Genomic DNA, 72,089 nt, shown 5'->3' with positions numbered 1-72,089 from the left:
GTGCTATGCGGCAGAGGGAGGCTGCAATTTTAAAAGAATGAGATAAATTATACCCACAAACTCCCAGTATTTCCTGAAATGTTGCAATCTGAAACCCTATTGTAGGAAGCAGAAGATTCCAGGAGACATTCTACAAATGAAGGACTCTAAACCCTGTGGCTGGATGAGGAATTCTGGAAGGAAGGCATCCTCACCCAAGGAGAGCAGGTTCCTATACTTCTCTAACAACACATCCCTGTACAATTCCCACTGATCTTGGGCCAGGCATTCCCAGTCCTCTTGAGAGAAATCTATGGGCACATCCTGGAACGTCAGCAGTCCCTGAAATTAAAAGTACACATGCCATGTGGCCACGGGAAGAGTTCATAATGTGACCCAAGAGGAAAACAGCAAGTTAAGAGAACTGATTTTAATTTAGAAGAGTGTCTTCAATTATCCACAAATATATATATATATATATTTTTTTTTTTTTTTACAAAGTAACTTTCTCTACCTTATTTCTAACTACAAGAAAAGAGTATGGCGTGTGATCTACAAAACCAGTATAGAGACTATACTTATCTGGAAAGGAAATGATAAAATGATGGTTTCAACACAGGCATATGCATTTTTGAGTGTTTTATTTATATCAAATTGGATAAAATGTGTGTATTTCTCAGACAGAAAAGACATGTCGAGGTAGAAATGAGCCTTTCAACTATTCATGGGTACACAAGTACACTGGGGAGATTGTAAAAGTGCAGATTGTGATTCAGTAGGTCCGGTGGGCCTGAGTTCTATTTTTTAAACAAGCTCATTTTTAACTAGTGATGCCACAGTCTATGATTCATTAACGACAATTGTGAATAGCAGAGACATAATTAGAAAGGTAAAAATTCATAGTTAACTTTGAACTTAAAGTGTTTTATGGATTTTACACCTTTAATAGAATAGTAAGCACAGCAGCAACAATCATTTGTGAATATTTACTATAGACCGTGTATCTTTCTAACTTTTTTGTGTAGGATTCCAGAATAAAGGCCTGGGCTGCGGTCACAGTGGGCGGGGCCCCCAGGCCGGGCCGCCCCTCCAGTACCCACGACGGGGGCCCTGCGCTCCTGGCGGCTCCTTTCCCCGGCGCCCCCCTCCCTCCCTCTCGGAAGGCCTCGGGGCAGAGCGGTCCCACCCCCTGCGCCCAGAACGGAGCCCGCGTTTCCGCAGAGCTGGAACTCCCGGCTCTGGGTCTCTTCCCTCCGTTGTCACGGAACTGTCCCGGAGCCCGAGGGGAGGGCGGCCTCATTGAGGCCGCCGGTTCTGGAGGGGCTCTGGCGGCCGAAGCCGCGACAGTCGTGGGGATGGCGGGCCGGGTAAGTGGTCACCGACCCTGCCTAAGAGTTAGCCAGCACTAACTCTCAGCCCTGTGGAGGAGCCTTCTTGGGTGTTCCAACCCAGTCAAGCCTCAGGATGACTCCAGCCCCAGGTGACACTCTAAAGAACAGAAGAATCACCCGGTGGAGTTCACCTTCATAATCATGAAAAATAATAAATGGTGCTTGTTGTCTTAAACCATTAGATCATTATTATCGTAGGGAAATTCAGAGAGGATTAAGAGCTAAATGGTCTAGAGCAGCACTTTTCAAGGTTTCACATGCCAACAAATCACCTGGAGACCTTGTTAGAATGAGATTCTGACCCAGCTCATCTAGACGGGGGCCTGAGATTCTGCAGCTGGCGCTGATGCTGCAGGTCGTGGACCACACTTGAAGAGACAGGGGTCTAGAGGGCACCCTTCCTGGTCCCCGTGTCTCAGAGGCAGGCTTCAGAAGGGTATTGTTTTCATTTCAGCTAAATGTTTTCATCTGAACAAGTGGAATGTTCTATCAGGAGGAGGTGCGTTTTATTTCCACGGGGCACCCGCCTTGTGCAAGACACTGCCCAGAAACTGATCTTTTCTCTCCCACATGGTGGCTTTCATGAGAGCTGATGGCAAAGTCCCTTTGTCCTTCTATTTAGCCGAATGGACAGAGAAAAGAGTTGCAGAACAGATAATAGGATGAGGGTTACTTTTTTTTTTAAACATCTTTATTGGAGTATAATTGCTTTACAATGGTGTGTTAGTTTCTGCTGTATAACAAAGTGAATCAGCTATATGTATATGTATATGTGCATATCCCCTCCCTCTTGTGTCTCCCTCCCACCCTCCCTATCCCACCCCTCTAGGTGGTCACAAAGCACCGAGCTGATCTCCCTGTGCTATGCGGCTGCTTTCCACTAGCTATCGGTTTTACATTTGGGAGTGTATATATGTCCATGCCACTCTCCCACTTCGTCCCAGCTTACCCTTCCCCCTCCCTATGTCTTCAAGTCCATTCGGATGAGGGCCACTTTTGAAGAGATCACCCCCATTTCACACCCAGCTGTGCATTCTAGGGCTGCATGCCTAGAGCAATGTGCAGAAATACACATAGGGGAAAAGAGCACCAGAGTTTGCATCAAATGTATGGACTTGGTCAGAAGGTGCTAGTAGGTCTTATTCACTTTAAAACCCTCACAAGGCTCCCATCCACATTCAGGGGAAAATCCCAAGTTCCACAGAGTCCCAATGAAGCTCCCTTCCCCTCCCCCACCTCCCCTCCTACCACGCTCGCTGTCTCTTGCTCTCTCCGCAGACCCAGGCCACAGTGGCCCTAGGACAGATTCCGGGACACTCCACGGACGGTCTCCGTCCCCTTCTGCCCTCCACTTAGAGCCCTCTTCCCCCAGATGTCCTTGCACCTGACTCTCCCACCTCCCTCAGGCTGCTCAGGGGCCACGGTCTCAGCAAAGCCTTCTAGAACCATCCTCTTACAATTACAACCCTCCCTACCCCAGGCTCTCCCTGTCACACCTCTCCATGGCATTACCCCTCGCCTTCCCTGCTATGAACCTGTTACCACTTACTCTGTTCATGACTAGAATATAAATGCTGGATGGGAAGGGAAGTTTGTCTGCTTTGTTCACTGCTGTAGCCTAGAACAGCGCCTGACACATGGTAGGCGCTCAAAAGTTTGTTTTGTTTGAGTGAACAAGTAATAACATTTTTAAACTGGGCCATTGAGACACTTAAAGAGAAAGTCCACGTCTGCACTGTCCAATACGGTAGCTGTCTTAGCTCGGGCTGCTGTAACAAAACACCACAGACTGAGAGGCTTAAATAACAAATATGCATTTCCCACAGTTCTAGAGGCTGGAAGTCCAAGATCTAAGTGCTGGCAGATTCGGTGTCTGGTGAGGGCCCTCTTCCTTGTTCACAGACGGCCATCTTCTTGTATCTTTACATGGCAGAGAACAGAAAGCAGCGAGCTCTTCTGTGACTCTTGTGAGGGCACTAATTCCATTCATGAAGCTCTGCCCTCATGACCCTCATCCATCCTAATGACCTCCCAAAGGCCCCACCTCCTAAGAGCATCACATGGCGGGACAGGATTCAACAGATGAATTTGGGGGGCAAACGTCCAATCCATAACAGTAGCCGTTAGCCCCACACGTGGTGACTGAGCACTTGAAATGGGTCCAAACTGAGATGTGATGTAAGTATCAAATACACACTGGATTTTGAAGACTTAATACAAAAAAAGAATGCCAAATATCTCATTAATCTTTTCAATATTGATCACTTGCTGAAATAATAATATTTTGGATATCCTGGGTGAAATAAAATATATTATTCAAATTACATAAATTTCACCTGTTTCCTTTTACTTTCTCAGTTAAGATGCTAGAAAATTCTAAATGTAGCTCACGTTATGTTTCTCTTAGACAGTGCTGGGCTACGTGCTTATCTTTAACACCCACACAAGGAGTCATATACAGAACTCAGAGACGTGCCGTTAGTGAGTTTGTCTGGTAGAAGGAAAAGAGAAAGAAAAATCAAAGGGATTACTTGATATTTGGTTCTCCTCTCAAGAGGTTGGCAAAATATTGCCCCCAGCTTGGAGAGGATGAACTGACTGGTGGAAGAACTTGATTTGGCAAATATAAAGATGTATCTGCTGTTAGTTGCACATCTGTAATACACCTGGCTACATTTTTATGCATTCTGCATATATTAACCAATTATCAAAAATATTTTGTAATTAGCCACTTAATCAAAGAACCGTAACTAGATATTTTAAATTTGAAATTGGATATAAAGAAATCTGGATGGATCCTCATCTGCTCAGCATTCCTCATGATTGGGTCTACCTGTACTCCTTTCAATGGGGCAGAAAAGTAGAAGCAGTTATTGAAGAGGTGTAGTTTTTCTTTTTTATTCATTAAACAAATATTTTTACCAGGTACAGTTCTGGCCATGCATAAAACAGACAAAAATTCTTGTTCACATGGAACTTTCATTTTAATGGGGCAGATAATAACCAATAAACAAAGTGGATTGGGTGAGTTATAAGTGATGTGGAGAGACAGTTTTAGGGAAAGGAGCACAGGGAGTGCTGTGGCAGTGGGAAGATGGTTGGTGAAGTCCTCTTTGATGAAGTGATACTGGAGCTGAGAGTGAGCCTTGACCATTGAGGGAGGGAAGGGCTTCCAGGTGGAGGGGACAGCATGTGCAAAGGCCCTGAGGAAGGGAGAGCCAAAGATGCAGCATTGGCTTCGAGTGAAATGGGGAGCCTTTGGGGGCTGTTGAGCAGAGGCATGACATGGTCGTTCTTCCTTCTTGAGAAAATTACTCCACTTGCTCTGTGAAGAATAGACTGCAGGGGGGCCCGGGCAGAAGCAGGGAGACAGATGAGAAGAATCTGGATTAATCTACTAGGAAAGACTGTACCTGGGAGCAGGGTTGGGCAGTGGGAGTGGTGGGAAATGATTGGATTTTGGATGTATTTGTTTCTCCTTTGATTTCCTTAGAAGCTGAGTGGAGGAAGCAAAGAGTTAAGAGAAAGGTATCGTGCGTGACATTACCTTGGGGTAAACTTTGGATGTTTTTGTCCCAGGAAATTGCAACCATATCCTTGTGCAAGCTAATGGTGGAATTTGGAATTCAAGCTGGTTTGCCTGACTCAAAGCTCTGTAGTTTTTCTCTTCAACCATACACCTGTTTCAATGATGAAGACTTAAAGTAAACGTGAGATAAAGAACGTTTAGATTTCATGCAAGTGACAAATCATGGTATTTGACAAAGGTCACAGGGAGGATTTTCATGTTTACTAGGCTGGAAAAAATATGCATTGTGACTGGCAAAATGCTAGGCTCACATTCAGTGCTTAATAAATATCTATTGGTGACAAAATGCTAATTAATGATTTAACATATTTTGAAACAGAAGTGCATAATGAAACATGTTATTTATGGAAGGAGATTTCCAAAATACCCATGAATGACCTTGAACTTGATTCTCCTCCATCTTGTTCCCTTTACTCTCTTCCATATAGAATGGTGAACACTGAAATTTTCTGATTTTGTGTATTTGTTCTTTTCTGTAAGTAACTTCCTAAGAACTTTAAAGTTTTCTAAGATATTCTCTGGAAGGAAGGAAAGAAGGAAGGAGCAGATTGTGCCTCAGATTCTGCCTAGTGCCATCCAGGAGCTCCCCTTCCCCCATTGCATCTCTGCTGTGACGGTTTGGGGGGCTACTCATCCAAGCAGCTGTGGAGCCCCAAACCCGACATCTGTTGTCCTGAATCCCCCCAGCCTAGGAACAACCTGGCCACATCCCTAAGGCCGAAATGAATGAATGGAACTGGGAGTAAATGTATTCCAATGTCTGCTCTAAAAACGATTTAAAGACTTCTAACAAGAAAGAGAAAAGAAATCTAGATCATTAGTGGGTAGATGCCCCATATGAAAACTTCTAAGAAATCAAGGTGCTTTAATTCTCAGAACTGTTATTTTCTAAAACCATCATTCCTTGTTAAAGTTTTCCTATATGAAGAAAATCTGAGATTAGGGTTTCTCAGCCATGGCACTCTCAGTATTTTGGGTAGGATAATCCATTGTGGTAGGGCCGTCCTGTGCATTGTGGGGTGTTAAGCAGCATCCCTGGTCTCTACCTACTAGATGTCAGTAGCCTCTACCCCTGCCCCATTTTGACCAGCAAAAATGTCCCCAGACATTCCCAAGTGGCCCCTGGGGGCAAAACCACCCCAGTTGAGAGCCACTGCTATAGTTATAGATATAATTATAGATACAGATATATTATGGATATAGACATTCACAGAAAATGGACTGAAAGCTCTTTTCACAGGCTACCCTAGAAGGTAAGGGATGAGTTCAGCAAGCAGAAGGCCTGCATTTTATAATTTCGAAACCACTGTTTTGAATAGTTTTTGTAAGCCTCTAGTACCTCTGTAATTTAAAGACTTCAAGAAACTCGACATCCGCTCTTGACTCTTTGCCCTAAGCTAAGATTTCCAAGTGAAAGCAGCCTGTTTAAACACCTGAGAAAGTCGATAAGAACCTCATTTGAGACTTGGAATTTGGAATTGCTCATTCTTTAAAAGTCATTAAATTTGCCCGCAGAATCATTCCTTTTGCCTTGGTAATTCTCCAGGCTGCTGAAATACCACATTTGCAAAAGTACACCCACGATATAACCTATCCAGTTTTTTTCCTCCATTGAGGCTCACCCACGCAGGCATCCTGTGGAACCAGACAGCAAAAGCCAAAGGCACTAATGAGGACAAAGCAGGACATCAGCTGAGCACTGCCGGCAGACATAGGGCCATGTCCCTTTCAGTACACGTATATCTGAAAAGCCCATAGTGAAAGCCACTACTGAATGATGACCAAAGTAGCAAACTCAATGGGGATATTGATGGGCACTTGTCCCTCCCCTCCCAAGACACACTACACTGGCTTCATTCCTCTACTAACAAAAACCATAAGCTTCTCATATTTTTCGTAAAATTCTCCATGTCCTCCTTGTTTACTGTCAACACAATTATTCACGATTCATAAGGTACACTTTGAAAATTACTTTACCCAGATCTGTTACAGCTCTGATTTTAATCACAGTATTTTTTAAACTGACATGTATAAAAAAGTTATCCAACTGTATTTTTTATAAAGTAAATTAGATATAGTTTCTCTGCTTTTCCCTTTACTATTGAAAGGGACAAAGGAGTGACGTTGGGTAGCCAGGATTGGAACATGTCATAAAATGCTTGGGAAAATTTTTAAGATGAGCCAGTGGGCAGATTTTGGTCAAGATGGCAAGACTGTAAGTTCACAGCTTGAGGGCTCCTTAGTTCTAAACGTTTTACATTAAGTTAAAGATATAAACTATATTAGGAAACATAAAGCCAATACTCAAGATAAGCAGGGCAGAAATGGAACAGAAGTAGACATTGGTGATCCAGGTGGAGCCTAGGTCAAGAAAAGGAAGAGGCGACAGGAGTTGGGGGTGTATAAGGGAGTAGCAGTGCCCACAGGAGCCAAGGTGCAGAACCTGGTTTGGCCTAAATGGGAAAAGAATTTGAAAAGGAATTGATACTTGTATGGGTATAACTGAATCGCTTTGCTGTACACCTGTAACTAACACATCATTGTTAATCAACTATACTCCAATATAAAATAAAAATTAAAAAAAAAAAGAACTTGGTTTGTTGGTGGCTCTCCCAGCCAAGCCAGGGGGATTGACACCTGCCCCCTGTCGACTCCAGCCCTGGTGAGTGAATGTGTGGAGTTGACATCTGTGTCCAACAAGTCTACCAACTTCCTGGAGAGACAAGATGGTCTACCAGGTACATTTCCTCCCATCAGCCCCATAGCCCTCTTTCATAGCGCCCTACTTCTGTCGTGTTTCAGTGGTCCTTAAACTGTCTCCCTGCTTTTCAAGCTTCCTTATGAGATGAATTTAATGAATTCTTTCAAAAATTACTCCATTACACCATCATGTGGCTCCAAAACCTTATTAGGTCTCCACCGGTAATAATGTCCACGCTGTTTCTCGTTCTCCTCCCATTCAAAGCCTTCCATATACTGGCCCAGACCTGAGAGCTCTAAAAATGAAGCCTAGCGTGGGACACTCTGCTCTTGACTCTCAAGAAAGCGATCAGTCCCATTCCTCAGTGAAGAGAGGTTGAAGAGCGTCTCTGCGGCTGTACTTCCCAGCTCCCGTTCCCCTTGGTGGTCCTCAAGGGACCATACCTTTGCCACCCCCAGTCCAAGGGGTTTGGGTAAGGCTGACACCACGCCGGGCAGCCAGGGACAATCCCAGGGTATTCTATCCCTGGGTGTGAGTGACTTGGGGAGAGGCACCGACCAAAGTCAAAGCCAATCCCTGCGCTGGGGTTTCAACTATTGGGAAAGAGTAGTTCCCTTGCCTGAGGTTGCTGAGCTGCAAAGACAGAAGCCTGGGAAAGCTTGGCAGCCACCAAAAGCACACCTGAGAATGAAGGCGCCACAAAGGAAAGCCCAGCTGAGAGAGAGAGAGACGGAGAGAAAGCTTGCCAACAACATGATTGAACGACGTCATAGAGCAGCAGGGTCAAAGGAGGGAGCAATTAGGAAAATAGGAAACGCACGAGTCCACCAAGGACGCTACTCTCTGGACGCAACTGCTGCCGATACCTATTTACGTGCACTTTTGCTTTCTACTTTCAGAATGTGTTTGAGTTCTCATTGCCACTGAGCTGCAGCCCTCTCGGGGTTCACTCCCTCTAACTCTGCCTGCTTCACCAACAGTTTTTATATCTAAAACATCTAACATGTCAACTCCTCATTAATTACAGCTTTCCAGAGAAAAAAAGAATCAGCCTCCTGCTGCTGGCTCTGACTTTCAATCTAGTACCTGTAAGAAGAAACGGGATTTTGCAGCTGAGGGTTTGTTTCCTATTCAAATCCCAAAGTAACCTCTCAGCCTTTCCCTTCTGCTCCCACTCTCTGACAAAGATGTATGAAAGAGGTCTGGTCTTCATTAGACCCACCACATACCCACTGACACTCCTCTTCTTAGACACTCAGAGCTCGTAAGAAAGTCCAGTTTTACAGAAGGCTAAAGATAATACTGAAACTCAGCGGTTCTCAAGCAGTGGTCCTTGGCCTAGCAGCATGAGCCTCACCAGGGAACTTGTTAGAAATGCAAACTCTCAGGCTCCACCCCAGACCTACCGAATCTGTGTCTTCACAAACCCTCCTCCATTTGATGTTGATACCCTAACATTTGAGACCCTGCTCTAACTAGTGCCTTCCTTCAACTTCCGGTTGTTTGGATGCACCCAAGTATTCCCTCCAGAGGTCATACCATTTGTTTACATTTTCACAAAAAAATGATACATTCAGAAGTTTAACTTAGTGTTGAATTCACTCAAAGAGCAAAGTGGACCAAGCTTTCCATTTTGTGGTGAGTTCAGTGAGGTCCACGGTCTTTGTAAACTCTGAGTACTATGCTAGCAGCTCTCAAACTCGAGTGTGTATCAGAATCACCTTGTACTACAGATTGCTGGGCTCTTCCCCCCAGAGTTTCTCAAACAGTCTGTCTTAGGTCAGGCTTGAAAATTCGCATTGTCAACAAATCCTGTGGGATGGTGATGCTGTGTGGCAGGGACCACATTTTGAGAACCACTGGGCGAAACAAACATGAGACATTATCATCATGAGTTTCTTTAAAGAGACAGAGGGTGATACTGTGGCTTGGTAAATTGTAAAGCGCCCTCATGATCCCTTTCCCCGGCTCCCCTTTCCCCGGCTCCCCTTTCCCGTTCCATTCCTGGCTGCCCACCCTTCTTGTAACCCATCTCTCTATAGAGTAAAAATGTTACAACAGATAATATAGTTTCCTTAACCTTTTGCACCTAGAGCAGGGGTTGGCAAACTTTTTATATCAAAGACCGGAAAGTAAATGTTTTAGGACTTACTGCCAAATGGTCTCTGTTGCAAAGACTCAACTCTGCCACCGGCATTAGGTAAACAAATGGGCAATGGTGTGTTCCAATAAAACTTTACTTATAAAAACAGTTGGAGGGCAGGATTTGGTCCCAGGGCCATAAATGGCTGGCCCCTAATATAAAACAATGGCTCTAAAGTGTGGCCTGAGACCAGCAGCGGCACCAAATGGTTACTTATCAATAGAAACGCGAATTCTCAGGCTTACCTCCAAACCAACTAAAGCAGGAAATCTGAGGGTAGAGTCCAAGAATCTGTTTTAACGAGACTTCCAGGTGGTTTGGATGCTGACTCAACTTTGAGACTCACTGGTCTAGAAGAGTTTTCTTAGCCTTGGCTACACATTAGAACCCCCTGGGCCTACCCCAGACCACTGACATCAGACCCTAGGGGCAGGACTCAGGCGTCTGTTTTTAACGGTCCCAGTGATTCTGACATGCACCCATTCTTATGACACAAAGACTTAAAAGGACTGTTGGATTCTCCTTTCTTCTCCAAGTATACTGAGATGGGGCTACGGCGATCATGTCTGTGCCCTAGTCGTCTCGTTTCCATTGTGCGGAACTGACTTCAAAACTATTTAACCCATTGATTTCACAGGGCATTTTTTTCAACCACTTAATATGGGCTCTGAAAGATCAAAGCTCAAAGCCATCGCTGGGCCCATCTGTGGTCATTTGTTGTTCTTCGCAGAAGGTGGAAAAAACACATGCCCTCTGGAAACACAATCTCAAGATAAGAGCTGGGGGATAGGATGCATACTCTTTTCTGAACATAAATAGATCAATGATATAATTTTTCCCTATTCCCTCCCCCCACCCCCATCCAGTTTTTACATTGAGAAATACGAGGTGAATTTTCTTTGGCTTAAAGACAGCTTTTGCTTTTAAAAGTCTGATTAAACATGAAGCCGCCACCCTTTCTTAGGGTCCATCACCCATAGGACACCTCTGTTCGGGCAACGCCATGACAGATGGGACTCACAGAGCAGCCAAGATTGAGTTTCAGCATCGAGAGCCGACTTCACAGTTGAGAGTTGTTCGGAAACTCTCAAGAGGCTCATCTGAGTTAGATTTTGTAACTGGTTTTGGCATCTGTCCTTTAAATCCTTTCTACTCAAAGTGTGGTCCTTTGACCTGCAGCATGGGCATTACCTGGGAGCTTGTCAGAAATGTAGAACCTTGGGCTCTACCCGAGGTGCACTAAGTCAGAATCTGAACTTCAACTAGACTCTCAGGGGAAAGTGTGCACACTGAAGTTTGAGAAGCACTGCTTTAAACGAATCTGTGCAGAAATGCAATAGGTGAGGGATTTTGTAAAGGGAAGATAAAAATAGAGCTGAGAATGTAGTCTGAGAGCTACCAGATTGAGTAGTGAGGTGCTACGTCAAGAGTTATATATATCCCCAAACTGAGCAACAATCATCAGATTTCATGGCTTTCTTTAGGCCCTAGGGGTTACTATGACGAAATGTTTTAAAATACTGGAACCACAATCATGACTCTAGCTTTAAATTCTAAGGGAGACGGAAAATGAGGCATAAACGTGAGGTGAACTTTCATGGCCGGAATGCAGAAAGGGTGACTACCACTATGGATGTGAGTGATTTTACATTACAGGTCAGTGATTTCACATGACATTACACTGAAGAGGCCGACTACACTTGATAGATGAGGGCTTGTGGATCCCACTTTTTCTTTTTGAGGAGGGGGAAAATAAATTGGCTGAACCATATCCATTCAGTGCTACTGCAGCGAATTACAGTAAGTTTAGATCAATAGAGAACTTTATGATGCATTCAGCTTTTTATTTTTATGAGAAAATGTTTGAGGCAGCCAAGCACTGCATTACTAAGGCCAACACAGTGGCGTTGTCAAATATGGAAACACAGGATGGAATTTGCCAGTGGTCCTCGAATAATTGGGTGGTGAAAGAGATGGTCTACTTGTACACATAATTGACACCCAGTCAATGCTTGTTCAAAAAACAATAGTAGTAGCTCCCATTTCTGAAGGCTTTACTGTGTTTAGGCGCTGTTCTAGCACTTTCCATGTCACAATTTGTTTCATTCCATCAACTCTGTGAAGGAAGTGTTATTACGATTCTATTTTACAGTTGATAAGCATTCATAATGTGAACAATTTACCCACCTGATAAGGGGTGGAACGGGGGACCAGAGATAAGCAGTGGGTAGCAGAGTCCACGTAAGTAACTACTATTCGACATCACCTCATGGATGAGCGATACCATCAGAGCTTGGAAGTCAGACAAAATCTGGGCAAGGAGAAGGAACTGGATCTAAGAGTCAGCAAGGTCAGAGATGGGACTGGATGCTTACATTTTCAGAGAGATGGGTCTAGGTATCTCTCTCCTCCTTGTTTTCTCATTCATTTTCCAACCTTTTCTGAACTCTCCCTTCATCTTCTGCCCTTCCTCATTTTTGTCTTGCCAAGGCCCTTCTTTTCCAGGGCTCTTATGTTTTAAATAAAAAGAATTCAAATACACACAGTTATTATTGTTCAAGTTGGCATAGTGCTAACTGTTCCCCTGTGAATAGGTTGTATCTTGATCCATAAAAGGAAACAATCTTTACTACTGGTTTCTTGTATTCTGCACCTATAACCAGCACTTAATCTGTTTCTTGATCGATACATTATTACAGCTAAAATGTTAATAGCCAGCAATAGCTTAAGGTTTTGCTTCTCAAACTTTCCCACCTGTGGCAGAAAGATTCTATGGTGGCTCTCATGATCCCCACTTCCTGGTGTTCATGTCCTTATATAATTCCCTCGCTTGAGTGTAGGTGGGACATAGGGCTTGTTTCTAAGCAACAGAATATGGCAAGGGTGATAGGATGTCTGTGATTACACAGATGTGATTGTGTTGCAGAAGATTTTAATGTCTTGCTAAGAGACTCTCCCTCTCTCTTGTTGGCTTTGAAGAAACAAGGTGCAATCTTGTGTGCTGTCATATAGAGAGGGCCACACAGCGAGGAGTGGAGGGCAGCCTCCAGCCAACAGCCCACAAAAAACTGAGGCCCTCGGTCCAGCAACCCACAAGAAACTAAGTGCTGCCAACAATTATGTGAGCTTGGAAACAATCCTTCTCCAGTTGAACCATCGGATGAGAACTGCCTTCTCCTTTCATCCCCAGAGAGCCCTTCTTTAATCATTTATTGTCTGAACCTCAACCACCCCTGCTTCCCAATTAATCCCTTCCCCAATCTATGGGGTTTGGTTTCATCTTATGATTCACTGTCATTTCCCACCTGGATAACTGTAGATAAAATATGCTAATCTACAATAGTCTCCTCCAGTCTGACTTTCTCAGTTTAAACACCACCCCAGGAGGTTGCAGGGCCTTAGTGGAACAGTCTGGAATGGACGGACTTTGGCACTCATTTGACACCCTCTGCTAGGATGGGGTAAAAATAGGTCTTGAACAAAACACATCTCCCATGGATGAACCCAATTTATTGTAGACAATATATTTCAGATAAGAAAAACATTTTCCTAAAGGCAATGTAATCCACAAGGATTTTCCTTGCCCTCAATGGTGCCAGACTTTTACTTTATTAATTAGAACACCTTTGTTCCCCATATGCAAGCTCTAGGTGCATACTTTACATAGCTAGACATCACCATAAATAAAACAGCCTCTGACACCAAATGTTAACCCCTAGCAGCACAAAGAATCAGCAGAAGCTATGAAATGAAAATATTCTTTAACACAATCAAACTTTTTCAGCCAGGATATCCTCCTCACACATCTTTCTAAGCGGAATGGTTGCGTTACAAGCTCGGTCATCACTGGTCCAGAGCAAGTTACCAGGGAATGTATATGGTTTTCACACCATAGTCATGCTACATATATAAAATGCTCATGTGTCATCTTGTTATAATGACCTTCCAATCAAGAAAAGAAACTTTCTTAGCAAAGATACTAACAACTCACTTATTTTAATTCTCTTTCTCTTCTGTGATCAACAGGCAATCAGTATGGAGTCTCTGTTTTGCCAGGGCCTATAATTTTACAGTCTGCCAGGCCAATTTGACTCTCATGGCGGGGGGGGTGAGTGGGTTTTAAACCATTTTCCTACCAAGCATTTCAAACACACTAGAACTAAACAGAATACTTTTAGAGCAAGCAAGACAGTAATTTTCTAGACTCTCCCTTCACACAAGGAGGAAAGCCAATCTGTCATAATTACACAGAAAAATACGTAAAATGAATTTCTATTCTCCAGTGACTCTTCCAAAGTGAGTCATGCTGTTCAGTAATCATATGCATGGTACAGTTCTGTTTCCTTTCGTGTTGCATTCGAAATGTCTCATTTATATAAGTCCTAAGCGTAATGATAAGAGCCAGTGGCGTCTGGCCCCTCTTTCCTCATACTTCTGCTCTCCAGGTTCAAACCACACTGACCGCTCAGTTCCTTGGTCATACTTTCCTCCTGCCTGCTCCAGGGCCTAAGCACGCAGTCTTCCCTTTGCCTGGAATCCTCTCCCCTTGCTACCCCTCTAGTGCCTAGTTACCCTTCATAGCTCAGTTCATACATCACTTCCTCAGGCGAGCCTAGCCCCACCCCAGGCCTAGGTCAGCTTCCTTGGTTATATGCTTTCATACAAGAATTTTTGTTTCTTTCTTGTTTGGTTTGCGATCATCCACTCATTGGTGTATTTATTTGATGAATGCTTGAATCCCTCATGTAATTGTTAACTTCCATGAACGCAGGAAGCAGGCCAATGTTTTGTGCTCTCTTCCTCAGCATGTAGTAGGTGCTGCGTACTTGCTACATCAGCTGATGAATGCCTGCATGCTGGCTTGGGGGATGGGTTTGTGCACTGGACCGGGAACGATGTGCAAGGAGACTAAACAAGAGCGGAGGAGATACAGTGGGGACGGAAGGAACGGGAAGGTGTTAAAGAAAGTTCTTAGGGAGTGAAGGGGTAAAGGTGGAGTTACAGCAAGAGAGGGACTAAAATGAATCAGAGGAAGAACCAAGGAAACCACTTGAGTTGATGGCCATCCAAACTGAAGACACTAAAAGAGAGATCCATGATTTTTGGAGCTATTTTATAAGATTGTTGCCAGATCGGACTGATCCAACAATGCAGGGCCTTAGGGAGCTGCCAGCAAGGCAGTTCCAGCTAGAGTTATGTGGCCTTGTACACGACCAGCTAGAGGGGCCATTGGTCCTTCAGGGCCTAGAGTTTCTGGTCCTTGGGGATGAGGCAGAATAAAATGACGATGAACCAAGTCAAGCTGACTTTGTAAGGCATTCAATGAACACTGACTGAGTGTCTTCTGGGCACTCCATGAGATTTTGGAGTGACAAAGATAAATAAATGAAGAAATTGTCTCTGCCTTGAGAAATGTTTACCCTAGTCCAGGAAACGAAAAAAATACGGAATATGAATATATATATATTTATTATACATACACACATTAAAACATATTATATAGATGTACATATACACAAACACATATATAACACAAATATTTGTAACACAGGTTAGTGTCAGAGTTAAATATGTTTAAAATGCTTTCAAAGCACTAAAAAAGGGAGGGGTTGGTCCTTCAGTGCAGTGAGGTGGAAATACTAAAGTTCTTACGCACATGGTGACATTGGTTGGGAAATGAGGCTATTTGCATGAACCACCCAAGTACCAGCACCAGGAAGTCCCCTAAACTTCCAGCTTGCTTTCTAAGACTGAGGTGGAAATTCACAGCTAATTTTGGAAGCCCAGTGTCCCTCCCTTCTAATACTCCTGGCTCTGCTGAATCCATGGCCTGTCTCTGCTATTCACCCCTGTGCACGGCCACCCTTTTCTGCATTGGGTGGTCCTGCTGCCTTTTCCATTCAAGCAGTGCTCCCGAGTCAATAGACTGTATTGAATGCTTTGGGCAATGGCAGTGAATGTGCATGTGTGTGTGTGTTGATTACATCATAGACCAGGGTAACAAGCAACTTAAAATGGGATATTAGACCACCTTATGTTTAAAACTCCTTCCCTCTTCTTGCCACTAAGGAGCCACCATTGGTCAGCACTTGTATTCCACTTCCAGCCACAATATTGTCATTCTTACATTTATGACTCCTCTCCCCTACTCATGATCTTCTTAAGGACTGGGAACAGTATTATTTTAATTAATAGCAATCACCGGGTCATATGATAGCTAGAGCTACCATGTTCCAGCAAGCCCACTCCTGGGCACGGATTCGAAGAAAACCGTAATTCGAAAAGATACATGTACCTCAATGTTCATTGCAGCACTACTTACAATAGCCAGGACATGGAAGCAACCTACATGTCCATCAATGGAGGAATGGATAAAGAAGATGTGGTACATATATACAATGGAATATTACTCAGCCATAAAAAAGAATGAAATAATGCCATTTGCAGGGACATGGATGGACTTACAGAGTGTCATACTGACTGAATTAAGTCAGACAAAGACAAATTATCATATGACATTATATGTGGAATCTAAAAAAAAATGGTACAAAGGAACCTATTTACAAAACAGAAATAGAGTCACAGATGTAGAAAAAAAACTTGTGGATACCAATGGGGAAGTGGGGGCAGGGATAAATTGGGAGGCTGAGATTTATATATAGTACTGTGTGCGTGTTAAACAGATAACAAATAAGAACCTACTGTATAGCACAGGGAGCTCTACTCAATACTCTGTAATGATGTATATGGGAATAAAAATCTAAAAAAGAGTGGATATATGTATATGTATAACTGATTCACTTTGTACACAACAGAAACTAACAACACTGTAAATCAACTATACTCCAACAAAAATAAAAAAATAAATAAAAGAGTTATCTCTTAAAAAAAAAAGCAATCACTTACCTAGTGCTTCCTAAATGATGACACTGTTTCAAGTGCTTCATATATTTTGATACCAAGGCCCCTGTCAGAAACCTTCAGAACTACATATGCTCAGACTGCAGGATTCGGGGGATTTTTAATAGGTAATATGGTACCTGCACTATGTAGTACCAAACATCACCAGCAGGGTTGGGGGCAACATCATAGAATCAAATGAATTCGGGGGGGAGGGATAAATTAGGAGGTTGGGATTAAAATATACACACTACTATACATAAAACAGATAACCAACAAGGACCTACTGTATAGCACAGGGAACTATACTCGGTATCTCGTAATAACCTATAATGGAAGAGAATGTTAAAAAAGTATATATGTAACTGAATCACTTTGCTGTACATCTGAAACTAACACAACACTGTAAATCAACTATACTTCAATAAAAATTTAAGAAAAAGAATCACATGAATTTCCATTTCTGCAGCTACATGCACAAACATTCACGCTAAGTGGGAGAAATAAAGATGACAAACAGCCTCCCATCAGTTCATGCCAGGTCTTGTCACCAAACGAGTTATGAGAAAGCTTTTGGCTCGCAGGAACTTTTGATTTCAGAAGGGAATATGGGGGAGGTGGACCTGAGACTCTGATTCTGGACTGTGGCTGGATTAGAGTCGCCTGTTGGGCACAAAAGCCACTGAACATAGAAGGTCTTGAGAATCCAAAAGCCACATGATGGGACAAATTCTGAGGGAGCACCTGCCCATTGTGATATCTTGTTACTCCTAAAGAAAACCCCCAAATCTGTATTTTTGTGGAAAGCTTCTTAATTTTTCAATGTCAGATTTTTTTTTTAGTTTATATTTTGGCTGTGTTGGGTCTTCGTTGCCGCGTGGGCTTTCTCTAGTTGTGGCGAGCAGGGTCTACTCTTTGTTGTGGTGCATGGGCTTCTCATTGCGGTGGCTTCTCTTGCTATGGAGCACAGGCTCTAGGCATGTGGGCTTCAGTATTTGTGGCACGTGGGCTCAGTAGTTGTCGCTCGTGAGCTCTAGAGTGCAGGCTCAGTAGTTGTGGTGCACGGGCTTAGTTGCTCCCCAGCATGTGGGATGTTCCCACACCAGTGCTCGAACCCATGTCCCCTGCATTGGCAGGTGGATTCTTAACTACTGTGCTACCAGGGAAATCCCCAGATTTTTTTTTAATAAAGGCATTGTAATAAAACACAACACCTGGCCATACTTTTATCGACTGATGGCATATCGTTTGAGGCCTCTGGTTCTTACTTCATTTTATCCGCACCAACTGATTTCCAGGCTCTCTGATAAGTGACCCTGAGAATTCACCAAGGCTCAGAGTTAGAACCATCTGGTAAGCCTTTTGCTCAGTTCACTGGTGTGTGGGGAGGGAAGGGATGAGTTAAAAGAAAATGACCCTCCAAAGGCACTCATTCAGAATAGCTTGTTTTAGAGCAACACTTTTCAAGTGACTGCCAATAACAAACTTCAGTTAGCGAGCACAATCTGAAATTCACGTGTGATTATCTAATCTGGCTCTCCTGTTGGGAAATAATGAAGTAATTGAGAACTGGGCTTGATTTGATATGAGACAACCACAGATGACTGAAGTGATTTCACTTTAGGTATATATAAATTTTTACGTCCAGCATCTCCTTTCTTTTTTGGTTTCAAAGGTTTCCCCCCCTCACCGGTGAATTTTTTTTTATGTTTATTTTTGTGTTTAAATAGGTAACAAATTCACATGGTTAAAAATAAATATTACAAAAAGAAAAATCCGGAGGAAGTCTCTCTCCCACCTGTTCCCATCCCCCCCCCCACTCTGCAACCCCTTTCCCAAATATAGAACCACTTTTCTTGATTTCTCATGCACCTTGCATTGTTTCCCCATATAAGCAAACATTAGTATATGGCCTTATTTCTCCCTTTATTGCGCAAAAGGCATCATGCTTTATATATCCTCCTCCACGCTTTTCTATTCTTCACTTAGCAGTATAGCCTGGAGATCTTTCCATATCAGTGTAGTGAGAGCTTTTGTTTTCTTTTCTACGGCTGCACAGTATTCTGCCATGTAGATGTACCATACTTTTTTTTTTTTGAGTATAATTGCTTTACAATGGTGTGTTAGTTTCTGCTTTATAACAAAGTGAATCAGTTATACATATACATATGTTCCCATAGCTTTTCCCTCTTGCGTCTCCCTCCCTCCCACCCTCCCTATCCCACCCCTCCAGGCGGTCACAAAGCACCGAGCTGATTTCCCTGTGCTATGCGGCTGCTTCCCACTAGCTATCTACCTTACATTTGGTAGTGTATATCTGTCCATGACTCTCTCACGCTTTGTCACAGCTTACCCTTCCCCCTCCCCATAGCCTCAAGTCCATTCTCTAGTAGGTCTGTGTCTTTATTCCTGTCTTACCCCTAGGTTCTTCATGACATTTTTTTTTCTTAAGTTCCATATATATGTGTTAGCATACGGTATTTGTCTTTCTCTTTCTAACTTACTTCACTCTGTATGACAGACTCTAGGTCTATCCACCTCATTACAAATAGCTCAATTTCGTTTCTTTTTATGGCTGAGTAATATTCCATTGTATATATGTGCCACATCTTCTTTATCCATTCATCCGATGATGGACACTTAGGTTGTTTCCATCTCCTGGCTATTGTAAATAGAGCTGCAATGAACATTTTGGTACATGACTCTTTTTGAATTATGGTTTTCTCAGGGTATATGCCCAGGAGTGGGATTGCTGGGTCATATGGTAGTTCTAATTGTAGTTTTTTAAGGAACCTCCATACTGTTCTCCATATTGGCTGTACCAATTCACATTCCCACCAGCAGTGCAAGAGTGTTCCCTTTGCTCCACACCCATTCCAGCATTTATTGTTTCTAGATTTTTTGCTGATGGCCATTCTGACTGGTGTGAGATGATATCTCATTGTAGTTTTGATTTGCATTTCTCTAATGATTAATGATGTTGAGCATTCTTTCATGTGTTTGTTGGCAGTGTGTATATCTTCTTTGGAGAAATGTCTATTTAGGTCTTCTGCCCATTTTTGGATTGGGTTGTTTGTTTTTTTGTTATTGAGCTGCATGAGCTGCTTATAAATTTTGGAGATTAATCCTTTGTCAGTTGCTTCATTTGCAAATATTTTCTCCCATTCTGAGGGTTGTCTTTTGGTCTTGTTTATGGTTTCCTTTGCTGTGCAAAAGCTTTGAAGTTTCATTACGTCCCATTTGTTTGTTTTTAATTTCCATTTCTCTAGGAGGTGGGTCAAAAAGGATCTTGCTGTGATTTATGTCATAGAGTGTCCTGCCTATGTTTTCCTCTAAGAGTTTGATAGTTTCTGGCCTTACATTTAGGTCTTTAATCCATTTTGAGCTTATTTTTGTGTATGGTGTTAGGGAGTGATCTAACCTCATACTTTTACATGTACCTGTCCAGTTTTCCCAGCACCACTGATTGAAGAGGCTGTCCTTTCTCTACTGTACATTCCTGCCTCCTTTATCAAAGATAAGGTGACCATATGTGCGTGGGTTTATCTCTGGGCTTTCTATCCTGTTCCATTGATCTATCTTTCTGTTTTTGTGCCAGTACCATACTATCTTGATTACTGTAGCTTTGTAGTATAGTCTGAAGTCAAGGAGCCTGATTCCTCCAGCTCTGTTTTTTGTTCTCAAGATTGCTTTGGCTATTCGGGGTCTTTGGTGTTTCCATACAAATTGTGAAATTTTTTGTTCTAGTTCTGTGAAAAATGCCAGTGGTAGTTTGATAGGGATTGCATTGAATCTGTAGATTGCTTTGGGTAGTACAGTCATTTTCACAATGCTGATTCTTCCAATCCAAGAACATGGTATATCTCTCCATCTATTTGTATCATCTTTAATTTCTTTCATCAGTGTCTTATAATTTTCTGCATACAGGTCTTTTGTCTCCTTAGGTAGGTTTATTCCTAGATATTTTATTCTTTTTGTTGCAATGGTAAATGGGAGTGTTTTCTTGATTTCACTTTCAGATTTTTCATCACTAGTGTATAGGAATGCCAGAGATTTCTGTGCATTAATTTTGTATCCTGCTACTTTACCAAATTCATTGGTTAGCTCTAGTAGTTTTCTGGTAGCATGTTTAGGATTCTCTATGTATAGTATCATGTCATCTGCAAAGAGTGACAGCTTTACTTCTTCTTTTCCGATTTGGATTCCTTTTATTTCCTTTTCTTCTCTGATTGCTGTGGCTAAAACTTCCAAAACTATGTTGAATAAGAGTGGTGAGAGTGGGCAACCTTGTCTTGTTCCTGATCTTAGTGGAAAGGCTTTCAGTTTTTCACCACTGAGGATGATGTTGGCTGTGGGTTTGTCATATATGGCCTTTATTATGTTGAGGAAAGTTCCCTCTATGACTACTTTCTGCAGGGTTTTTATCATAAATCGCTGTTGAATTTTGTCGAAAGCTTTCTCTGCATCTATTGAGATGATCATATCGTTTTTCTCCTTCAATTTGTTAATATGGTTTATCACATTGATTGATTTGCGTATATTGAAGAATCCTTGCATTCCTGGAATAAACCCCACTTGATCATGGTGTATGATCCTTTTAATGTGCTGTTTGATTCTGTTTGCTAGTATTTTGTTGAGGATTTTTGCATCTATGTTCATCAGGGATATTGGCTTGTAGTTTTCCTTCTTTGTGACATCCTTGTCTGGTTTTGGTATCAGGGTGATGGTAGCCTCGTAGAATGAGTTTGGGAGTGTTCCTTCCTCTGCTATATTTTGGAAGAGTTTGAGAAGGATAGGTGTTAGCTCTTCTTTAAATGTTTGATAGACTTCGCCTGTGAAGCCATCTGGTCCTGGGCTTTTGTTTTTTGGAAGATTTTTAATCACAGTTTCAATTTCAGTGCTTGTGATTGGTCCGTTCATATTTTCTATTTCTTCCTGATTCAGTCTTGGCAGGTTGTGCATTTCTAAGAATTTGTCCATTTCTTCCAGTTTTCCATTTTATTGGCATAGAGTTGCTTGTAGTAATCGCTCATGATCTTTTGTATTTCTGCAGTGTCAGTTGTTACTTCTCCTTTTTCATTTCTAATTCTATTGATTTGAGTCTTCTCCCTTTTTTTCTTGATGAGTCTGGCTAATGGTTTATCAATTTTGTTTATCTTCTCAAAGAACCAGCTGTTAGTTTTACTGATCTTTGCTATCATTTCCCTCATTTCTTTTTCATTTATTTCTGATCTGATCTTTATGATTTCCTTCCTTCTGCTAACTGTGGGGGTTTTTTGTTCTTCTTTTTCTAATTACTTTAGGTGCAAGGTTAGTTTGTTTATTTGAGATGTCTCCTGTTTCTTAAGGTAGGATTGTATTGCTATAAACTTCCCTCTTAGAACTGCTTTTGCTGCATCCCATAGGTTTTGGGTCATCGTGTCTCCACTGTCATTTGTTTCTAGGTATTTTTTTATTTCCTCTTTGATTTCTTCAGTGATCACTTCGTTATTAAGTAGTGTATTGTTTAGCCTCCATGTGTTTGTATTTTTTACAGATCTTTTCCTGTAATTGATATCTAGTCTCATAGCGTTGTGGTCGGAAAAGATACTTGATACAATTTCAATTTTCTTAAATTTACCAAGGCTTGATTTGTGACCCAAGATATGATCTATCCTGGAGAATGCTCCATGAGCACTTAAGAAAAATGTGTATTCTGTTGTTTTTGGATGGAATGTCCTATAAATATCAATTAAGTCCATCTTGTTTAATGTATCATTTAAAGCTTGTGTTTCCTTATTTATTTTCATTTTGGATGATCTGTCCATTGGTGATAGTGGGGTGTTAAAGTCCCCTACTATGAATGTGTTACTGTCGATTTCCACTTTTATGGCCGTTAGTATTTGGCTTATGTATTTAGGTGCTCCTATGTTGGGTGCATAAATATTTACAATTGTTATATCTTCTTCTTGGATCGATCCCTTGATCATTATGCAGTGTCCTTCTTTGTCTCTTCTAATAGTCTTTATTTTAAAGTTTATTTTGTCTGATATGAGAATTGCTACTCCAGCTTTCTTTTGGTTTCCATTTGCATGGAATATCTTTTTCCATCCCCTTACTTTCAGTCTGTATGTGTCTCTAGGTCTGAAATGGGTCTCTTGTAGACAGCATATATATGGGTCTTGTTTTTTTATCCATTCAGCCAATCTGTGTCTTTTGCTCACTGGTGAATTTAGTGCTTGACTGTTTTTCCATAGAAGAAAATGAAAGATTTTGTGCCAGCTTTCTTTGGACGAAGGCGTTGCAGTGGTGTTGTTTGGTTTCTTGAATTTCTAGCTCTATTCCATAGTAACCTATGTAGTAAAAATTGTATGTGTATTTATGATAGACACTAAAGGGTAACAGAATATGCCACCCCAAAATATGACTGCAGGGGTTCAGGACAAGCCACCCCCAAATATGCTGCTTTGGTATATTGATTATATTGAGCTGAAGGCACTTGAAAGACAGCAAACGTAAACTTTCTCTAAATTCCTCTTATCTGCCTAAAGTCAGATCCTCCAAAAGGAACTCGATTGTCATAAATCCCCACCCCGGGAGTTTCATCAACCAGGGAAGATTGCCTCTTGTCACAGGAGAAGAGACTAGAAGTCAACACCAGGCCCAGATAAACTTTGTCACAAACCATCATATTTCCCATCTCTGCTAAGGGCCCATTCATAGTCCCTAAAAATCATTTAGTCTCCCCTAAGAGGCCAAGCTCCTTCCTCCTCTTTCCCTATTAAGATGGTATTTAACCCTGAATCTGAAGGACCTCAGACAGTTACTCATTTCCCCCGGGTGTCTCCCATGTATTGATATATATGAGGTATACATGTTAATAAACTTGTTTGTTTTTATCTTGCTAATCTGGTTTTTGATTACAGAGGTCTGAGCTACGAACTCAGAAAATTATCTTTCCTCCCTACAGGACACACACACAAAGGCAGAAAAAGATAAACAGAAAGAAGAATAGAAGGGGAGAAAGAGAAAGAGAGAGAGAGAGAGAGAGAGAGAGACCGGGAGGGAGGGAGGGAGGGAAAGAAACAGACAACAGAAGACAGAAGCAAACAACTGTGTTAGAGCTCGGAGGGTGGTTTCCCTCTTTTCGGAAGGCAGGCTGCTTCAGGTTTAAATCATCTGGGCCTTGCCTACCTGAGCAAAGTAGCATCATCGTTTTCTTACAATGTACAAACTGAGGGTAGCATGACTTTTTTCACTTTAAAAGAATCTTACCTCTATAGAATTCAGTTCTTGAACTCAGAGAATGTGTATTTGTTCATGTACTCTAAAATATGTTTTCTAATCCTCAACTTCTCTCATTCTTGGAGGCGTACCTAGTGGTGGGCTATAAAATGATTCATAACTGGCTCTCCAGAAAAAAACAACAGACAACAAAATAAATAAACCTGATTTATACCATTTGCCAATGACCGTGGTATGAACACTCACACCATGGTCAATTTCAAGCTAGCCGCACGATGTGAATGCTGAGCTGTGAAGAGATGTGCCTGACTGCCTTTCACAGCTGGGTAGAATTTGGCTCCATCACAGATGTAGTCAAAAGAACACTAAGCAGGATTAAAAAGACGTGGGACAGCTTCTCACCCATAAAACGTGCACACAACAACAACTCAGATAGCCTCATGGGGATATACAGTCCATTAAATGGAAACAACAAAAACAAAACTGTAACGATCTTTGAAAATATAAAAATTTAAACAAGTATTAGACATTATCACCGTTGCCATCTTCAGAGAACCAAAACTTGCTCAATTCTAAAAAGTTTTTTAAAAAAAAAGATGTGGATTGCATTAGTTACTGTTTTTCAAAATGTGTTTCGTATCTCCTAGTCATAAAATTTTCACACTATACGGAAAGAGCCAGTGTCCCATTTGGCCTTAAGTTCAGAACAATGAACTCATCGGTGTTATTATTATATGCACTGTAGCTTGGCCTGGAATTCCTGGTCATAAGAAGCATGAGTGTGTTCTGGGCAGCTTTTCTGCCTTAAACAGCTCTAGGGCAATGCCTACAAAGCAATGCAGTCCCTTTTGCAAACCTCATCTGAAGCCTTTGCATGATTTGCATAATTTTAACTGATTAATGTGTAGCTTAGTTTTGTAAACAATAGCAAAGGAAACAACAAACAAACAATGGGAATCTCTCTTAATAGAGACATTCTCCCTAGAATTATATTTTCAGAAAGGCTCCATCCAACAGAAATATAATGTAAGCAATACATGTGATTAAAAATTACACATTAAGAGAAGTAAAAAGAAACAGGTGAGGACTTCCCTGGCAGCTCAGTGGTTAAGAATCCGCCTGCCAATGCAGTAGACATGGGTTCGAGCCCTGGTCCGGGAAGATCCCACATGCCGCGGATCAACTAAGCCCGTGCGCCACAGCTACTGAGCCTGAGCTCTAGAGCCCGCAAGCCACAACTACTGAGCCTGTGAGCCACAACTACAGAAGCCAATGCACCTACAGCCCGTGCTCCGCAACAAGAGAAGCCACAGCAATGAGAAGCCCGTGCACTGCAATGAAGAGCAGCCCCCACTCGCTGCAACTAGAGAAAGTCCGGGCGCAACAATGAAGACTCAACACAGCCAAAAATAAATAAATAGATAAATAAAAGAAAAAAGAAACAGGTGAAATTAATGTTAATAACATTTAACTCAATATACCTAGAATATTATCATTTCAACGTATAATCAATATAAAGCATATTAATGAGACTTTACATTCTATTTTGTTTCCTGTAGTAAGTTTTAAAATCAAACAGTTTTTTCACACTTGATTTTTTTCCCCGCATATCTCAGTTTGGACTTGCACATTTATTTTTTTTAATGTTTTAACATCTTTACTGGAGTATAATTGCTTTACAATGGTGTGTTAGTTTCTGCTTTATAACAAAGTGAATCAGCTATACATATACATATATCCCCATATCTCCTCCCTCTTGCATCTCCGTCCCACCCTCCCTATCCCACCCCTCTAGGTGGTCACAGAGCACTGAGCTGATTTCCCTGTGCTATGTGGCTCCTTCCCACTAGCTATCTATTCTACATTTGGTAGTGTATATATGTCCATGCCACTCTCTCACTTTGTCACAGCTTAGCTTTCCCCCTCCCCGTGTCCTCAAGTCTATTCTCTACTTCTGCATCTTTATTCCTGTCCTGTCCCTAGATTCTTCAGAACCTCTGCTTTTCCTTACATTCCATATATATGTATTAGCATATGGTATTTGTTTTTCTGTTTCTGACTTACTTCACTCTGTATGACAGACTCTAGGTCCATCCACCTCACTACAAATAACTCAATTTAGTTTCTTTTTATGGCTGAGTAATACTCCATTGTGTGTGTGTATATATATATATATATGCCACAACTTCTTTATCCATTCATCTGTTGATGGACACTTAGGTTGCTTCCATGTCCTGGCTATTGTAAATAGAGCTGCAATGAACATTGTAGTAAAATTGTGGTACATGACTCTTTTTGAATTACGGTTCTCTCAGGGTATATGCCCAGTAGTGGGATTGCTGGGTAGTATGGTAGTTCTATTTGTAGTTTTTTAAGGAACCTCCATACTGTTCTCCATAGTGGCTGCATCAATTTACATTCCCACCAACAGTGCAAGAGGGTCCCCTTTTCTCCATACCCTCTTCAGGATTATTTATTTGTAGATTTTTTGATGATGGCCATTCTGACCAGTGTGAGGTGATACCTCATTGTAGTTTAGATTTGCATTTCTCTAATGATTAGCAATGTTGAGCATCCTTTCATGTGTTTGTTGGCAATCTGTATATCTTCTTTGGAGAAACATCTATTTAGGTCTTCTGTCCATGTTTGGATTGGGTTGTTTGTTTTCTTGATATTGAGCTGCATGAGCTGCTTGTAAATATTGGAGATTGATCCTTTGTCAGTTGCTTCATTTGCAAATATTTCCTCCCATTCTAAGGGTTGTCTTTTCGTCTTGTTTATGGTTTCCTTTGTTGTGCAAAAGCTCTTAAGTTTCATTAGGTCTCATTTGTTTATTTTTGTTTTTATTTCCATTTCTCTAGGAGGTGGGTCAAAAAGGATCTTGCTGTGATTTATGTCATAGAGTGTTCTGCCTATGTTTTCCTCTAAGAGTTTGTGTCTGGCCTTACATTTAGGTCTTTAATCCATTTTGAGTTTATTTTTGTGTATGGTGTTAAGAAGTGTTCTAATTTCATTCTTTTACATGTAGCTGTCCAGTTTTCCCAGCACCACTTATTGAAGAGGCTGTCTTTTCTCCATTGTATATTCTTGCCTCCTTTATCAAAAATAAGGGGACCATATGCGTGTGGGTTTATCTCTGGGTTTTCTATCCTGTTCCATTGATCTATATTTCTGTTTTTGTGCCAGTACCATATTGCCTTGATTACTGTAGCTTTATAGTATAGTCTGAAGCCAAGGAGCCTGATTCCTCCAGCTCCGTTTTTCCTTCTCAAGATTGCTTTGGCTATTCCAGGTCTTTTGTTTTTCCGTACAAATTGTGAAATTTTTTGTTCTAGTTCTGTGGAAAATCCTATTGGTAGTTTGATAGGGATTGCACTGAATCTGTAGATTGCTTTGGGTAGTACTGTCATTTTCACAATGCTGATTCTTCCAATCCAAGAACATGGTATATCTCTCCATCTGTTCGTATCGTCTTTAATTTCTTTCATCAGTGTCTTATAGTTTTCTGCATACAGGTCTTTTGTCTCCTTAGGTAGGTTTATTCCCAGGTATTTTATTCTTTTTGTTGCAATGGTAAATGGGACTGTTTCCTTAATTTCTCTTTCAGATTTTTCATCAACAGTGTATAGGAATGCAAGAGATTTCTGTGCATTAATTTTGTATCCTGCTACTTTACCAAATTCATTGATTAGCTCTAGTAGTTTTCTGGCAGCATTGTTAGGATTCTCTATGTATAGTATCATGTCATCTGCAAACAGTGACAGCTTTATTTCTTCTTTTCTGATTTGGATTTCTTTCATTTCTTTTTCTTCTCTGATTGCTGTGGCTAAAACTTCCAAAACTACGTTGAATAATAGTGGTGAGAGTGGACAACCTTGTCTTGTTCCTGATCTTAGTGGAAATGGTTTCAGTTTTTCATCATGGAGAATGATGTTGGCTGTGGGTTTGTCATATATGGCCTTTATTATGTTGAGGAAAGTTCCCTGTATGCCTACTTTCTGGAGGGTTTTTATCATAAATGGGTGTTGAATTATGTCAAAAGTTTTTCCTGCATCTATTGAGATGATCATATGGTTTTTCTCCTACAGTCTGTTAATATGGTATACCACATTGATTTGCGTATATTGAAGAATCCTTCCATTCCTGGGATAAACCCCACTTGATCATGGTGTATGATCCTTTTAATGTGCTGCTGGATTCTGTTTGCTGGTATTTTGTTGAGGATTTTTTTATCTACGTTCATCAGTGACACTGGCCTGTAGTTTTCTTTCTTTGTGACGTCTTTGTCTGGCTTTAGTATCAGGGTGATGGTGGTCTTGTAGAATGAGTTTGGGAGTGTGCCTCCCTCTGTTATATTTTGGAAGAGTTTGAGAAGGATAGGCGTTAGCTCTTCTCTAAATGTTTGATAGAGTTCGCCTGTGAAGCCATCTGGTCCTGGGCTTTTGTTTGTTGGAAGATTTTTCATCACAGTCTCAATTTCAGTGCTTGTGATTGGTCTGTTTATATTTTCTATTTCTTCCTGGTTCAGTCTCGGAAGGTTGTGCATTTCTAACAATTTGTCCGTTTCTTCCAGGTTGTCCATTTTATTGGCATAGAATTGCTTGTAGTAATCTCCCATGATCCTTTGTATTTCTGCAGTGTCAGTTGTTACTTCTCCCTTTTCATTTCTAATTCGGTTGATTTGAGTCTTCTCCCTTTTTTTCCTGATGAGTCTGGCTAATGGTTTATCAATTTTGTTTATCTTCTCAAAGAACCAGTTTTTAGTTTTATTGATCTTAGCTATTGTTTCCATCATTTCGTTTTCATTTATTTCTCATCGGATCTTTATGATTTCTTTCCTTCTGCTAACTTTGAGGGTTTTTTTCCTTCTTTCTCTAATCGCTTTAGGTGTAATGTTAGGTTGTTTATTTGAGATGTTTCTTGTTTCTTGAGGTAGCACTGTATTGCTATAAACTTCCTTCAGAACTGCTTTTGCTGCATCCCATAGGTTTTGGGCTGTAATGTTTTCATTGTCATTCGTTTCTAGATATTTTTTGATTTCTTCAGTGATCTCTTGGTTATTTAGTAGTGTATTGTTTAGCCTCCATGTGTTTGTATTTTTTACAGATTTTTCTCCTGTAATTGATACCGTCTTATAGTGTTGTGGTTGGAAAAGATACTTGATATGATTTCAATTTTCTTAAATTTACCAAGGCTTGATTTGTGACCCAAGATATGATCTATCCTGGAGAAGGTTCCATGAGCACTTGAGAAGAAAGTGTATTCTGTTGCTTTTGGATGGAATGTCCTATTAATATCAATTATGGACTTGTACATTTCAAGTGCTTAGTAGCTACATATGGCCAGTGGGTACCATTTTGGATAGTGTGGGTGCTATAATACCAGGGAGTAGAGAATCTCCTGATTCCAAGAAAATCCAATATTTATAGAAACTTTTATTCTGCCTTGAGTGGATTTTGTTAAGGGAATTTATTATTGAGAGAGGGGCAAACTCCCTCTCTCACATCTCTCTCTCTCTCTCTAATTTTTCCTTCTCCATCATCCATCAGATGAGTTGTCAGGGCAACCTAGATTGGGTGTGTCTATTTTATGTAGGATGACCAAACATTTTAGTTTGCCCAGGACTGAGAGGTTTTCCAGTGTGTGGGACAGTCTGACACTGGGAGAGACCCAGGCAAACCAGGATGAACTGGTGACCCTAAATTTGGAGGAAAAGGTTAAATGCAGCTGGGAGAGCCTATTGGCAGCTGTAAATCTTAAAAAAAAGAAACAGAACTTTTTTATTGAGGTATAGTTGATGTACAGTATTATACGAGTTTCAGGTATACAGCATAGCAATTCATAATTTTTAAAGGTTACATTCCATTCATAGTTTTATAAAATATTGGTTATATTCCCTGTGCTTGTAACTTATTTTATTCACAGTAGTTTGTACCTCTTATTCCTCTATCTCTATCTTGACCCTTCACATTGGTAACCACTAGTTTGTTCTCTATATCTGGGGTTCTGTCCTTTTTTGCTATATTCACTAGTTGTTTTATTTTTCAGATTCCACATACAAGTGATATCATACACTATTTGTCTTTGTCTGACTTATTTCACTTAGCATAATACCTTCCAAGTCCATCCATGCTGTTGCAAATGGCAAAACTTCATTCTTTTATGGCTTAGTAGTATTCCATTTCATATATATACCAACAGCTGTAAATCATATGGCTGTGGCCTCTTAGCATGTCTGAAAGCTACTTTGGATCTTCATCTTCTGTCAACCTGGGATTTTGGGAATTGTCCCTGGAACCTGGGCAGCAGGCTTTACTATACTGTACTCCTGAATGTTTCAAAAGTCTCTCTGGGGCTTCCCTGGTGGTACAGTTGTTAAGAATCCACCTGCCAATGCATGGGACATGGGTTCGATCCCTGGCCAGGGAAGATCCCACATGCCGCGGAGCAGCTAAGCCCATGTGCCACAACTACAGAACCTGTGCTCTAGAGCCCGTGAGCCACAACTACTGAAGTCTGCATGCCTAGAGCCCATGTTCTGCAACAAGAGAAGCCACAACAATGAGAAGCCCACGCACCGCAATGAAGAGTAGCCCCCGCTCGCTGCAACTAGAGAAAGCCTGTGCACAGCAACAGAGACCAAACACAGCCAAAAATAAAAACAAATAAATAAATTTATTTTTAAAAATGTAAAAGTCTCTCTGGCCTCCTGACTACTGTCCCGGCTCCCTGAATCAGGTGAAACTGTCCCCTTGCATACAATGACCTTCTAGGTTCCTTCTAATCAGGGTTTGGTCGTGGAAACTGGAAGAATTCTGTCTGTTTTATCACCCTGGTTGCTGATTTCTCTGCCTACCTGTCTTGGGCTCAGCCTCACCCTCTTTTAAAGTCAATTTGTTAGAGAAATGCAAATCAAAACCACACTGAGGTATCACCTCATACTGGTCAGAATGACTAATACCAAAAAGTCTATAAATAATAAATGCTGGAGAGGGTGTGGAGAAAACGGAACCCTCCTACATGGCTGGTGGGAATGTAAACTGGTACAGCCACTATGGAGAATAGTTTGGATGTTCCTTAAAAAAGTAAAAATAGAGTTACAATATGATCCAGCAATCCCACTCTTGGGCATATATCCAGAAAAGATGAAAACTCTAATTCAAAAAGATACATGCACCCCAATATTCATAGCAGCACTATTTGCAATAGCCAAGACACAGAAACAACAACCCAAGTGCCCAAAAACAGACAACTGGTTTAAATAGATGTGGTATACACATACACACAATGGAATATTACTCAGCCATAAAAATGAATGAAATATTACCATTTGCAGCAAAATGGATGGACCTAAAGATTATCATACTAAGTGAAGTAAGTCAAACAGAAAAAGTCAAATATTATATGATTATCACTTATATGAGGAACCTAAAAAATAATACAAATGAACTTATTTGTAAAACAGAAACAGACTCATAGACACAGAAAACAAACTTATGGTTACCAAAGTAAAGGTGGGGGGGAGGGATAAATTAGGAGTATGGGATTAACAGATAACCATTATACATAAAATAGATAAGCAACAAGAATTTACTATATAACACAGGAAGCTATATACAACCTTGTAATAACCTCTAATGGAAAATAATCTGAAAAAAAAAAGGAATCACTTTGCTGTATGCCTGAAACTAACACAATATTATAAATCAACTATACTTCAATTAAAAATAAAAGTTAATTTGACTGTGTGCCTCAATCTTTATAGTGCCATGTAATATTTATCATATCCACTCTTTTTTTTTTGAGAGAGAGAGTTTACAGCCAATGTCTTCATTTCTTAATTCGGTTTTTATTTTATAAAATCATTCAAGAAATATTGAGTATCTTAATCTCAAGCATACTTAAACTCTCCACACCTCCATTTCCTTCTTGGTCTCAGTTTCCATATTGGTGAATGGAGCTAATAAATATAACCTATTTCGTAGGGTTACCGTGAGGATTAAAAGTACATTTTAGCGTCTAAAACAATGTAAACTGCTTTACACAGGCTTTGCAGAGAGTACGTGCTCAGCTGTGTCGATTACTATTAGATTTTTATGTCTTTCTTAGGGTCACGACACACATTTGACATCTCAGTATCCCCCCCTCCCCTGGCAACACTTAATACGCGGCCCGAAGAGTAAACACGCACCGAACATCCACTGACTGGCTGAGTCCAGCAATCCCACTTCTCCTGGCTCTGGTATGGATTTTGCAGCCAGTCTCTGAGGCCTCCTAAATATGGTCAACGTGGTACCTCCCTGTTCGGACGGGACTGAATGCTTCAGGTCCTGGCTCCTGGCCTAACATCCTGCTCTGAAATATGACATCATCAGCTGGTGCCATCTCCGGCCGCGAACCTGAGCACTACGTCCAATTGTTTTCCACAACTGTCTTTGCAAAGCAGCTGGGTTCTGGCTTTTCCAAATTTCAGCACAGCATGAAAATAAAGCTTCCACGTGGGATTTAAGTGATGTGGCATCATGATTGGTTGCCTTCTCCCGCCAGTCCCTGTTCGGTTTTTTGTTTCCAGCGGAACCCGCCTTCCGTGATGGAGACAGAGAATGCCAGACTCACTTTCTCAGCTTCCCCAGCGCTTGGATCACATGACCCAACCCTGTCCAATGGGACCAAAGGGGATATCTTCCTGGGGATTCTGGGACAAATTTCCTTCCTCCCTTTCCAATGATACTTTTCTATTTGGAATCAAGACAACCTTCCTAAGACCCTGATAGAGAACCAAGAGAATCACAAAGAAGATGGAATTGGGTGGAACATAAAGAATGAATATGTGAGTCACTAGTGCTTTGATGTCATTTAAATTCTGAATTAACCAAGTTTGGAACCGCCTGCCTCCAGATCCCTTATTCTGTGAGATTTATTAGTTACTCCCTGTTGCTTAAGTCATTTTTAGTTGGGTATTTAGTTTCTGCCCCTGAAAATATCCTAGCTGACTGGAATGAATTCTTTTATGGCCCTAGGAAGAATTAGTCCTTAATTAAGGATAATCCCAGGTTCTCTTTTCAGGACTACTGCTGCCAAAAACGAATAGTAATCTGTCACTTCTAGAATTTCTCTGGCACTTCCCCAAAGTCAATGTAGTTTGATGGCTGTGAGCACAAATCCAGGAGTCAGACCTGGGCAAGTGTGACCTTCGGCAAGTTCCTTAAGATCTCTGTGTCTTTTTTCTTTTTCTATGAACGGGATAATGGTAATAATGCACCTGCCTTATAGGGTATTGTGTTAAATGAATCAACACACAAAAAGCAGTTAAAATAGTGCCTGGCACATAATAAGCGCTGTAGGTGAACCATTTCACTTATTTACCTTTCATTTTATATAGCCTTTTGCTATCTCTCAGATATAGGTAGGTAGGTAGGTAGGTAAGTAGGTAGATAGATATTTCTTCTTCTTCTTGCACTGTTCTTCCATGTCTCAATGGTTATCATTGCTCATGAGGACAAACTCCATCTTCTAAAAGAGCATGTTTCTAGGTGCCAGAGGATGTAGATTCATCAGTTACTAGCTGTGCCTTGAGTACTTCACTTATTTTCTCAGCACCTTGGTTTCTTCATTTGGAAAAGAAGGCTACTATCTTTGTTTTTGTTCCCCCATAAAAAGATCCTGAAAAAGTTGTGTATGTGGGAGGTGATTCAAGGAAATTCCAATAAGGAAGTGGGAAAGTGAGCACAGAAGGGAAGGCGAGGCAGCGAAGCCAATAAGGAGTGTATGATCAAGCCACTTCCCACTGTGGGTAACAGGAGTTTCATCCCACGAGGAACTCTCAGCGTAGATAGAACACCATGTGCCTCAGAGGTGTGTCCTCAAGGGATACGCTTGCTGGGCTATTTAAACACCATCTCTTCAGGCACTGGTTGAGGGCTGCTGAGTGGCCATTGGTGCTTTCGCCCTCAGGGAATTCTGGCCTGCTGCTGTGGGCGGGCAGGGCGGGCCCAGCCTCCAGAGAATACTGGCAAAAGTATGAAAGTCATCGGGGCATTACATACCACGATGGAAAAGCATGAGGGGGGCCTCTCGAGGCTGAAGTGGTGATTGATTCAATTCAGTAATTATGTTTTTTTGTGGGGTGGGGAGGTGGAGGAAGCTATTCTGTACAAGGAACTTCGCTAGCTGAGCAACAGGACACATAGATGAATAAGAAATGGTCCCAGACTTAAAGAGTGTCACAATCCAGTGGCAGAGACAGATTGTTCTACAATCTCTGTATCCTAATGGCTGATGAACATGTGGAAAGTTCTTCAACATATAATATTGATAACTATATAGCTAATATATATTCTATAATATATATATTCTATAGTATGTAACTAATATATATTCTATAATATATAACTAATATACTGTATATTATATGTTAACATATAATATATAATCAGAGATATAATATCTATATTATACATATAATTAAATCTATAATTATATCTATCATATAATAACATATAACTTATCACTAGTTATTAGAAAAATGTAAATTAAAACCACAGTGAGGTACTGCTACACACATGAGAATGGGTAAAATTTTTAAATCTGCCAAGATCCACTGTTGGTGAGATTGTAGAGCAAATGGAATACATACAGTGCTGGGGGGAATGAAACACGGTACAGCCCCAAGAAAAGTTCGGCAGTTTCTTAAAATTACCCCCGACCAGTTTTTTTACTCCTAGGTATTATCCAAAAGAAATCAAAACTTGGTACAGTCACTATGGAGAATAGTGTGGAGGTTCCTTAAAAAACTAAAAATAGAGTCACTATATGATCCAGCAATCCCACTCCTGGGCATATCTGGAGAAAACTATAATTTGAAAAGATACATGCACCCCTAGATTCATAGCAACACTATTTACAATAGCCAAGACATGGAAACAACCTAAATGTCCATCGACACAGGAATGGATAAACTAGATGTGGTACATACATACAGTGGAATATTACTCAGCCACAAAAAAGAATGAAATAATGCCATTTACAGCAACATGGATGGACCTAGAGATTATCATACTGTGTGAAGTAAGACAGAGAAAGACAAATATATGATATCACTTTTGTGTAGAATCTGAAAAAAAGATACAGATGAACTTATTTACAAAACAGGAAGAGATCCACAGACATAGAAAACAAACTTATGGCTACCAAAGGGGAAGGGGGGGAGGGATAAATTAGGAGGGTGGGATTAATATATACACACCCCTATATATAAAACAGATAACCAACAAGGACCTACGGTATAGCACAGGGAACTATACTCAGTATTTTGTAATAACCTGTAAGGGAAAGGAATCTGAAAAAGAGTAGATATAGATATATATGTATAACTGAATCACTGTGCTGTATACCTGAAACTAACTCGACACTGTAAATCAAATATTCTTCAATTTAAAAAAATAAAATGAAAGTAAAAATTTTAAAAAGGAAATGAAAACAAATGTCCACAGGAAGATTCATGTATGAATGCCACAAAGGCCCAGTCCCAGTGTCCCACCCCCCCACCCCAGGCTCTTTGTGGGCTCCTTTTTCATGCCACTGTCACCAATACTCTTACTTGTTTGGGTGTCTATTTCCCATGTGGATTATGAATTTGCATAAAACACAGAATGTGATCTTTGGTAAGATACTACAGCTCCCAGGTACTCCCTTTTAAAGATCCCCAGAGCACAGTTAATCGCCTGATGCATAGTGGGCACATAATAAATGTTGATTTAATGAACTGCCTTAATTTCAAACCAGTCATTCAGAAAGAGAGCCAGTGCCATGTTTTTATATTCTAATAACAGTGCCTGTAGTGCCTGCCTCCTTAAGCTATGCCATACAGGAAGGAGCATTTGAATTGAACTACAGAAGCCTAAATACCCATGTGCAAGAGACAGAAATCAGAACTTGAAAGTGAGTAAGTGTCTCATTCAATATGGAGTAGCTTAAATGTAAACAAGATGTGGTGCGTTATGCCCTGTTACAAGTGGTATGTCAAACAAAGCAGAATCAGTAGTTCTTAGGGGCAGCTGTTCTTAGCAGGCTGTAAAAAATTCGATGGAAACCCCAGAATGGTCAGATTTGCAGTGCCTGGAAATTAACCTCAAGTAAGTTAACTAGTGAACATACAATATTCTTATTCTCCAGGACTGTCTATTTGCTGACCTGAAGAATGGATGGGAGAGATGGCAAAAGACAGAGAAATAAATAGAAAGAAAAAGCTGTACAGCACAGTGAGAATGTCTTTCCCTGAAGGTCTCTGGGCCCCATCTCCTCATTATTTTGTTCCATCCTCCCCAGTGAATACAGAATGTCTGAAATATTGCTGGAGTTCAGTTGGTACAGCTCAGTCCAGCTTGAATTGAGAATAACTCTTTGTTCTTAAAAGACTCTGCAGGGTACCAAGAACAAGGAAACACTTTGGAAGCAACAGTTCTGTATCGCCTCCTAGGAACAGATGACCATCCTTAAAGAATATTTCCATTTCTAATTTCAAGGGTACTTTAATAATGGAAAGGATGTAGCAGCTAACCTTGGAGCAGTTAAAACCCAAGTACAATGTCTATGACATAGTCATATTTTAACACTCATTTTAAAATACCAGAGTCTTTCTACCAAGGTCGACTTTTCTTTTTCCACAATAAATAGCACTGGATTGCCACATCACGCTTCATTTATTTCATGTACATGCGAAATAAAATTAAATCCAGAATAATTTCTACTAGTCATTGCTTTGATATATACTTTTTACATTTTATACTGAATGTGGGGAAAAAACCCTAATGCCAATTTCTTGAAGAAACATCATTCAATCTTGCTGAAATATTCACTAATATTGATTTGCTGGAGCTGTGCATTGGCATCTGAAATATTTCACTGTTTTGCAATTTTAAATCCAAACACAGACCTTTCCCCTTTGTGTGTTTCCAAGTGATAGATATGAATTAATTAGCTTGAGTCACTTTAATAAACGTAAATGTTCTTCTCTAATTTGTAAGCCAAAGAAGTTTCTTTTTTTTATTGCTGCTGTTACAAGGTCCAACAGATGATATTACTTCATGCAGTTTTAGAAATTGGGGGCTCTGAATCTGATTCCCAACTTCTGGTTCCAGGGTATGCGACAGAGCTCTCTCCTGGTTCTCAGAGATACCTGGAAGAGTGGCCAAGCCACCGAGGGCTCAGAAGCAGCCCCTGCTGTGTCATCTCTCGAAATCCTCCCTCGGGACCAACAGAATCCACAGGAGGGTGAGTGAGTGATTAGATTATCGGCTCTTCTGAACCTTTGAACGTTTTGCCTCATTTTCAGAGTCCTCCTCTGTGTGGTGTGAACATAATCACACTCACAACACCTTTCATCAAAGTACAGAATGATAGTATTACATACTTGAAATGTGCTAAGAGATTAGATCTTAAGTGTTCTCACTACACACGCAAAAGGTAACTGTGTGACATGATGGATGTCCTAATTAATGGAGGGTGGCCATCATTTTACAGTGTATACATATATGACATCATCACGTTGTACAGCTTTGGGGGAAAAATCACATTGTGCAACCTAAATGTATATAATATTTATTTGTCAATCATACTTCAATAGAGAGGGAAAAAATGACAGAATTATAGTTTCAGGCATGACTGGCATAAGCAGGTTTGGGAACAAATAAAGCTGACTTGAGGTAAGCATCCAGCCTGCTGCTGAGGGACAGTGCTCAAAGGTGACAGACAGCGATCTATGAGCTGAAAGGATGTAAGAGAGGGAAGAGGTGGGCTCATCTCTGGAGCTGGTTAGGCTAAGTGTCTTCCCAGAACTTCTGCCGCATCAAAGCAAGGCTGGCTGTGGGGCGAATTGTGGAGAAATTGGCTCAGCTGATTCTGATGGCTCCGCTCACACACACTCACAGTTCAAGTTTTCTCGGCTTCCCAGGGCGTTCCTCCAGGTGACTGCACCCAGGACAGAGCTCACAGCCCCAGTACTTCAAGATCCCATTGCAGTGGCCAGGATTTTAGGACCCGAGGGCACAGAATTAAAAAAATAATAATAATGAAATAATAAATGATGAGGTGTGAGCATCTAGAATGGACTTCCTTGAAATGTGCTGGCTTTTCAGCCATGGTCATCGATTAATCACTAAATAGAGCCGAGGCCTTTTATGAGAAACAGTTACAGCAAGAGAAAATGAAATCACCTTTGCCTCTGGAAGCTTACATTCTAAGCAAATTTGAAATGCACTTGTGATATCTAATTCACCTTTCAGAGAAAGAACAAATCCGGAAGCACATATCAGGAAGCATGCAAGAGGGAAAGTGGCCATTTCTAAATGCCCTTTGCTGCCGGCCAGCCCCTGATTTGTAGCAAATTTCTAGGATTACTGAGGTTTTCTTCGTAGGCTCTTCTGTGATACCTTGCAAGATAAAGGACCAAAAATGTCCCAGTTTCTCCTTCGAGAAGGGGGTCTTTGTGTGTTGAGCCCCTAGGAGCTTGCCAACAGCAAATGACTCTGGACATGTTTATATGTATCGTTATTGTGTGTGCTTACTTCTTTAATCTTGCATCCTTGGCTAGAATATTACTTCCGGATCATAGAATCTTTTTTCTGTTTAGAGTGCACACAGCTTCAGCTCTCTGTCCCTACTGGGTGTGTATTAAATTCTAATTTACTTCTGTTATGTAATCTTATGACAAACTGGGCGAGACGGTCATTCATCCAGAGTGACTCCTGACCCCTGGCACCTGGCCAAACAGGCCCAGAGGCCGTCCGCTGCCCTTTCTTTCCATTTATTAAGCCTTCCCAACAATGATCACGCTGTCTCTCCTGGAATTCTGCGTGCTTCTACCATTCTGTCTTCAGAATACAGTGCTGTCCTTTAAGAGGCTTGATTAGAAGGAAGCAGGAAATTGGGCAGTTGAAGATGATTCCTAATCATGTTCTGAAAATAAGGCATTGTTGAGGCTATCCTGGAAGTCTGGCCTTCTTTAGATGCACACAGATCGCTGTTTTGATGAGTGAGGGGTTTATGCACATGGACATACCAGGCGGGTGCAGCCCCACGGCCACCACTTTCGTTAGAATGGACTTGGGGACCCACCCTGCGGATAACAGCAGCAGCCTCCAGGGTGCTCCCTTTAGATCCTGTCTCAGCGGAACTAATCTTCCCAGTGGCCTCCCCTCCATGGTCTTGTCACCATCCTTTTACAGTCCGCCCTGCTTGCTGGCAGCTGGCAGCTCTCCAGGCGCAGGTGGGGCTGGGGGCTTGGGGTGGGGCTGAGCCCCTTCTCCCTGGGGCTCCTCCTGTCTCCTCCATCAGGCTTTTCAAAATGCACAACCGTTTTTTCTTTCCTGTTCTTTTGTTATACAAACAAGGCGTATTTAGGTCCAGTCAAGGAAGAATCTTTTAAAAACGATAGATTTTTATTTCTGCCCTCTGCAGGTGGAAGGGGGAAGAATAAAAGGAGAAAATAGATTCCAACCCCAGCAGGTGGTTTTGTGCTCAGGGACTGAGCTGAAACACTATTACTTGGAGATAGTACTCACAGGAAAATTACGAGGCAGGATACCCCTAGATTCTCGGAACAGAGAGGGCCAAGAATTGCCTTCCTGGCACAGAAGATTCTGGTGTGCTCTGAGGTCGATCTGTGTGGTTACTGACCTAAGGTCTATGGAAAGGCAATCTAACCAACATCATCTATCTGCCTGTGGGCCCCGGGAGTAACAGAAGGAGGGCCTCCACCGCTGGCCTTTGGAACGTGTGCCTGACTGGGGCCACAAACCTGGGTGTGGAGGGGGCCACCCCTCCCCCCTATCCCAGGGCCCAGGAACATCCAAGCAGGGAAGAGTCCCAGCTTCAGGCAGAGGCAAGAGCAGCTTAGGGAGTCCCTTCAAGATGGCCCCTCCTGGGCTTCCCTGGTGGCGCAGTGGTTGAGAGTCCGCCTGCCGATGCAGGGGACACGGCTTCGTGCCCCGGTCCGGGAAGATCCCACATGCCGCAGAGCGGCTGCGCCCGTGAGCCATGGCCGCTGAGCCTGCGCGTCTGGAGCCTGTGCTCCACAACGGGAGAGGCCACAGCAGTGAGAGGGCCGCGCACCGCAAAAAAAAAAAAAAAAAAAAAAAAAAAGATGGCCCTTCCTGTGATGGGAGAATTAAGGGGTAACAAACTTTGTCTCCTGGTGTCTGGTATTTTCCATCTTGTTACAATAGAAGGAAAGTTTCATCTGGGCAAATGAGGGGTACTCCCAGTTTTGGCAAAGCCCTGAAACCGTGGTCCACGGGATGAAGACTTCACACACGCGGTGAAACATCATTGCCAAGGGAAGTGGTTGTGTGGGACCATCCGCGTCAACTCTGAACACAGTCTCTGCCCAAGTTGGCTGAGTGCCACCCTTCCACCAAGTTGGTGCGGCTGTCACGAAGAGAAAGCCAGTGGGAGCAGACAGTTAACTGATGTAATGCCTTTCATGCCCCATCAAAAGTTCCATTCTCTAGAAGACAAATAAGAGCAGCTCTATGGAGCAGAGCCTACCTCTTCTCTGCATAGGACACTATTATTTACTTTTAATTTTTGCCTTATCAGATTACTCTTGGACCCTCAACTTGCCGTCCAAATACATCACAGAAACATGAGAACTCTGAGGCATCCAGGAATAAAGAAAAGTTTACTAGAAGAAGAAAAAAGCAAACTTAAAAGGGAGAGATTATAAATTATTTTCTAAAAAAATGATATGTGCAGCACCAATTATTCTTCAATTCATCAACAGCAATTTAACCTGATACTAATTTTTCAAAACACAGTGATCATCTTGGAGATCTCTTTCACTTTCTGGGAAAGATTCACGAAACAAAAGCCAAACATCCTAACAAAACATGGCTTCAAACACAGGGACAATGAAAGCACCAAGATGACTCAAATGAACGTCTACAGCACGAAGGGTTGTGAGCACTTTCCAGAGGGATGCACCTTGTGCTTGATTGTGTCGCTGGAAAGAAACAATCGGCTGACATCTCGGAAGTCTGAAGACGGCTCTGAGCAATTCAGTGATTTTTGACACAACTCCTTGAGGCAACTTATCCAGTTGAGGGGGAGCCTCTGAATTATTGAATCGCTCCATTCCCTGCGCACAGAATTCCTCCTGCAAACCAGTCTACCCTGGCGATGTTGCATAATAATGGCAAGTAAAGATGAAGTGTCGAGCAGAGGCCGTTTTTTAAGAAGGAATATTCTAGGAACGCATGTGCTTGTGTTTTGGGTTAATCAATTCTATTAACTCTCATCTCTGCTCTCTGAGGGACAAGAATTTGACGCTCATGACAACACGACTGGAAACAATCCGCGCACACGGGAATTTGATAAATGCTAGCTTGTCACCCACTATCATGTATGTTTGGGGGAACAGAAAATGGAGACAATGGCAAAATGTACAGTGTCAGCAGTCCTGCCTGGGGAGGGGACACGATCTTTCATTCAGCTGGTCTGCTGCTCAAAACAGACTTGTTCATTTCACGCCAGCAGAGCCACGTGGCGGCCTCATCATCCCTGTGGGCTGGGGGTTGGGGGTGAGGGTGGGTGGCTGGGCTGACAGAGCCCAAGGCTGTGGGCTCACGTCCTTCTCAGCTCCTGAGGAGAGGCTCTGTTTGGGTTTGTAGCAGCAGCCGCCAGAGGCAGCGCATTCACGCTGTTTGGGGATCTGCCTGTTTGCTGGTAGCCTCTCTGATGGTCAGTAGGTCCCTCCCTGCCTGCCTGTCCTTTGATTCTCAGAGCAGTCAACGGCGGTCTCTTAGCCCTCAAAGGAAAGAGAATCAATTCAGTTGAATCCTCTACCTATTCACCCTAGCCCTCCCCTCTGATTCTCCTTCCAGAGGACCTCCCTTCCCTGAGGCCATCAACTACTCTTGCAGAGTGAGTTCTCACTAAACAGCTAAGGCAAGGTTATTCAACCTCCAAGCTACTGATGTAGCCATTCTTTGTCTTGAGGAACTTTCCAGAGCACTGTGGGATGTTTAGCAGCAAACATGGCCTCTACTCACTGGCAGCACCCCATCCCCCCACCCCACTGAGTTGTGACAACCAAAAATATCTGTACACGTTGCTGAATGTCTCCTTGGGGTGAAGTTGCCAGATGTAGCAAATAAAAATACAGGATGCGCAGTTTCACTAGAATTTCAGATAAACAACTCGTAACTTGTTAGTATGTGTATGTCCCACGCAATATTTGCTATTTATTTGAAATTCAGATTTAAGTGGGCATCTGTATTTTACCTGGTGACTGTTCTTGCGGGATAAATTTGCCTGGCTTGAAAATCACTAGGTTTATGTATTTCCACTTTGAAAGAACAAAGGAACCAATCTCTAAGTGTAAAACTCCCACTTTAGCAAGAGGAGGGTGAAGAGAGAAAATGGCCAATAAGCCCAAAGAAAGATGTTCAGCATCCCTGGTCATCAGGGAAATGCAAATCAAAACCGCAGAGACACCACTTCGTACCCACTTGGATGGCTAGAATCAAATACACAATACCAAGTGTCGGCAAGGAGGCGGGGCTGTTTGGAGAATTGTCTCCAAATAAATTCTGCTCTTGACTCTGCAACAGACCCTCCTGTGGGCGACGAAGTGATGAGTTTACCCTCCTGATACGGAGAGGAAAATACCACGAGAACAAAGCACAAAGTAATATTTTCATAAAATCCCCACAAATATGGCATACTCTCACTGTTTTCTCTGCATCGGGTTTTCCTTGCTCCTATCTATCGTGCATGCCGCTAAACAAAACAAAACTAGAACAAAACAAAACTCTATGTGATCCTACTCTGTGAAAATACTGATGGCTGCCCATGGACGACAGGATAGTCCGAATGCCTTACCATGACATTCAAGCCCTTCCACATCTAACTCCAACTCTCTGTGTATTAGTATGTTAGTAACATACTGTATGGATGTTAGTAACAGCTTTATTGGGATGTAATTCACAAACCAAACTATTCACCCACTTAAAAGTGTACAATTCACTGTATTTTAGTAAATTCACAGAGTTGGGCAACCATCAGCACAATCAGTTTTAGAACATTTCCATCGCCTCCGAAGGAAGCCCCGTATCTGTCAACAGTCACTCCTCATGTACCCTCAACCCCTTCCACTCTATCCCCTGTGACCTTTTGCATCTGGCTTCTTTCACTCAGCATAACGTTTTCAAGGTTCACCATGTCGCAGCACATATCAGGATTTCATCCCTTTTTCTTGCTGAATAATATTCCACTATATGGAGAGACCAGATTTTGTTTGTTTATAGTGATTCATCAGTGGATGAACATTTTGGCCATTAGGCTAATTTAAACATACAGAGAACAATATAACCAATACCCATATATGAGCCTCTGTTTCTGCAGTGGATTTTTGTGAAGAGTAAATGATAGATATTTTCAGTATCTATAAAGCACCTAGCACAGAGCCTGGCTCCAAATTAAAGCTGGGTCAGTGGGAGTCAAGAACTGTCATCTCCTTGGGATTAACATATACACACCACAATATATAAAATAGATAACCAACAAGGACCTACTGTATAGCACAGGGAACTCTACTCAATATTTTCTAATAACCTATAAGGGAAAAGAATCTGAAAAAGAATATATATGTATGCATAACTGAATCACTTTGCTGTACACCTGAAACTAAACAATGTATTAAATGAACTATATCTCAATAAAATAAATAAATAAATAAGAACTGTCGTCCCCACGGATGGGAACACTCCATGGCTTTCATGGATGGACTCAACCTTCCATGGAACACAATCCCAAGCTAGTGAGGTCTAATCTATACCATTTTTCATATATTTTAAATTAAGGTGGATTGAAATAGATTTTAATACTTTTGGGAGTTTTCCTGGACCCATGCTCAGCCCAGGGGCTCCCACGGGCAGTGTAAGGGCAGGTTAGGAGGCACAGCAATAAATAGTCTAATGTTTACACTGTCCAAGGTCAGACCTGTGTCTGCTACAAGTCTGAAACATTTTTCCCCTTTGTTTACTTTCATCTCAAACATATGTCCTTAAAGTATTTCTGACGGTTCTTATCAGTCCTGTACTAACCAGCTGCCGCTTGCAGGATTAATTATCTTGTCTCGAATGGCATTAGCTGAAACGGAAATGCACACGATCGAAACTCCTACTTTAGAGCCAGTGTATAAAAAATGCTAACTCTAAGGCTAGAGTGAATTTATGCCATTTAAAAAGCTTTAATCGACCTTCTGTTCGTAAAATATTATCATCAAGCCTTGTTAAACGCAACGACAATATACAAATAAGAAAAATCATTGAAATCAAGATTTTGTTTCCGCGTGGCTTTCTCAACACAATAAAATGACCTACTGAGGAAGTCCTTGCTGGAAGCTTCCACATCCATCTCTGTCTAGACTGTTTGTGGGAAACCAAGGCCTGTGGGCCCATTTTAAATTGCAAAACCATTCTAGTGATTCTGGCTTGAATGGGTTCTATAGTTGAAGACTGAAGGAAAGAAAGAGATGGGAAAAAAGGGTAGTTTGGGAGTTTGGGACTAGCAGATGCAAACTATTATACATAGAATGGATAAACAACAAGGTCCTATTGTATAGCACAGGGAACTATATTCAATGACCTGTAATAAACCATAATGGAAAAGAAAAAAATTTTTTAAAGAAAAAAAAAGAAAAAGGGTAGTGACACCAACTATGGTTCCACATGATTCTAAAATTATTTATTTGTTCCATATGAAGTAATTACTTCATTAAAAGCAATCCTTCAAATTTAATATGATTAAGTTCCTATAGTGTTCAAGGCCCTCGGTGCTCCTGGGTAAGTAGATAAGCCTGTGGACTGAATTCATTTTTCTTCAAATTGCTTGTGTAGCATTGTACAGCTAGAGGACTAAGAAAACAGAAGGTAAAGAAGAGGCTGGGAAGTTTCCATCTATATTCATTCAAATAACGTGAAAACTAGCACTTCAAAAACTAAGTCGTGAAAGATTATGAGCAAAAGCTGGCTTTTTTGTTTGGATATTCCCCAAACAGAAATTACATAAGGAGCAGCAATATTTGCAGTCATCTCATCAGTGCTAAGCAACTGAAGTTTAATTTTACTTAAACTTTCTCCTGTCATGCCTACCACTGACAGGAGAAAAGCATTAAAAGCTCATCTCATCCTGTCTTGAGGCAGGTAAAGGTCTGAATCATCCAGAACAGATGTCCTTTCTCAACTACAGGAACTCAGGGAAAAGAAAACTCAGCTTACAGAGATGAGCCAGAGGTTTCAAACAGGAGTTTAACTCAATTTTTACCCATCCTTCACTTTCACCTGACTCCCCAGTGACCCCGATTTATCAGGTTATCCACCCAATGAAGAGAGAGGAAACAGGAACACAAAGAGTCAAAGTGCAAAAAGCTTCCTTTTGTTAAAAGTAAAATTCCAAACTCACACAATGTTCCATGTCAAATGTATTAAAAAACAAAGTTCCATTTTATTTAGGGTAGTTCTGTACTAAGCTCTCCATTGCCAGTTTTGGTTACTGTATTTCTCTTCAATAATATGACAATGGTAATGTGACTGATCGCTTGTATAATAACATCCAATGTATAAATAGAAAAATAAACATATGGTTTAATAATAATATTTAAATATATTAATATTTAATTTTTAGAGTGCTTTCCAGAATACATAGCACTTCTCCATATTTTTATTCATTTAATCTTCAGCAACCTTCTAAGGTGTATCTGACAACCCAAACTGCACAGATGAAGAAACTAAGTCTCAGGAAAGTCAAATGACTTAGTAAAAGTCACTCAGCTGGAAAATATCAGTACTCTAACCCAGGAATCAGTAAACTACCCCCTTTGGCTCAAATCCGGGCAGTCACTTGTTTACACTGCTCTTGAGCTAAAATGGTTTTAACATGATTAAATGGTTAAAAAATAAAAAAGAGTAATATTCCATGACACATGAAAATTATACTGAAATCAATTTTTAGTGTCCATAAATAAAATTTATTTGGAACACAGCATGGCCATTTGTTTATGTGTTATCTATATCTGCTTTCACGCTACACTGGCAGAGTTGAGTAGTCCTGGCAAAGACCAAATGGTCCTTGAAGCCTAAAATATTTACTATCCGGCCCATAACAGAAAAAGTTGACCAACCCTGCTATAATCCAATCTTAAACTGTAGGCTTGGATGCCTTTTTTTTCTCCCCAATTTTCTTTTCTTTTTTTTAATTTTATTGAAGTTTAGTTGATTTAGAATGTTGTGTCAATCTCTGCTATACAGCAAAGTGACTCAGTTATACATATATATATATATTCTTTTTCATATTCTTTTCCATTATGGTTTATCACAGGATATTGAATATCGTTCCCTGTGCTCTACGGTAGGACCCTGTTGTTTATCCATTCTCTATATAATAGTTCGCATCTGCTAATCTCAACCTCCCAATCCTTGCCTCCCCTACTGGATGCCTTTTACTGGGTGGGAATATGGTATAGGGGAGCAAAGATTGCCACCCCAAAGCATCTCTCTGGCATGCGGATTATTTCTAGCTGAAAACAATCAAGGCCCAAAAGACTCAGGAAGACCCTTGACCTTCACTCTAGCTGCCTAAAGAATGTACATAGAGGACCTGTTCCAGGGAGGGAGCCATCACCATAGGTAACTATAGTATGTATGAACTAGGTGTGTGGACAGGGAATAGCAAAGTCTGTTAAAATACCTCTCTGCGGGCTTCCCTGGTGGCACAGTGGTTGGGGGTCCGCCTGCCGATGTGGGGGGCGCGGGTTCGTGCCCCGGTCCGGGGGGATCCCGTGTGCCGCGGAGCGGCTGGTCCCGTCAGCCATGGCCGCTGGGCCTGTGCGTCCAGAGCCTGTGCTCCGCGGCGGGAGAGGCCACAGCGGTAAGAGGCCTGCGTACCGCAAACAACCAAAAAAAAAATATCTCTGGGTCCCACTGTCTCTGCAGGGCCCAGTAAATATTTACTTATCAAACATTTGCTTTTCCATCTCCATGTGCATCGCCTTCCTCCCCTTTGGTGTCCCAAACCCCTACCCCTAACATCTTCTTTTGCCTTTAGCTGAAGATGGTATTTAAGGTGAAGGTTTTGGTCATTTGGGTGAATTACTCAGTTTTCCTCATATACATGTTATTAAGGTTTTTTTCCCCTCATATATGTTATTAAAACTTTTGTCTGATGTTCTCCTATTACTCTGACTTATGTCAATTTAATTCTTAGACCAGGCAGAAGAACCTAGAAGGGCAGAGGAAAATTCCTTCCTCTCTGACAATGGAAAATAATAATAAAAAAGAAGATCATTCATTGAAACTTGGCATTGACCTTGCCACTTTGTCAAACATGCAATCAAACTCATGAGACCCTTTTGCTAACATGGCCATGAGCTTTTGAAAAGAGGAAAGCATGGGCTAAACAATTATTATTGTCACTGTGTTCCCAAATATTATCGAAACATTTTAATTATTTAGAGCCTTAAAAAGAGAGATCAGGGCTTCCCTGGTGGCGCAGTGGTTGAGAGTCCGCCTGCCGATGCAGGGGACACGGGTTCGTGCCCCGGTCCGGGAAGATCCCACATGCCGCGGAGCGGCTGGGCCCGTGAGCCATGGCCGCTGAGCCTGCGCGTCCGGAGCCTGCGCTCCGCAACGGGAGAGGCCACAACAGTTAGAGGCCCGCGTACCGAAAAAAAAAAAAAAGAGAGAGATCAATATAAAATCATCAATATTTCAGGAAGCATTATGGAATTTTTAATATGCAAATTTGTCTATTACAATTGTTGAGACTTCAAGAGTGTTATTTTCTGGGGATAATTAAGTATGCACATTTCGGTAATTTAGTTTTGGAACTCTGCCCCAAGCTTAACCCTCACCCTGCCTCTTGCAGTATAAATTCAACTGGCTGCTTCTGAGCTGCCCACAGGTCTTTCACTTTGTTCTCAGAAATACTTTATTCGCCCTGTCTGCCATAGCAATGACATTCATCGCATATTCAGGAAATGTGACATGAAAATGGTTGTGCAAAACAAAGTAAATACTTGTTTTTCAATACAACATGAAGTAACTTAATTCCCCCCAATCCCTGCTGCCCCAGCCTAATCGTCTTCCCTTTCAGTAGCACCTCAAAGGAAAACTTCCTGGTCATTAGCATCATTCGTCATTGGGTTTGCTCTTTGGAGATACCTTGTAGTTCTCCATGATATAGGATATCTGAGCTTCTAAAGGGATAATTTTATTGCTGTAACTTTACTGAGATGTAAAGTGTCCTTTGAAAAGCAGAAGTTTTTAATTCTAATGAAGTCCAATTTATCAATTTTTTTCTCTTATGGTTAAAGCTTTTTAAGCCCTAAGAGATCGTTACCCATCTCAGGGTTACGAAGATATTCTTCTGTATTTATTTTAGAAGCTTTGTAATTTTAGCATTTACATTTAAGTCTATGATTCATCTTGAATTAATTTTTTGCATGTGATGTAAGCATCAAAGTTCTTATTTTTTTAAGTATGTACATCTAGTTGTTCTAGTGCCAGGGATTGAAGAGGTCTTAGTATTTTTATTCCTATTATTCAGACTAAGAAAGTAAGACTTGAAAAGCCAAGCATTTTGCCCCAGTCACATGACTGCCTGGGTGACTCCAAAATCCATGCTCTCTTTCTCCCACCACAGTAATTTCCATATCAATTGTAAATGTGAGAACATCACCAAGTCCTTTCATGCTATATCCTTCCTCCTAAGCAAACAAGAATCACATACCCCCCACTGTCTCACTGATCCATTTCTCTCTCACATGTGGCATCCCCAACTCCCATCACCAAGTCTTTAAATCTGGCCATGATGATCTTTCAAAATTTATAGCATATTAAATGCAGTAGAGAGGAAGGAAGAGAGGGAGGAAGGAAGGAAGGAAGGAAGGAAGGAAGGAAGGAAGGAAGGAAAGAAGGAAGGAAGGAAGGAAGGAAGGAAGGAAGGAAGAAAAAAAACCACTGAAGACACACTGTCAGTCAAGGAAATAAACATCTTTATGTGAGAAATGATGCTGATGACATTAATTAGACATTAAAAATTTTCCACAGAGATCATGTTAACTCAAATAGCTGCTTGGAACAAAACACCCAAGGGCTGAGAGGATGAATAAGGAAGGGTGGAATTTTGAGGGTTTTCAGCTCTCAGGATTATGTCTGCAGATGTCTGTGCTAACCATAGTTTGAGAAGCACTCCATTAAACATGTCACGTAAGCAGATCACGTGGCACCGTTGCAATCATCAACAGAAATGCAAGCACAGACCTTGAAATTGCATGGTAGCCGGGGTTGTCAGATGGCTGACTACATAACCCAGAATTTGCCTGTATTATTATATCTTTAAGACCAACTTAGAAATGAACAAAATTTAATAATTCCCGTAGAGAACTTAGGGACCCTTGAACATAGGGGCTTGGACTTGATCTGAGTGAAAGCTAATTAAGGAGGAGCAGAGGACAGAGTAATCCAAGCAGCAGAAAAGAAAGGCGGAAAGGCCTGGGAAGTGGTGGTGAGTCAGTGTACTGGTCTATTCACTCTTTCAAAGAGAGGTCTTTAGAACCTAAGGAAGTTGGGGGAAAGGGAGGGAAGCCTTCCCTTAAACTAGCAAAGCCATGTTTTGGTTCCAGCAGTGTCTTTTGAGTCTCTCCTGTCCATATGAGCTCACACAGACCAGAGAGGCCAAGGACCATGCCCTTTGTCAGTTCAATGGCGTTGTCCTGGCCAGGACTGCTTGGCCTACATTGCTTCCCACAGGCAGCTCTTGTAGGCTGTCTCACACCTGGATAAATATGGTTAATTTGTAAGGCACTATGTATATTACATTCAATATATAATATTAACATTGTTTGGGAGTCATCTGTAAATTCTTAGGGTCTTAGCTCTAAAGACTGTTCATTATTTTTGCGACCAAGTGATTCATTTGATTATACATGCTAGTGAGTCTTCAGGAAACTTACCCATTTTAGCTGTGCTTCATAATGGACTTCTCATTTTTCATACAGTGAGAGCCACCTGAGTCAAGAATCCTAGGGCTGTAGTGAAAATGCCCCAAGGATGGAGACATAGATATTCAGGTCTCATTGAAGGAAGACAAAAACCATTTCATTGTTTAAGAGCTTTCCATTTTGGGGCTTCCCTGGTGGCACAGTGGTTAAGAATCCACCTGCCAATGTAGGGGACACAGGTTTGAGCCCTGGTTCGGGAAGATCCCACATGCCGCGGAGCAGCTAAGCCATGCGCCACAGCTACCTAGCCTGTGCTCTAGAGCCCGCATGCCACAACTGCTGAAGCCCGCGCAACTACAGCCCGTGCTCTGCAACAAGAGAAGCCACTGCAATGAGAAGCCCACGCACCACAATGAAGAGTAGCCCCTGCTCGCCACAACTAGAGAGAGCCCGCATGCAGCAACGAAGACCCAACGCAGCCAAAAATAAAAATTAATTAATTTTTTTTAAAAAGAGCTTTCCATTTTCCCCTTGGTTTCCCTGATTACACTCAATAATTTGGGTTAATGGATGAGAAGGCTTGGGGCTCCTGCTAATACGCTGACCTTCTCAATCAATACATTTAGCTCCAGGCATTTGTGTAGTCAATTCTCTATGCCTACTCTTCAGCATCCTCTCCATATAAAATGTCTGGGTGTATTAAGTTAGAGCCTTCCTTTCCTCATCAATATACCAACCTTATACACCAGCCTACAAGGCATAGTTAGATGAAATGATTATTTTAACCCTAGTGGCTTGAAATTTCACCAATAATTCCCAAATCCTCTAACATTTCAAATGTCTCTCTATTCTTACAAAGCTACTACAGGAAAATAATTCTTTTAGGAAAACATGATCTGGGCTATAAACCTATTCTTAGACAAGCAAGATTTGTCATTATAGTCAAGACTGATTGACCTGTCTACATATCAAATAGACTAGTGTAGGGTAAAGGCTTACAAATTAATGACTAGCATGGAATCTCCCCACACCTCCACCTCTTTATTTCAGTGTTTGAAATCATGAGTACTAATAGTATAGTTTATCATGATGCAAGCAGATTTTACACCCCTAAGTTTTGAACCTTAGATTTTCTCAATTCATCATAAGATAGAGCAGTGTGATTCACGCTGACTTTAATGGGAATTGGGCATTTTTGTTCTGGTGAAAAGTGCATGGATTTGGAAGCAGACAGTGGATATAGATCTTAGCCCTATTGGTTATAGCCTGGAAAGTCTTGGATGAGCTACTTCAATTTAGAAACAATTCACTGAACCCCTTAAACTAACAAAATTTTCAAATTGAAGTATAGTTAACTTACAATGTTGTGTTGGTTTCAAGTGTACAGCAAAGTGATTCAGTTATACATATATCTATATCTATATCTATATATCTATATTCTTTTTCAGATTCTTTTCCCTTATAGGTTATTACAAGATACTGAGTGTATTTCCCTGTGCTATACAGTAGGTCCTTGTTGGTTATCTATTTTATATATAGTAGTGTGTGTATGTTAATCCCAGACTCCTAATTTATCTCCTCTGTGCACACCCATCCCCTTTGGTAACCATAAGTTTGTTTTCTATGCTTGTGAGTCTATTTTTGTTTTGTAAATAAGTTCATTTGTTTCATTTTTTTAGATTCTACATATAGGTGATATCATATGATATTTGTCTTTGTCTTCATTGAAAGATTATCATATTACTTCACTTAATATGATAATCTCTAGGTCCATGCAGGTTGCTGCAAATGGCATTATTTCACTCTTTTTTGTGGCTAATATTCCATTATATATATATATACACACACACACACACATATACACACTGCATCTTCTTTATCCTTTCATCGATTGACTAAACTATAATTTTAACATTTATAAAAATACTGATTCTTAACACTGCATGGAATGCCTGAAGAGCATATCTTATAGAATGCTGAAGAATTTAAAGGAGAAATGTCTTTAAAATTTGCAGACTGATCTTTATTAGAACATCGTGTGGAAAGAATAGTGGTGAACAAGGCACACTAGTTGTTATTAACACATTTCTAATTAGGAACCAATGTGATGAACCCCACTTAGAAATACACACTGCATTTGCCCATGTTTACTAAATTCTTGTGTCTGGTTTCCCAGGTAATTCAACAAGAGGATGACAAAGTAAGATGAGAAAGTAAGAATCCTAGGGAGACTTGAGATGTTTTAGAAACCACTGAAAGGATTTGCATAAAATGTGGGAGGCTATCAGGTTTTAAAGGTAGGTGGCAATATAGTGGGAAGAGCATGGCTGGGCCCAGTCGTGGAGGAACTAGAGAGCTACAAAGAGGGAATGAAGAAAGGAATGAAATCACAGGAAAGAGCAGATGTCCAGTTACTGGGACTGGAATAAGGCAGCAAAGCAAAGCAGAGTCTCTGTACTCTAACCAGGGACTTGATTTTTTCAGAAGATGGAGTAATGCTGCATGTACACATGGATGCCGATGATTCTAAGTTAGCTTTGGGGAGGCTATGAACAGCTAATATTTGTGTGTGTTTTTCACCTCACTAACCACGTGGAGTAGGCACTGTCTGCCTATTTTATAAATGAGGACGAGGCCACGGACTTACAGAAGTTCACAGCTTTAAACGTCACTCTGACTGAGACTGCCTGTTGCCTAGCTAATATTCATTCTTCTCTCCCTTCATCAAAGAGTCCTGATATTTTTCAGGGCAGCAACTCCACTAAAAGAGTGTATTTCTCAGCGAGGTGTGGCCATATGACTGAGTTCTGGCCAATCTGAAAGCTGTTGGGCAGCACTTTCGGAAAGATTCCTTAAAAATGAATGGCCTTTATTACATTGAGGTAAGTTCCCTCTATGCCTACTTTCTGGAGAGTTTTTATCATAAATGGGTGTTGAATTTTTTCAAAAGCTTTTTCTGCATCTACTGAGATTATTATATGGTTTTTATCCTTCAAAGTATTAATATGGTGTATCACATTGATTGATTTGTGTATATTGAAGAATCCTTGCATTCCTGGGATAAACCCCACTTGATCATGGTGTATGATCCGTTTAACGTGCTGTTGGATTCTGTTTGCTAGTATTCTGTTGAGGTTTTTTGCATCTATCTTCATCAGTGATATTGGCCTGTAGTTTTCTTTCTTTGTGACATCTTTTTCTGGTTTTGGTATCAGGGTGATGGTGGCCTCGTAGAATGAGTTTGGGAGTGTTCCTCCCTCTGTTATATTTTGGAAGAGTTTGAGAAGGATGGGTGTTAGCTCTTCTCTAAATGTTTGATAGAGTTCGCTTCTGAAGCCATCTGGTCCTGGGCTTTTGTTTGTTGGAAGATTTTTCATCACAGTCTCAATTTCAGTGCTTGTGATTGGTCTGTTTATATTTTCTATTTCTTCCTGGTTCAGTCTCGGAAGGTTGTGCTTTTCTAAGGGTTTGTCCATTTCTTCCAGGTTGTCCATTTTATTGGCATATAGTTGCTTGTAGTAATCTCTCATGATCCTTTGTATTTCTGCAGTGTCACTTGTTACTTCTCCTTTTTCATTTCTAATTCTGTTGATTTGAGTCTTCTCCCTTTTTTTCTTGATGAGTCTGGCTAATGGTTTATCAATTTTATCTTCTCAAAGAACCAGCTTTTAGTTTTATTGATCTTTGTGATTTTTCCTTCATTTCTTTTTACTTCTGATCTGATCTTTTTTTCGGTACGCGGGCCTCTCACTGTTGTGGCCTCTCCCGTTGCAGAGCACAGGCTCCGGACACGCAGGCTCAGCGGCCATGGCTCACGGGCCTAGCCGCTCTGCGGCATGTGGGATCCTCCCGGACCGGGGCACGAACCCGTGTCCCCTGCATCGGCAGGCGGACTCTCAACCACTGCGGACTCTCAAACCACTCAACCAGTGCTTTGTGACCACCTAGAGGGGTAGGATAGGGAGGGTGGGAGGGAGATGCAAGAGGGAGGGGATATGGGGATATAAGTATACGTATAGCTGATTCACTCTGTTATACAGCAGAAACTAACACAACATTGTAAAGCAATTATATTCCAATAAAGATGTTTAAAAAATCAAATCAGGGGTTTTCCCTGGTGGCGCAGTGGTTGGGAGTCGGCCTGCCAATGCAGGGAATGCGGGTTCATGCCCCGGTCCAGGAGGATCCCACGTGCCGCGGATTGGCTGGGCCCGTGAGCCATGGCCGCTAAGCCTGCGCATCCGGAGCCTGTGCTCCGCGGCGGGAAAGGCCGCAGCGGTGAGAGGCCAGCGTACCGCAAAAAAAAAAAATCAAATCAAATCACAATACATTTAAGAGCAACAACAAAAAAACTACTATGTATAAAATAAATAAGCAGCAAGGATATATTGTACAGCAGGTGGAAATATAGTCACTACTTTGTAATAACTTTAAATGGAGTTTAATCTATAAAAATACTAAATCACTATGTTGTTCACCTGAAACTAATATAATATTTTAAATCAACTACACTTCAATTAAAAGAATGATTGACATTAAAACAAAACAATGGGATGTGTCTCTTTTTGCCTTCCTCCCTTTACCTTCCTGTTTCCCGTAATGTGGATGTGATGGCTGCAGCTGGAGCAGGCATCTTGTGACAGTGAGGATAAAAGCCATATATGTATGAGAATACTGAAGCAGAGAGGACTCTGATTGCCCAGTGACTTTTTTTTTTTTTTTTTTTTTGCGGTACGCAGGCCTCTCACTGTTGCGGCTTCTCCCGTTGCGGAGCACAGGCTTCGGACGCGCAGGCTCAGCGGCCATGGCTCACGGGCCCAGCCGCTCCGCGGCATGTGGGATCTTCCCGGACCGGAGCACGAACCCGTGTCCCCTGCATCGGCAGGCGGACTCTCAACCACTGCGCCACCTGGGAAGCCCTGCCCCGTGATCTTCTTAAGCCACCATACCAGCCTGGACTGCCTACCTCTGGACTTGTCAATATGAGAAGATAAACCCGGGGTACTATCTTAAATCAACTGCCTTAATTGTAACCGACAGTCACATAGCTAGGACTTCCAGAGCTAGAACTGTGAAGTATTCAAGACATCTGACTTGTTCTTTGCACTCTAGACAGTCAGCAAGGCAGGTCTTTTAAAGACAGTATTTAAACAGGGTAATAATCAAGATTTAACACCACTCAAATAGTTTCTTAAATACTTTTTGGGGAGCAATAGAAGCTACTGGTCTTATAAAAGTTCTGTGGTAGAAAATTGTTTCATATTTCAGTTCTTGGTTTGGAGGTTTAAAAACGTTCAGACTTTCTCTTCTCTGCTTGAACACTGAAATAATATCTTCTTATCTGCTTGTGAGTCTTGTCAGAATTTTGGTCAGGTGGCCTGGATTATGTGAAACAGAAGACTACAGGCGACCAGTACGGTCTCCTCACCCAGCTGACTAACACATGGCTCATAGCATTCCAGTAAAAGTGGAGCCATCCTGGCCCCCAAAACCTGACCCTGAGTCATTTCCGGCAAGCCTGAGAGCCCACTGTTGCCGGGTGCATCTGTAAAGCGTTCATGCTAATCCATTCTAGAATAAATATTGAATCATCCATGCCTGTAGTACCTGTGGTCTCTGAACTCTACTTTTAGAATGGGCTTGTGGGTATCAAGTTCGTGGGCTTGAGACCCTGCCATGATGGCATCTTGCTTCTTTCCGTGGCCTTGTTTAATCCTTTGTTACCTTTTCTGTATCACAGGGAGGGCATTCACTTACACTATCTTGGATAATAAAAAGGTTCTTGAACAGTGAACCTGAGTCACAAGGCACAAACCAATGGTCACCTCTTCCCTTCACAACGGGAAATTCTTGACCCTTCTAGATTATCTCCAACATGAATGAAGGAGGCTAATAAGAACAGTCTCAATAATCTTAGGTGATGTGCTGTCTGCTTTTCTCTTTTTATGAGACTGTTTACTCCTTCCGTCATGTCTTTACAAGCCACATTCATATCTGCGTCATTAACCCTTTAACTTGATTCAACACACATCCAGGAATAATTCAGTGAGTGTTTCAATTTACAGTTTTGCAAGACTGTTTCTTCCTATATATCCACAGCCATAATTAACCATCCTTTCCTATTAATCTGTACGAATAATATTGAATACATTGTAGTTCATGGGACATAATAAGGATCATGCAAGTTTCTGCCTATTTATTTATTTTTGGTCTCCAAGGTCTACATAAAAGGAAAGGCTTTTATTTTCTGACGTCCCCTTTAAGAATTCCGTCCTCTTTTTCTGCAGCTTTAACTCTGTATCCATTACCATCTTTGTTTCATACAATAGCTGTTCTCACAGATACTTACAATTTTTTCACAAGGTAAAATCAGAGTTTCCTGCAAGGCGTAAAGGTGAAAGAGTGTATAAGCAGGCACTTCTGGTCATGAATAAGTTACTTGCTTCCTTGAAAATTCCAACTATCTTTTGTGTACGTGTTTTGAATTGCAGTTATGGAGATGGATGGAGATACCAAATTCACTGGAGAAGGAAACCAAGGGTTGGATTTAGTCTCACCAAGATTTCTGTCACAGGCTCTTAAATTTGAGCACTTCCCTCACCAGGTAGAGAGGCTACTTTAGCTTCTTAAATAATCATTTTCACCAGACAGACATAATGTACCATGAATTTCACTCTTTTAATAAGCTAGTTAGTATGCAGCTTGTTTTTTTTCTTTTTTTGCAAGTTTAGGAAAGAACCCATTCACCACCTTACTTTTATCAAAATAATTGGATTGAAAATCAAATGAAACTTTTTGAGCCAATCAGTTATAACAACTGCCGTATGATCTACGAAATATGAGCGGGCTATTGAAAAATAAGCTCTTTGGTTGATGAACCGTATATTGTGCTGGCTGTTTCTAAAGGCTGCTGTTTTGAAAAGAAATCTATTGCTGAAAGAAGTACACTGAAATGGGGAACAAATTGTGCATCGGAAGGCACTAGAATTATGAATGTCAGTCTGCAACGGAAAACGTATAATTTAGAAACATGCTTATTGGGAGGGCAGACAAAGCATGAAGTCATAGGAAGGAAGGAAGGGGAGAGATGGAGAGAATCATTTACAAAGAGCCTCTGAATACGATGTTCAACAACACTGAGGTTTTTCAAAAATCAATTTTACTGCCGGAGAGGATGTGGAGAAAAGGGAAGCCTCCTACACTGTTGGTGGGAATGTAAACTGGTGCAGCCACTATGGAAAACAGCATGGAGGTTCCTTAAAAAACTGAAAATAGAACTACCATATGATCCGGCAATCCCACTCCTGGGGATATATCCAGACAAAACTCCAATTCAAAAACACACATTCACCCCTATGTTCATAGCAGCACTATTTACAATAGCCAAGACATGGAAACAACCTAAATATCCATCGACAGATGAATGGATAAAGAAGATGTGGTACATATATACCATGGAATATTACTCAGCCGTGAAAAAGAATGAGGTAATGCCAGTTGCAGCAACAAGGATGGACCTAGAGATGATCATACTAAGTGAAGTACGTCAGACAGAGAAAGACAGATATCATATGATATCACTTATACGTGGAATCTAAAATACAACACAAGTGTACATATCTATGAAACAGAAAGACTCACAGACATAGGGAACAGACTTGTAGTTGCCACAGCGGAGGGGGAGTAGGGAGAGGGAAGGATTGCGAGTTTGGTATTAGCAGATGCAAACTATTATATAGAGAATGGATAAACAACAAGGTTCTACTGTAGAGCACAGGGAACTATATTCAATATCCTGTAATAAACCATAATGGAAAAGAAAAGAAAATTAAAAGTATGTCCACAAATTCTTTGAAACTTCCCTTCAAAAGGTGGAGTCTAATTCCCCTCCCCTTGAGTATAGGCTAAACTTAATGGCTCACTTCTCAATAATAGAATATGGCAGAAGTGACCCTGTGTGACTTCTGAGACTAGATGGTGTCAGCATGGTGGCTTCCTCCTTCCTCTCACTCTCATGGCTTAGCTGCCAAGCCATCAGGACACTCAAGCAGTCCTATAGAGAGTCCACTGGTGAGGACCTGAGGCCTCCTGCCCACCACCTTGTGAGTACACCATCTTGGAAGTGGATCTACCAGCCCCAGTTCAGCCTTCAGATGACGGCAACCCCATGAGAGACCCCGAGACAGAACCACCTGGATTCCTGACCCCTAGAAACTGTGAGCTAATAAATGTTTATTATTTCGAGCCACAACATTTCTGGGTAATTTGTTACAAGGCAATAGCTAACTAAGGCAAGCCCTCAGAGTGTCATTATTTGGGACCAGTCACCATATTTCAGGGTCTGGGGAGTTGTCTCCTCTCATCCTCTTATCCAACAGCAATATAAGGCTTCACACAAGAAAAGGCACTGAAGAGACCTCCCTGGACTCCTGGTATTGGTGGGTATCACATATGACTCTTTACTTCTTCTTTGCTGAGTTGAAAGGGTTTTTGCTGAAGCAATTTTCCATTTGGGGGAGGAACACCACTCGGCTAGTGTGTATTCTAGTGGCAGAAAGTCCTTTAGGAAATTCATAAACCCAGAATCCCCAACTCACTTAATAAAGGATTGCATTGAATCCTGCAACAATCCTGTGATGTAGGTACTAGTTGCCTGACCTCAAAGTCAAGGGAGTTGAAATGTTATGCTTTAGGGATGTACACAAATTGGGGGGAATACTAGAAAGTCTTGCAGGTTTTCCTCATAAATATCCAATGACTTCTGCATTGTAGAAAAGACAAAGCAAGGCATTAAGAAGGGAACAGATAGAAGGCACTGAGCGCAGGGAGACAGGTACTCTCCTGGCTCTCGAATGAGACCCTCTCAAGGATTACTTCATGAAAGGCTGTTTGAAGGCCTAATCAACTTGACATGGTCCTCAACACCCAATTCCCTTGAGGCCTTGGAAACCCAGCCAGCTTGTGCCTAAACAATGGGCCTCAACATGACTACTTTCCTTTGAACTTCTGCCTCCTTTGAAGGAAGCAGCCGAGGGTCTTGCAGGGCTTAAGGGGCTGATCCCTATGTTCTCAAAGACACTGCGAGCTGGGGAATGGAAAGGGCTGTTTGGAACTTTATGTTGTGTCACGGATTTGACAATCACCAACTGGGGAAGTTACATGACACGGTTGGACCTGATATGGGATATAACAGACACCCCATACCTGCCGGTCTGTTCTTAGTACTACAGCAAAGGGCATTTACTGCTCTGGCCAGGCTTCAAAAAGCAAAGCACCAGTGGTCTGAAGCCAAAGAGATCCTTGTCCCTCCCTTAGTCTTGGTGCTACTAACAGGGTGTGTCCCTTCACTTTCAATGTCGGTCTCTTTATCTGCAAATGTAGGTAAACTGTTTGCTCAGATCTTTTCTGGCTCCAACAACTTAGGATTCCACGATTCCTCTAGAAAGTTGTGAGTCCCTAATCCATGAAGTGAACTGACCCACATTGTTTTCCTTGGGTATTTCCACAAGTTAAGCGTTCTCCTTGGTAAACAGCTACAGTTTTTCTCGATTAGCATTGGGTTTGTGAATACAAACTCTTCAGCTGTGAAAGATGGAATACACTTGGTTTGCCTTTGCTCTGCCTGGAAACAACCAGAGAAAATGATGGAAGGCTGTTTATAAATCATTCCCTTTTGGTTAATGTTGTGGAAGATCCTGGAGTTATTTTACTTTACTTATTTGGGTAATGCATATGTTATTTCTTTTTTTTTAATTGAAGTATAGTTGATTTACAATGTTTTAGTGTCATTTAAAAAATATATACAAGTACTTATTTGAGGAAAATGTGACAATTCTGAGTAGGGCATTTCTCAAATAATTTCTCTTTGAAAACAGACTGAGCAGTAACAGAGTATTGGAAAAAGGAATATTTTATTTGTGTCTCATTATTAATTTAATGAGGAGTCAATACAGGTACAGGGAATATTTTACTTTTTAATTTCTTCTCTGGTGTGTTTCCTCAAAGTGACAAAAAATAAAAGACCATTTACAGTGAGCAAATATGGCTTTGCCCCACAAATTCCTAATGTATGTCTTAATTTTAGTTTAACATAGTCATACTAAAAATGACAGACACAATGAGCTAGGCTTCTGTGGTGATTTAAAATGCACAATGCATGCAGCAACACGGATGGACCTAGAGATTATCATACTAAGTGAAGTAAGCCAGAGAGAGAAAGACAAATACCATATGATATCACTTATATGTGGAATCCAAAAAAAGAGAAAGATACAAATGAACTTATTAACAAAACAGAAAGAGACACACAGACATAGAAAACAAACTTATGGTTACCAAAGGGGAAGGGGTGTGGGATAAATTAGGAGGATGGAGTTAACATATACACACTACTATATATAAAATAGGTAACAAGGACCTACTGTATAGCACAGGGAACTATACTCAGTATTTTGTAGTAATCTATAAGGGAAAAGAATCTGAAAAAGAATATATATATATACATATATATGTGTGTGTGTGTATATACATATATAAATAACTCAATCACTGTACTATACATATATACGTGTGTGTGTGTATATATATATATGTATAACTGAATCACTGTACTACACACCTGAAACTAACACAACATTGTAGCGATAAATCAACTGTACTTCAATTAAAAATAAATGCACAATGCATATGATCCAGCAATCCCACTCCTGGGCATATATCTGGAAAAGACGAAAACTTTAATTCTAAAAGATACACACGCCCCAATGTTCATAGCAGCACTATTTACAATAGCCGAGACATGAAAGCAACCTAAATGTCCATCAACAGATGAATGGACAAAGAAGATGTGGTATAGATATACAATATTACTCAGCCATGAAAAAGAATGAAATAATGGAAAAGAACCTGAAAAAGGATATATATATTTATACATATAGATATAAAACTGAATCACTTTGCTGTACACCTGTATTTTAAATTAACTAATCGACTATACTCCAACAAAAAAAGAATCTCACTCCTCCTTAGAACTTTAACATGGGGTAGCAGAAAGGGTCAATTTTTAAATCCTTGGTTCTACTGTTTACTATCTATGTGAACTTGGGCAAATCCCTTCCCACTGTGACTGTGAATTTCTTCATCTGTAAAATGGAAAATACTTAGAATTTGTGTAAGGATACCTGAAAATGGATGTAAAGCACATGCTAAGAGTTCAATAAACGACATTGCTAAAAATTATTTTTAAAATGCACAATGCTTTCCAATAGAATTTTCTGCAACGATAGAAATGTTCTGTATCTGTGCCATCCAATACAGTAGTCCCTCACCGTGTGACATGTAGCTAGTGTGCCCGAAGAACTGACCTTTCATTTAGTTTTAATTAGTACACATGTACATTTAGATAGCTCCACATGGCAAGGGCCCGCTGGACTGGACAGTGCTGGTCTGAAGCCCTGATATGTCATTGCTACTTTGACATGTTTCTCACTTACAGTTTTGAAGGCATATACTCTAGTCAGACTGACTAGGTCCGGATCCCTGCTTTCCCCTTTGCTAGCTGTGTGACACTGGCCAAGACACTTAACCTTTCTGAGCAACATAACAGTAACCGCTGCACCTGCAAGGGGGGTGGAGTGGGTGGATGAGCCTAGCTCATTCCTGTTCATTCCTACATCTTGATTGTGTGAAAGGTCATATGATGTCACAGGGAAGAGCAGAGCACCTGGTCTCTAAGGTTATCAGCCCAAAAGTTCTGTGATTGTTTCTGTTTAATCTCTGCTCCCTGGGGCTATGGGTGATCCCTTGCAATGGAGGCAGCAGGAAGGAGGGAGTCTCAGCTCTTTGACCCAAGGGGGCTGGAGTAGCAGCTGTCCTCCAAGGGCAGGGCTGGCAGCCCACCACCAGGAACAGTTCAAGGCATTGGACCTTTTGAAGCCAGGGCTGGCTCATCAGTCCATGCTCCCAGGCTCTTGCACTTCTACCTTCTGAGTGTGCCTGGCTTGGGTTAGGATAACAAGGCATTACCAAGATAAATAAGGCCTACACTCTTGTCCACCCCTCAGTTACAGCATCTTATTTAATCCTCGCGTCATGATTTTCACCCCCAGTTGGTCGATGTCGAATCTCAAGTTCACCGAGGTTGAACTGCCAAAGTCTCACTGTTACCAACAGGCTGGGATCAAGCCAGGATCTTCCTAGCTCTGTGTACTTCCCCAGCCCTCAGGCGCACATTCAGATGCCGATTTCCGCCCCCAGCCCAGAGTCTATTTGCACTTTTTGTCAGCACTCTGGTGGATCCTCCTTTTTTGATTCGACTTGCAGATCATGCTTTGAGAAACATGACCAAAACTCCCCTCTTTCTGAAAAGAACTCCATAGTGGAGTTCCCTAAAATCAGAGGTTCTCAGCTAGAGGTGACTTTGCCCCTAGGGGACACGTGGCAATGTCTGGAGACATTTCTGGTTGTCACAAGTTGGGAGGAGGCTGCTCCTGGCATCCGGTGGGTAGAGGCCAGGGACGCTGCTAAACATCCTCCAGGGCACAGGACAGTTCCTCTTCGCCACCCCACCACACCCCAGGAATTATCCAGCCCAAGTTGTCAATAGTTGTGGGGCTGAGAAAGTTTGCCTTAAATAAAGCAAAGCTGGGGCCTCCAATATCCCTGGGAAAGGAATCCACAGCCCAAAATGCAAAATGAAAAAAATAACAAATTTCATTCTTGATTTGGCTTCAAGCAGCCCAGGTTCCAGTGATTTAGAGAAATTTAAGGCAGTAACTCTCAACTTTCTCAGACCCGGTGGGCCTTTTTTGTAACATATATTTTGTAACTGTTCCTTTTCTATCCTGAAATGAAATTCAGAGATAATAAAGCTAACGATACAAATAATTTAAAAATATCAATATAATGTTATGATTATAATGTATCAGGGAGAAATAAAAAGATAATCTATAATGAAATAAAATGCATTTTGATTTGTATAAAAGCTGCACTAGTAGATAAAAGTCCTCAGATGCCTGTGCCTATTAGTAGGATCACCAAAAATGCAACTGCTATACGTGCCCATAGATACAGGTGTGCACGACAGAAGACGGGTGGTGTCACGATTTTCCAGAACAGCAAACGGCTTGTGCTAAAGTTCCATCTCAAAGAAAACACAATCTTCCGATTTACGCGGTAATTTACTTCCAGAAAAACTCAACGTTCATTAAAACTGGCCTAAAAACGCTTTTTGTTTATTTGTAAAATGACGTAATGTCTGTCTTCAGATAATCCTGAGCGGGTTTTCACACACATGAATGTGTCCTTCTAGCAGGACCCAGGAGGATCCTTCGTTGTCCTGGGCTTTATGAGCAGCAAATGATGCCTAAAATCCCCAACTGTGGCTCATCAGTGTCTAAGGCAACTTCTCCTACCTCCCTACCGGTGGGAACACCAAAAACACACAGCGAAATTCCCCAAATTCCCCTTAGGGGTGTATCTTCTCCGCAAAACCACTAATCTAAGGGATTTTAAAGAGTCGTTCTAATTATAAACCATTTTTGCCTTATATGCTGATTTTAATACTTAACCTCATCTCTGAGCCCTGCCTTTCCTCCCTCAAGGATGAATCCCCATGTATATGGAAAGCTGAATAGAGTTTGTACCTTAAAAATCACCCAAATGTACCCTCAACGCTGGTCATCTCTGCCGTGAAAGATCAGGATGGTGAATCTTTGCAACACACCCCACTCTGTTGGGATGAAAGTGGTCCTTTTTTTCTCTCTGTACTAAATCTAATGATTTCGGCACAGAATCATATCATTTAATGGACAGAAAGCCATGCTGGAAAATATTATTTTGGTAGCTGCTATGAGAACTGATGAACCATGCCAACTTTTAAGTAGTCTGGATGTTTCTCAGTATTCACAATGGCTCAAATTATGGGAATCTTCCTGTTTGGCTTACTGTCTCCACCTTCATCCTTACTGCGCAAAGCCCTCAGGATCTCCAATGGTGGGCTCCACACCCTGCCTTCCTGGGGGCCGGGGGCAGCACAGAGATCTCCACCATATGCCATATGCCTGTGACCTGGTCGCCCAGTGACTGAAACACTCATAACCAGCAGGCTTTTTCAGAGAAAGGAGGAGCTGGCTTCCACAGATGCCAGTTTCTCTTCTCCCTCACAGTTTTGGCCACTCATATTTATCAATATCTTTCCATTCTTCAGGCAGAGAGAGTAATGTCTGGCTGCTTTGCGATGCTGATAAATGTTTATGACGTTTATCAACTGCCATGGTGTAAATACCCCAAGTTGTCCGATATCAAAGCACAAAGTAGGGATCACTGAACGTGGAGTTGGGAGAGATGCCCAGTAGCACACCATTGTATGGTATTTCCACTAGTCAGATATAATAGACATAAGTAACATCAAGAACATAGGTAATGGTAACATTTTGAAATGATTTTAGATTTGCAGAAAAGTTGCACAGATAGTACAGAGAGGTCCCACGTATTTTTCACCCAGCTTCCCCTAATATAACATCTTCTACAGTTAAAATACCATAGTCCACTTATCAAAACTAAGACATTACCGTTGGTACCAACACATATCCTTTGGTGACAGGAAGGTGATGTGTTATGCCTAGCACAAAGACAAATGTGCACGTTGCCTAGTGTATGTAATATACACCATACCTTGTGATGAGACACCGTGACTCACTAGGCTGAGCTTTATTTCCCTGAAAAAAATTAAAAAAGGAAGAGTTTGGTCAGAATCTGACTTTGCCTGTAGGATTCCATTGGTCTGATGCATGGCATCTGTACTGGGTCTGTCAGGACAAAAAAGAAGTTGAAAAACCTTTGAGAATGGGCAGTCATACAAGAGTTGTAAGTAGGAAAATAATATGAACAGATTTGCGTTTTTAAAAGATTATTCTGGAAGCTAATGGAAAGAATGCATTGAAGCAAAGAGGCCAGCTAGAAGAAACAATTGTAACAGCCCATGTAGGACTCAATGAAGGTCAGAATTAAGACAATTGAAATGTGGATGGAGAAGCGAAGATGGTTTCAAGAGATGCTAAGGAGACAGAATCTCCAAGACTCGATAACTGATTGACAATATAAGTGGGCACCTGGAGTTCAGTTTCTGACTTGAAGAGAATGCTGGAGAGGGGACATGTGTCAAGTTCAGCTGCCGGTAGGTTGTTGGAAGTGCTTATGGGCACACTAAGAAGCATAAGTGGATCAAATCTATCCTCAGAAACATTACCCGCCCCCCCCCGACCCCCGACATGTTGGACTCTGGGATCAGTTTGTTGGGTTGAATTTCCTACGTTAAAGTTCCTTATCTTTCCCTCTGTAACGTAATTTAGAGAGGAAGCAGAGAACAAAGGCAGAGGGGAACAAGGTTCTTTAAAAGCCCAATTTCTCTCCTTTTCTACTCCCTTTTAACCTGAGAAAGAAAAAGAATAAAGAAGGGGTGGGAAGGGCCTATATGTCTTCCTCCTACTCTTTCCATAGAGGACACAAGACAGGGCTGGGCAGTGTTTCCATCCCTCCTGGAATTCCAAGGTGGACACTGGGAAGGGCCTCCATGTTGGCCTGAACTTGCTTGGAACGCTGTGTCACTTGGGTGTAACCTGACACATGATGTCATCGTCAGCCATCTGGAGTCATCAGCTCCAGCTGTTGGACCCTCTGCTCTGTGTCGGGGTTCAAGCCTCCCTATCTGTTCCTGGGGCCTCCCCACTTTTCTCTGCTTGAGCCTCCACCCACACCAGCTGGCTCCTTCTCGGTATTACAGATCACTTTTCTCTGATCAGTGTCTCAGTCCCAATATGTGCTGAACACTTTAAACTGCCCCCATCACTTTCACTGCCTTAGGCATTTCTAGAGATTGATTTATTTGACATATGTATATGTATGTCCGTGTATGTAATGACCACAATGCACACGTGTACAGAACTTCATTCTTTTTAACTTTCACACACAACAATCCAGGCTCAGAAGGAGTAATTTCTTCAATACTCCTGAACTTGGGGTGGATTCTCTACAATGGCTGTGGGTAAAAAAAATGCCAGGGCCTCTGACATGTTGAGGATCATCTCCAAAACCCTTCTCCACCACACTTAGGAGTACTTGGAAACCACAAAAATTAAAATTTACAGCCCCAAGGGTCTATTCTATATCCTGCTGCTCTGGCCAAGCAGCTTCATTTTTGGCTCTGAGAATCTCGTCTGTAATTACAGTACTCAAGTTCAAACAATGTGGGGATTTTCAGGAGTGGTTGAGAAAGGCCGGCAGCTCACAGACTCTGCCCGGCAGCTGTCGCCCCGAGCCAGGAACTATTCTCACCAGCAAACCACAGGTTGAGCTTCTGAATAATGTCTTTCACCACACCTGCGATCAAAGTCATCTTCATGGGTGAAAGGGCGGAATTGACACAAATACTTCACTTCCTTGAGGGAATATTTTAAAGCAATAGTACTTTTCATTTATTATTTTATGTCTAATCATTTAGCACTGTTTTTTTTTCCAATGATGATGAAAGTAGTTCCCTTTAAGACGATATCTAAAATAGTCTACTTTGTATCCCTTGGCAATCTTTATGCTTCATGCAGTTGCTAAAATATCACTTCTGTTGCAGGGATTCTCAAACGGGTGATTCTGCACCTCGCCCCACCCCAGGGGAGGGCGCTCCTGGCATCTGGTGGGTGGAGGCCAGGGAAGCTGCTCAGCAGCCTGGAGTGCTCAGTTCGCCTCCCCTCAACCAACAGCAAAGAACTGCCTGGCCCAAATGACAATAGTGCCCAGGCCGAGAAGCCCAGCTCTACTGGATTATATATTAATTATACCACTGCCATACGGAGGAGTACATCTGATGAAGACCTGCTCCTTGAAAAGGAGCGCCTAAGAGTGTGGAATTTCAGGTGTCAGGCCATCCTCCTTACAGAATGTTTTGAGCTGGGTGAAGGCTCACCCCAGAAGCCCAAAACTGTACCTTTATCTTGGCTAAATTCTGGTTGCCAGCAAGAATTTAGGGGCTGGCATAAGGTGATGGGATTGTCTGTTCTACCAGACGATTTCGATTTAATTTTGGTGGGGGTCTGGGGCCTGAGGCCTTCCTCTTCCTCTGCAGTGTTTTTCCCAAGACTAAGGATTTTCTTAGCCTATAGTTCCCGGTACAGCTTAATCATACTCCTTAAGAAGCAAACAGAATTGTAAAGAAAATAATAAACAGAAACCTTGATTAAATAGAGTCAGGACACCAGAAGGGGAGCTTTCATGCCGTTTGATGCCGTTTGATGACAGCAGAGTCCAACAGGAAGAAGAAAGACTCCTCTTCTTTCCTGGCAAGGGCTCAGCCAAAGAAGAGCCATGGACCCTGTTTACTATAACCCTTTCCCCTCTATAAAAATGTTCTTCCCTTGACAGGCGGAGACTTGTCTGTGGCTTGCCGAGGTTGCAGACCCTGAATTGCAATTCTCTGCTGATCCCAAATAAACACAACTTTCCTGGAGAAATATCCGGCAGTCTATTTATTTCAGGTCAGCAAGATCCAGAAAGCAAATGCAAGATCTTTTAAGATTGATTTCTCTGGTCTAAAAAAATAATAGTGGTACCAGCTGGGCTTGGGAGGAACTCGTGACCTTGTGAAGGTCTTCACAGGTCAGCTTGCCTTCTTTTCGTTCTAAGCCATGAAACTTCTAGAAAGCCAGTCTCATCCACAAAGTTCCATTTACTTTAATCCGCAGAGCCAATGTTCAAGGGAGGGTTTTTGTTGTTGTAAGCTCCCATTCTCATTAAAAAAAAATGATCAGTGTATATTCTCTTAAAAACTAAGAGAACAGTAACCTCAAAACCCACCTTCTGCGGTCAGCATTTCCAGACTACAGCATTATAGAGTGATGACGACGTTTCAGTTTTTGCCTTTCATTCCCATATATCATGCTGCTCCTACTGGTGGAATAGACAGGGCCAGGCCCTCTTTGGTGGACATGGGATTCTTTGCAAGGAAACGTTCAAGAAAAGAATGAGATGATGTTTCTCTCTGGCCAGTTTCTAGTATAGTTTCTAGTTCTCAGTAAGAAATAGACTGTTAAAGATGCTAATATTTTTAGGTTGGATGATGGTATTATGGTTATGTTTTTTAAAATGATCTTTATTTTTAGAGATAAATTCTTAACTATTTATGGATTAAAACAGTATAATGTCTGGAAAGTGCTTCAAAATAATTCAGGGGAAAGGGCATGGATGAAATAAAGTTCGCCATGAGTGGATAATTGTTTTAAACTGGTGATGAATACATGAAGGTGTATGTATGCTAATTGAAATGGTCCAGTGCAGTTGGAGCAATTGATGACCAAGAAGAGAGAAGAAACAGCCTAAGAAGCAAACATTCAAGACATAATGGACTACAATGAGGTATCACCTCACACCAGTCAGAATGGCCACCATCAAAAATCTACAAACAATAAATGCTGGAGAGGATGTGGAGGAAAGGGAACCCTCTTGCACTGTTGGTGGGAATCTAAATTGATACAGCCACTATGGAGAACAGTATGGAGGTTCCTCAAAAAACTAACAATTGAGCTACATATGACCCAGCAATCCCACTCCTGGGCATATATCCAGAGAAAACATACTGTGAAAAGATACATGTACCCCAGTGCTCATTGCAGCACTATTTACAATAGCCAAGACATGGAAGCAACCTAAATGCCCATCAACGAATGAATGGATAAAGAAGATTCCACTATATATATATATATATATATATATATATATATATATATATATATATATATATATATAGTGGAATATTACACAGCCATAAAAAGAACGAAATAATGCCATTTGCAGCAATATGGATGGACCTAGAAATTATCATACTAAGTGAAGTAAGTCAAATATATGATATCACTTATATGTGGAATCTAAAAAAATGATACAAATGAACTTATTTACAAAAGAGAAAAAGACTCACAGACTCAGAAAACAAGCTTATGGTTACCAAAGTGGAAAGAGGGGGGAGGGATAAATTAGGAGGTTGGGATTAACATACACACACTACTATATATAAAATAGATAACTAATAAGAACCTACTGTATAGCACACGGAACTCTACTCAATTCTCTCTAACAACCTATATGGGAAAAGAATCTGAAAAAGAATACATATGTGTATATGTATAACTGAATCACTTTGCTGTACACCTGAAACTAACACAACGTTGTAAATCAACTATACTCCAATATAAAATAAAAATTAAATTAAAAAAAAGACATGATGGGACAGGAGGTAGATTTCAGAGACTAGAGTCTCTCAAGTCATCACTATAAATTCAGCCTGAATCTTGAGCATACTGAAAACATCTCCCTCCACCCTGGTCATTTTGCCAGATGTGGAGATATTTAGAAGATGAGGAAAGATGTTTCCAAGCCATATTAATTTATACTTTGGCTAGATTTTTCTCTTGATGTACTTAACATATTGGGAGCCACACTGAACAAATTTTGCTCTTTTAAATGTCAAGGGTTTATTGAAATTGTGAACCAATTTGCATTTCTAAAATCTTGACCTTGTAAGGCTGATATCTGGGCTAGTATGGTCAGTGATTTTATGATAACATTTTGGTTGATGTCACTTTCTTACTCCCCCTCAAAATAACGAGTTGCATGGAACCGTAATGTTTCTTCCGGCATGAGGTCACAAGCGGGGGAAGCTTTCAAGCTGCTATCACTTTTTCCAAATAATCTCACTCATTCTGACTCCTAATTAATCTACAGTATTATGTAGCAACCAAATAAATAATCTCCTAAAGAAAGCATCCTCGCCTCGGCTATTCCACAAAACTCTGCTGACTCATTTGGCGTTGGACTAGAATTTTTCAGGCACATAATGCCAAAGAAGCCACACTTTCCCTGAGCCACTCCCCTGCCTCCCTGCCCCTACCAAACAGGGGAAGCTCACGAGAAGCTTTGCTTTGGGTTTTCAGCATCCTGGTGAGTGAGGGGGTTTAACATGGCTTTCGGAACCACTTCTAAAAAATATATTCTACCAGTTAAAGACTCCTTTGCTAAGTTTGTTTTTTCCACCATCACCCGCCCCCGGAATTCCTTTAAATGTGTATCAGATAACCTTTTATGCTCAGGTCCTGGGCTCACAAGGACTGGATAACGGCCACCTCGGTTGCCCCTTCATCGCTGGGTGTTTCTTTTAGAGAATCTATTTAGATGATCTAACTCACCAGCAAGGGCTGATATGGAGGCTACCCAGTTGGGTAAAAGCGTGATTGGAAATAAGAGTCCCAGCATCCAACAATAATAGATACAACAGTGGTAGCAACAACACTACGATATTCCAAAACTACACATCCACCCCAAGAATACAAATAATAACAGTAAGATGGAATTCGATTTGCAGGAGAACCCTTCTGATGAAATCTTGCTAACTTGAAATTCGAATGCAAATGAGTCCAACTTAATTCAGTTGCAAGTGATATCTTCTATTATTTTTATTCTAGATATGATGGTTTTCATAATTCAAAAAGAGTCATGTATCAAAATGTTCATTGCAGCTCTATTTACAATAGCCAGGAGATGGAAGCAACCTAAGTGTCCATCATCAGATGAACGGATAAAGAAGATGTGGCACATACATAAAACAGAATATTACTCAGCCATAAAACAAAACGAAATTGAGTTATTTGTAGTGAGGTGGATGGACCTAGAGTCTGTCATACGGAGTGAAGTTAAGTCAGAAAGAGAAAGACAAATACCGTATGCTAACACATATATATGGAATCTAAGAAAAAAAAAAAATGTCCTGAAGAACCTAGGGGTAAGATGGGAATAAAGATACAGACCTACTAGAGAATGGACTTGAGGACACGGGGAGGGGGAAGGGTAAGCTGTGACAAAGTGAGAGAGTGGCATGGACATATATACACTACCAAACGTAACATAGATAGCTAGTGGGAAGCAGCCGCATAGCACAGGGAGATCAGCTCGGTGCTTTGTGACCACCTAGAGGGGTGGGATAGGGAGGGTGGGAGGGAGACGCAAGAGGGCGGAGATATGGGGATATATGTATTTGTATAGCTGATTCACTTTGTTATAAAGCAGAAACTAACACACCATTGTAAAGCAATTATATTCCAATAAAGATGTTAAAAAAGAAAACTAACACACCATTGTAAAGCAATTACACTCCAATAAAGATGTAAAAAAAAAAAAAAGTGTCTGATCTAGATATGACGGTTTTAACTGATATGAGGTCAGGTATTTGAGCCTGGCCTCACTTGTGCTTATACTTTCATAGTTGATTGCCTAATGTATTCAAATCTACCCGAGGTTGGTGTGGCCTACAAGTGGCTGCTCATTTAAAATCATGCATAGTAGAGTACACTGAAGTCAGTCTTCAGCTTATTGCCTATGGCATTTCCCTGTTTGCTTGATGGGAAATTCCAGCCTTCAGAAGACATGTCTTTCAAGGGTTCGGTGGTAGAGATTTACTTTGGTTTCCTAGCTCCATTTCCCAGAACTCTATCAATCAACTCCATTCAATCAACAGAGGGCACATAGAATAAGCAAAAAGAGCCCAGGGAATAGGGTAGCCTGACTAGTTTGAAACCTGTTTTTATCTGAGTGAATCACTTCAATTCTCTTGGCCTCAGTTTCTTCATCTGTAAAATGAGGGTTTAGAATGCTTAGTCTTTTTTTTTTTTTTTTTACTTTTTGAAAACTTTAAAAATCTTGAAGGTTACTTTCCATTTACAGTTATTACAAAATATTGGCTATATTCCCTGTGTTGTACAATACATCCTTGAGCCTATCTTACCCCCAGTAGTTTGTACCTCCCACCCTATCTTGCTGGCCCCCCACCCCACTGGTAACCACTAGTTTGTTCTCTATATCTGTGAGCCTACTTCTTTTTTGTTATTAGATTTCTTAGTCTTTAATTACTCTTTTTCCATTCTGATGGTCTATTTACTGAGGACTGTTTACTAGGTACAGTCCCTATAGGAAATGTAAAATTTTCTGAAACCTAACACCCACCTTCAGAATGCTTCAAATCTCAATGGGAAAAATTTTTCAACTAAAAAATACAGATATTATATGCCACGTCATGTGGTAGTGATACGCAGATTACAAATGCTCGGACTTGAAGGGACCTTCATTTT

Source organism: Stenella coeruleoalba, assembly GCF_951394435.1.
Source record: "Stenella coeruleoalba genome assembly, chromosome: X".
Classification (NCBI taxonomy): Eukaryota; Metazoa; Chordata; class Mammalia; order Artiodactyla; family Delphinidae; genus Stenella; species Stenella coeruleoalba.
This window is presented reverse-complemented; position numbering follows the sequence as displayed.